General features: G+C 39.4%; 2 protein-coding genes and 1 long non-coding RNA gene across 4 annotated transcripts; 1 reads left to right on the top strand and 2 right to left on the bottom strand.

Moving 5' to 3' along the window:
• Positions 1-44172: 44172 nt before the first annotated feature.
• On the bottom strand, positions 44173-46900 carry eif1b (eukaryotic translation initiation factor 1B). The gene is made up of 4 exons (XM_062992198.1): positions 46730-46900; positions 45038-45201; positions 44841-44942; positions 44173-44762 (listed from the first exon to the last, which is right to left on the bottom strand). The coding sequence occupies exons 1-4, from the start codon at positions 46758-46760 to the stop codon at positions 44718-44720; spliced, it is 342 nt and encodes a 113-aa protein (XP_062848268.1). The 5' UTR covers positions 46761-46900; the 3' UTR covers positions 44173-44717.
• A 5767-nt stretch (positions 46901-52667) lies between these two features.
• On the top strand, positions 52668-54059 carry LOC134310573 (uncharacterized). The gene is made up of 2 exons (XR_010011320.1): positions 52668-52930; positions 53232-54059. It is a non-coding gene; the product is annotated as an uncharacterized LOC134310573 (long non-coding RNA).
• Positions 54060-63788: 9729 nt separating this feature from the next.
• Positions 63789-71669, bottom strand: irgq1 (immunity-related GTPase family, q1). Of its 2 annotated transcripts, XM_062992197.1 has the most exons (4): positions 71555-71669; positions 68882-69616; positions 65239-65505; positions 65068-65143 (listed from the first exon to the last, which is right to left on the bottom strand). In XM_062992197.1, coding segments are annotated over exons 1-4 (1014 nt in total). In that variant the 5' UTR covers positions 71566-71669; the 3' UTR covers positions 65068-65142. The 2 variants fall into 2 exon arrangements, with proteins under 2 accessions (XP_062848265.1, XP_062848267.1); XM_062992195.1 differs by having other exon boundaries at positions 63789-65505.
• Between the last annotated feature and the right edge of the window lie 420 nt (positions 71670-72089).

The following is a 72089-nucleotide window of genomic DNA, read 5'->3' as shown; positions in this document are numbered from 1 at the left end:
GTGTTTAGAAGGGAGTGAGACAGAAAGTGAAGTAGCACAGACAGATTGACCAAATGGTCTCTTGGCATCAGTTTCACAGCCATAAATCTGTAGATGTTAGCAATGCGTTTACAAATGTTACTCATGTAAACCAAATGAACAACAAACAAAAATGTGCGAATCATTTATTTTGACCCAGCTATTTGATATTTACAATCTAAAATAATGTATGGGAAAATGGCAAATGCCATCGATCTGTGATCTGAATCATTTTGATCTTAGTAACTTTGACTAGGGCTTAATTGTTTTTGTCACAAAGGATGGAGGGTTTGAGCATGTTAGACACTGCTGAACTACTGGGACTGTTATGCTCATGCTGACTATTATCTTAAGGTCACAAATAATGGTTTAAAAATGAAAAAAGTTGATGGCAGTTCTGCAGGCAGAAAAGCCTTAATGTAATGGAAAAACACAGGAAGGCTACAGTAATTCATATATACACTGATCAGCCATAACATTAAAACCACCTCCTTGTTTCTACACTCACTGTCCATTTTATCAGCTCCACTTACCATATAGAAGCACTTATATTTCTCTACATACTTTTTAACCTGCTTTGTAATATGTGCTTCAATGGTCAGGACCCCCACAGGACCACCACAGAGCAGGTATTATTTAGGTGGTGGATCATTCTCAGCACTGCAGTGACACTGACATGGTGGTGGTGTGTTAATGTGTGTTGTGCTGGTATCAGTAGATCAGACACAGCAGCGCTGCTGGAGTTTTTAAATACCGTGTCCACTCACTGTCCACTCTATTAGACACTCCTACCTAGTTGGTTCACCTTGTAGATGTAAAGTCAGAGACGATCGCTCATCTATTGCTGCTGTTTGAGTTGGTCATCTTCTAGACCTTCATCAGTGGTCACAGGACGCTGCCCACAGGGCGCTGTTGGCTGAATATTTTTGGTTGGTGGACTATTCTCAGTCCAGCAGTGACAGTGAGGTGTTTAAAAACTCCATCAGTGCCGCTGTGTCTGATCCACTCATAACAGTACAACACATACTAACACACCATCACCATGTCAGTGTCACTGCAGTGCTGAGAATGATCCATCACCTAAATAATACCTGCTCTGTGGTGGTCCTGTGGGGGTCCTGACCATTAAAGAACAGGGTGAAAGCAGATTACAAAAGAATGTAGAGAAATAGATGGACTACAGTCAGCAATTGTAGAACTACAAAGTGCTTCTATATGGTAAGTTGAGCTGATAAAATGGACAGTGAGTGTAGAAACAAGGAGATGGTTTTAATGTCATGCCTGATAGATATATTATATATTTTGTTTTTTATTTACAGCAGGTCATCAGCATTTCAGAACACTAGGGCAGACAAGTTAGAAATAGCAGACATGTCACAAATCCATCCTCGGTTTTATGTGTATGTGTCACGCCCCCTGCCTCGGGGAGTACATTGTTTAGGTGTACATGGTTTAAGTCAACGCCTCATCATCATGATTGAACAATAGATCTAATGATCCACAGCTGAACCTCATAACAGGTTGAATGCTGTGGATCATACAGCGGAGGCTATTTTGTTAATGATTTTGTGGTTCCTTTTTTGTCCTTTAATGATTTTGTGGTTATTTGTGGGTTACTTTGGAGGTGTCTCTTGTTGTTTTTTTGTTTTAGTGTCTTGCATGGCTAATCATGTAATGTATTCTTGTTTATGTATGTTGTTTAAGAATCTTGTTTCTTAAACTTTTTTAAGTGACCCAGGCAACACAAGAAATGTAACATAAAGCCTCCACAAGGGGGATTTATTTAATTATTATAATTTTCTCAGCTCATGACCCACCTAAGAGACGCATCCCAAGATCTGAAAAACCCTGATTTAGAGAATCATGTCTTGTTTTATGTTGTAGCCTAGTTTATGTTTCGTATTAGCATTTGTGTTTGCTCTTAGGGTTTATCTTAGGGTTAAGGATAGTTTAGAGTCATGTTTTACTAGCATTAGCATTTAGCATAGCGGTTAGTGTAGTTCATGTGTTTGTGTCTCATGTCTTGTCCTGTTAAACTTGGTCTTGTTTATTGTAATTATGAATAAACTAAATGTAACATCTCTATTTGTGTGTCCGCTCTTGTCATGAGCCTTTTGTTACATCCCGCTAACCAAGAATAGGGATCTGTGGCTACCAGAAACGCACTGTTAGACAGAGGCTCACCAGAAATGCACAGCTGAAGTTTTGTAAAATGTTGCCTGATCTAATGAATCCCGATTTCTTTAACATGCAAATGCTAGAAGCAGAAATTGGTATATAGGACCAAATATGGTTTGTCTTTTAAGAACATGTCAGGCACCCACCACCTACTGAGCATTGTTGTCTACAATCAAAATTAGTATTGGCATGATAATTCTATGTCACTTAGCACATTTCCTTAAACTAGCTATGAGCCTAATGTGTTGAAGCGCTGAAGTTAGATGAAAAAAACCTGGCTTGCTGTCAGTGTTCCAATTCATGCCAAAGATGTTTAATTGTCGACACAAATATCTCTGTGTAAACCACTTAAACCATGTCTTTATGGAACTAATTTTGTTCACAGGGGCACAGTCATTCTGGCACAGAAAAATGCTTTCCCAAATGTGACACAAAGCTCATAATTTATTGCATAAAATTGATTGTTTACACGTGATAGCAGTAAATGTGGCTGAAATTTACAATAACAACTTAATAACTAGGAGGGGTGTCCACACATACTTTTAGCCATATAGTGTATGTGGTATATGTCGGCATGTGTATGGTTGTTCAGAAGAAAAAGTGTGGAACAGAAGGAGGGAGGTAGCACTGAATCACAATGCCTGCATTCCCCTCCATCCACAACAGAATGGGAAAATATTCAAGCTTTAGAGGAATTCGGCCAGTTCCACATTCACACGTACATCTGATACAACAAATAACGTAATAATAACATAACAAACAATATATTGGCTTTGCAAGCAGTATAATAAATAGTGTTGTGATCAGTCGATGCTCGTTGTTTGATCTGGGTATATACACTGATTAGGCATAACATTAAAACCACCTCCTTGTTTCTACACTCACTGTCCATTTTATCAGCTCCACTTACCATATAGAAGCCCGTTAAAGTTCTACAATTACTGACTGTAGTCCATCTGTTTCTCTACATACTTTTTAACCTGCTTTCATGCTGTTCTTCAATGGTCAGGACCCCCACAGGACCACTACAGAGCAGGTATTATTTAGGTGGTGGATAATTCTCAGCACTGCAGTGACACTGACATGGTGGTGGTGTGTTAGTGTGTGTTGTGCTGGTATGAGTGGATAAGACACAGCAGTGCTGATGGAGTTTTTAAACACCTCACTGTCCCTGCTGGACTGAGAATAGTCCACCAACCAAAAATATCCAGCCAACAGCACCCCATGGGCAGCGTCCTGTGACCACTGATGAAGGTCTAGAAGATGACCAACTCAAACAGCAGCAATAGATGAGCGATCGTCTTTGACTTTACATCTACAAGGTGGATCAACTAGGTAGGAGTGTCTAATAGAGTGGACAGTGAGTGGACATGGTGTTTAAAAACTACAGCAGCGCTGCTGTGTCTGATCCACTCATACCAGCACAACACACATTAACACACCACCACCATGTCACTGCAGTGCTGAGAATGATCCACCACCTAAATAATACCTGCTCTGTGGTGGTCCTGGGAGAGTCCTGACCATTGAAGAACAGGGTGAAAGCAGGCTAAAAAAGTATGTAGAGAAACAGATGGACTACAGTCAGTAATTGTAGAACTACAAAGGGCTTCTATATGGTAAGTAGAGTGGATAAAATGGACAGTGAAAGTAGAAACAAGGACGTGGTCATAATGTTATGCCTAATCGGTGTATGTTCTTCTATATTTTCTTCTATATTAAATTTTTCCTTAATTGACATGTAGATGCTGAAGATAACATTTTTAGCCATAGGATGTGCACCATAGTAATTAATGGAGCTTGTTTATCACATGTATGCCATCAACTAAATGCACATTACTAGTTACTAGTACACATACCTGGGTAGGCAGAGTTCTGGCTAGTCAGCGCAGTGGGTTTTAATTTTTTTGACGTTACATATTTCCTATGCTAGTAAAAAAGTGCTACAGTACTGAAGTGGGGGTAGTTTTGTACTTGGGCGCATTCCAAAAAAGTGTCATGGTCGACCGTGTATCACCAGCTGGAGCCACAGCCCAAACCCTCAGTCTCTGTAGTGTCAGACGCCACCTGGAGAGGAGTAGAAAAGAAAAGAGTGATGTGCACACACACACACACACACACACACACACAAAATAAAAGATAACAGCAGCGTCCAGTGATATGGGGTCGACAACAGCACTAGAGTCTTGGTCATTAGTTTGCCATTGCTATTCTATTCATTGTGCTTTGTTAATACACACACACACACACACACACATATTATGCATATATATATATATATATATATACACAGATCAGCCATAACATTAAAACCACCTCCTTGTTTCTGCACACATCGTCCATTTTATCAGCTCCACTTACCATATAGAAGCACTTTGTAGTTCTACAATTACTGACTGTGGTCCATCTGTTTCTCTGCATGCTTTGTTAGCCCCCTTTCATGCTGTTCTTCAATGAGCAGGACCCCCACAGGACCACTACAGAGCAGGTATTATTTGGGTGGTGGATCATTCTCAGCACTGCAGTGACACTGACATGGTGGTGGTGTGTTAGTGTGTGTTGTGCTGGTATCAGTGGATAAGACACAGCAGCGCTGCTGGAGTTTTTAAATACCGTGTCCACTCACTGTCCACTCTATTAGACACTCCTACCTAGTTGGTCCACCTTGTAGATGTAAAGTCAGAGACGATCGCTCATCTATTGTTGCTGTTTGAGTTGGTCATCTTCTAGACCTTCATCAGTGGTCACAGGACGCTGCCCACAGGGCTCTGTTGGCTGGATATTTTTGGTTGGTGGACTATTCTCAGTCCAGCAGGGACAGTAAGGTGTTTAAAAACTCCAGCAGCGCTGCTGTGTCTTATCCACTCATACCAGCACAAAACACACTAACACACCACCACCATGTCAGTGTCACTGCAGTGCTGAGAATGATCCACCACCCAAATAATACCTGCTCTGTTGTGGTCCTGTGGGGGTCCTGACCATTGAAGAACAGCATGAAAGGTGGCTAACAAAGCATGCAAAGAAACAGATGGACTACAGTCAGTAATTGTAGAACTACAAAGTGCTTCTATATGGTAAGTGGAGCTGATAAAATGGACAATGTGTGTAGAAACAAGGAGGTGGTTTTAATGTTATGGTTGATCGCTCCATATATATATACAGTGTATCACAAAAGTGAGTACACCCCTCACATTTCTGCAGATATTTAAGTATATCTTTTCATGGGACAACACTGACAAAATGACACTTTGACACAATGAAAAGTAGTCTGTGTGCAGCTTATATAACAGTGTAAATTTATTCTTCCCTCAAAATAACTCAATATACAGCCATTAATGTCTAAACCACCGGCAACAAAAGTGAGTACACCCCTTAGTGAAAGTTCCTGAAGTGTCAATATTTTGTGTGGCCACCATTATTTCCCAGAACTGCCTTAACTCTCCTGGGCATGGAGTTTACCAGAGCTTCACAGGTTGCCACTGGAATGCTTTTCCACTCCTCCATGACAACATCACGGAGCTGGCGGATATTCGAGACTTTGCGCTCCTCCACCTTCCGCTTGAGGATGCCCCAAAGATGTTCTATTGGGTTTAGGTCTGGAGACATGCTTGGCCAGTCCATCACCTTTACCCTCAGCCTCTTCAATAAAGCAGTGGTCGTCTTAGAGGTGTGTTTGGGGTCATTATCATGCTGGAACACTGCCCTGCGACCCAGTTTCCGGAGGGAGGGGATCATGCTCTGCTTCAGTATTTCACAGTACATATTGGAGTTCATGTGTCCCTCAATGAAATGTAACTCCCCAACACCTGCTGCACTCATGCAGCCCCAGACCATGGCATTCCCACCACCATGCTTGACTGTAGGCATGACACACTTATCTTTGTACTCCTCACCTGATTGCCGCCACACATGCTTGAGACCATCTGAACCAAACAAATTAATCTTGGTCTCATCAGACCATAGGACATGGTTCCAGTAATCCATGTCCTTTGTTGACATGTCTTCAGCAAACTGTTTGCGGGCTTTCTTGTGTAGAGACTTCAGAAGAGGCTTCCTTCTGGGGTGACAGCCATGCAGACCAATTTGATGTAGTGTGCGGCGTATGGTCTGAGCCCTAACAGGCTGACCCCTCACCTTTTCAATCTCTGCAGCAATGCTGACAGCACTCCTGCGCCTATCTTTCAAAGACAGCAGTTGGATGTGACGCTGAGCACGTGCACTCAGCTTCTTTGGACGACCAACGCGAGGTCTGTTCTGAGTGGACCCTGCTCTTTTAAAACGCTGGATGATCTTGGCCACTGTGCTGCAGCTCAGTTTCAGGGTGTTGGCAATCTTCTTGTAGCCTTGGCCATCTTCATGTAGCGCAACAATTCGTCTTTTAAGATCCTCAGAGAGTTCTTTGCCATGAGGTGCCATATTGGAACTTTCAGTGACCAGTATGAGAGAGTGTGAGAGCTGTACTACTAAATTGAACACACCTGCTCCCTATGCACACCTGAGACCTAGTAACACTAACAAATCACATGACATTTTGGAGGGAAAATGACAAGCAGTGCTCAATTTGGACATTTAGGGGTGTAGTCTCTTAGGGGTGTACTCACTTTTGTTGCCGGTGGTTTAGACATTAATGGCTGTATATTGAGTTATTTTGAGGGAAGAATAAATTTACACTGTTATATAAGCTGCACACAGACTACTTTTCATTGTGTCAAAGTGTCATTTTGTCAGTGTTGTCCCATGAAAAGATATACTTCAATATCTGCAAAAATGTGAGGGGTGTACTCACTTTTGTGATACACTGTATATGCATAATGATTTGAATGATAGTTGTAATTTAATTCTTCACACACATACACACACAAACACACACACACACATATATGCAAAATTAATTAAAAATATACTGAGATACTGTTCACAGCATAACTGCATGTATTTGGTTTTTTTATAAAATATTTTTAGATTTTTTTTAAAGCGATAAAGAAAGTGTGAGAAGGTTATGAAAATGGTGAGCAATAAACAGGCAGGCAGGTGTTGATGATGCAAATGAAACAGATGACAGATGGTTAGCGGTTCCATCACTTACTGTGCGGATAATGGATAGAGGTAATCAAATTCCTCAGTGAATTTGGGACTTTCTTCAAAACTTTCCCCATTCCACCATCAAACGCTCTCTGCGTGGTACAGCTCCAGTAGAACGATGCACAGCGTGGTCTGGGTTCTGAAAGGCTATGCCACGTTTTGCTTTTAATTACTCACGATGTGCCACCTTCAAAGAAGCCTTTAAGCTTCTCGACCCCTATGGCACTGCTCTTTTTTTTTAATCACAGTCGATGATAAGTTAAAATGTTGGTGCTTGTTGCTGTTGGGTCTCAACCTATGTGACAAGTTACAAAAAATGATAATGGGACAGTGTTGCTCTGAGCACAGTGTTTTAAAGTCAATCCCGGAAATCAAAGAAAATACACACATACGCATAGGAAAATCATTACTACCCTTCAAAAACCCAGCTTTTTGGTGCATTTTCCCCCTACAGGTTAAATATCAAACTCTGAACATTCTTAATCTTAACAATCTGTGAATATTGAGATATCAAATTTATAAGCATATTGGGGAAAACGTTCTATTGCTTCCCTTTTTTCAATTCAATTGTGTGAATATTTACTATTACTATTTCTATTTCTGCTATTATGTACTTTAACATATTAGATATGTTATTTAAAAACTCCTGAATTTGAATGTTATTTAAAAATATTTCCTGAAATATTCCGCAAGTTATGCATTAAAACAAGAATCTGTGGCCGCTCAGGTGGCACAGTGGTAAAAACACAAGCTAGCACACCAGAGCTGGGATATCAAATACATTGTATCGAGTCTCGGCTCTGCCTGTCGGCTGGGCTGAGCGGCCACATGAACAACGATTGGCCTGTTGTTCATATAGGGGTGGGTTAAGCCGGATAGGGTCTCTCTCATAACTGATGCAACTACGACCTCTGCTGGCTGATTGATGGCGCCTTCACAGAGACGGGGAAAGAGTGAGGATTAGGGTGTGTCTCTCCGTACACAGAGCTGGTCCACAGCTGATCTCGTCTGGTGTGGGTGACAAAATGCATATGGCTGCTGCCCACGTGTCGGAGGAGGTGTGGTTCAGCTTCGTTCTTCTCAATCAGAGCGGGGGTTGGCATTAGTGGAGAGTAAGCATGACGCAATCGGGCAACTGGACGTGCTAAAAGTCGGGAGAAAAAGGGGGAAAAAATGTATAAACAAAAATATATATATATTAAAAAAACAAGAATCTGTGGTTTGTTAATTACCAAAAAAAGATTTTCAATTTTTTTCCACTGATCCTCGTATTTTGTAAACATAAACAATACGTTTAGCATTTGCTGCCTACAACACACTTAAAAAGTTGGGACAGATACATGTTTACCCCTGTGTTCCATCAGCTTTCCTGTTAATTACACCTTTTAATTATTTTGGATCTGAGAGCACTACTATTTTTGCCCTTTCTGGCTTAATACGAGACTTCAGCTGCTCATCTGTCGCTGATGTTTGATTCTCTCTTATCCTCATGATGCACCATATATTTTCAATAGCAGATGGATCTGGACTGTAGGAAGGCCAATTAAGTAAACACACTTTGTGTCTACAAAGCCACGCTGTAGCACGTGCAGAAAGACACCTTCCATTGTCTTGCTGAAATAACAATCAGCTTCCCAGTAATAAATGTCTTCTTGATGGTAGCATATGTCTCTAAAATCTCAATATACGCCTCCGCATCAATAATACCTTCACACATGTGCAAGCTACCCTTGCCGTGGGTACTGATGCACCTCCATACCATGACAGATGTTGGCTTTAGCACCTTTCGCTGAGAACAGTGTGGCTGGTTCTTGTCATATTTGGCATGGAGACCTTGATGTGCATCGTTTCCAATGTTTTTTGGTCTATGTAAGATGCGATCACGTCCAGAGAACTCACCAGTGTTTCCTGTCATGAATGTAACCAAAGTGTAAAACATGATGTTAAAATCCTAATAAACAATCAATGGTTTTCTAAAGTACTCCTTTACCTATAAAGCTAGATTCACAACAGTAGTATGACAGTTTCTCATGTAATGCCATCTGAAATTTCAAAGGTCACACACACTTCAGTGGTTTCTAAAATTGATCTGCACAGACTGAGATTTCTTGAGATTCCCTGACTGTTTTCACAACATGTATGTAAGGCAGATGTAAGACCTAAATAATTTGCTAATTGACAATGCTCCCACAAAATGGCATGAAGTGGAAGCCACAATCCATTGTTGCTTACAAAGACTGAACCATTGGTGGGTCCTCTTTTTATACCCAGTCATGATTCCTTTACCTGTTACCAATTTACTTGTTTATTGTGGAACGCTGTAACTTAAATATTCTGTAAACTTTTGACCCATCACAACTTTTTTGAGAACGTTGCAGACATCAAATTGTGGCAGTATACAGTCTGAGCAATTGAGAGTTAAGGACCTTGCTCAGAGGCCCAACAGCAGCAACCTAGCAGTGGTGGGGCTTGAACCAGCGACCTTCTGATTACTAGTCCAGTATCCTAACCGCTGGGCTACAGCTGTACATACTGTGTGCCTTGTGCCCATTGAATAGCTGGGATAGGCTTCAGCACAACCTGTCGACCTGTCGACCTGTGATTGGTCAGCCAACTCATGAAAAGCAATTTCTTAGCTCAAGAGGATATAAAAAATCGGTCTTGTTTTTATTGACTTTTACTAACTTTTATAGAACTGGGTATTTCTGAAATGACAAACTGAAACATTCACAAATTAATTGCCTGTTTTATGACCTCTTTTTTTTAATTTTCTATTTTTCCCCCAGTTTTCTCCCCTAATCTAGTCATGTCCAATTACCCTAATTGTATCCTCCACTGATTCAACCCTCCATCGCTGACTGAGGACGCTTCTCAACTGACACACGCCCCCTCCGACACATACTCAGTACATACTGCATTTTTCACCTGCACGAGTCAAGTTCATATGTACTGATCAGCACTGTGCACGGAGAGCCACACCCTGATCAGTATTATTCCTCAGCCCTGTGCAGGCGCCATCAATCAGCCAGCAGGGGTCATAATTGCACCAGTTATGAGGACCCATGATCCAACTTGCCCCTAACCCTATGAACAACAGCCAATCGTTGTTCATGCAGCCGCCCAGCCAGATGGCAGAGCTGATATTTGATACAATGTATTTGAAATCCCAGCTCTGGTGTGCTAGCGTATTTTACCACTGCACCACCTGAGCAGCTTGTTTTACGACCTCCTTATCCTATTCAGGGTTTTGGTGGGTACAGTTCATTAGACAAATGGTAGGAAACACCCCAGACAGGTCTCCAGTCCAAGCACACGCATTCAGACTTTGGGCAATTTTAGTAGCTCTAGTTAATCTGACTGCATGTCTTCGGGATGACTGTGGGAGGAAACTGGAACACCACAGAACTGCAAACTCCACACACCCAGGCTGCTCCACCTGGGGATCAAACCCAGAACCTTCTTGCTGTGAGGTGACAGTGCTACCCACCAAGCCAATACAAAGGTATTAATGTAATGACAAACTCTAAAATGTTAGACATCTGTTACACAACACAAGGTTTCTGTAATTACACAATAGATTTTGGATTAATGTTGTAAGATTATTATTATTATTATTATTATATTGTGATTTTGGAATTCAACTGAATCAACTGAAAATGTTAGATATTAGATCATACAACTGTGTGAATATATAATACATAGAGGCTGGATAAATCAAAAGTTGAATATTAATTACATTTGGCTAAAGATAAAATGATGCGCTGTTACATGTCTGGAAGGGCAGCATGGTGGTCTAAGTGGGTAGCACTGTTGCCTCAAAGCAAGAAGGTCCTGGGTTCGATCCCCAGGTGGGGTGATCCATGTCCTTTCTGTGTGGAGATTGCATGTTCTACCAGTGTTCGCGTGGGTTTACTCCGGGTGCTCCGGTTTTCTCCCACAGTCCAAAAACATGCAAGTGAGATAAATTGGAGACACTAAATTGTCCCCGACTGTATTCAATATCTTCTTCTCCTGGGCTTTTGTCCCGCTCGGTTGCGGGGTCAGCTCGTCGGCGGATCATGATCCGCGCATCGATTTGGCACAATTTTTACGCCGGATGCCCTTCCTGACACAACCCTCCCTATTTTATCCGGGCTTGGGACCGGCACTACAATGCACTGGTTTGTACATCTAGCGGCTAGGTATCTATAGGACAATTCAGTGTTTCCAATTAGCCTGGTGGCATGTCTTTGGACTGTGGGAGGAAACCGGAGCACCCGGAGGAAACCCACGCGGACACGGGGAGAACATGCAAACTCCGCACAGAAAGGACCCGGACCGCCCCTCCTGGGGATCGAACCCAGGACCCTCTTGTTGTGAGGCGACAGTGCTACCCACTAAGCCACCGTGCCGCCCCCCCGACTGTATTCAATATAACCTTGTGAAATGATAAACCTTGTGTAATGAGTAACTACCGTTCCTGTCTGGGTTAACAAAGTATGCAGAGAAACAGATGGACATACATGTGCATACGCTGTATATGTATATGATAGATATGTGTATGATTCATATGTTATAATATGACATATGTATATGATGTTTATGTATACGATATGTTTATAATATGACAAATGCTGTATGATGTGCATGTATATGATAGATATACAGTGTATCACAAAAGTGAGTACACCCCTCACATTTCTGCAAATATTTTATTATATCTTTTCATGGGACAACACTATAGACATGAAACTTGGATATAACTTAGAGTAGTCAGTGTACAACTTGTATAGCAGTGTAGATTTACTGTCTTCTGAAAATAACTCAACACACAGCCATTAATGTCTAAATGGCTGGCAACATAAGTGAGTACACCCCACAGTGAACATGTCCAAACTGTGCCTAAAGTGTCAATATTTTGTGTGACCACCATTATTATCACTGCCTTAACCCTCCTGGGCATGGAATTCACCAGAGCTGCACAGGTTGCTACTGGAATCCTCTTCCACTCCTCCATGATGACATCACGGAGCTGGTGGATGTTAGACACCTTGAACTCCTCCACCTTCCACTTGAGGATGCGCCACAGGTGCTCAATTGGGTTTAGTCCATCACCTTTACCTTCAGCTTCCTCAGCAAGGCAGTTGTCATCTTGGAGGTTGTGTTTGGGGTCATTATCCTGTTGGAAAACTGCCATGAGGCCCAGTTTTTGAAGGGAGGGGATCATGCTCTGTTTCAGAATGTCACAGTACATGTTGGAATTCATGTTTCCCTCAATGAACTGCAGCTCCCCAGTGCCAGCAACACTCATGCAGCCCAAGACCATGATGCTACCACCACCATGCTTGACTGTAGGCAAGATACAGTTGTCTTGGTACTTCTCACCAGGGTGCCGCCACACATGCTGGACACCATCTGAGCCAAACAAGTTTATCTTGGTCTCGTCAGACCACAGGGCATTCCAGTAATCCATGTTCTTGGACTGCTTGTCTTCAGCAAACTGTTTGCTGGCTTTCTTGTGCGTCAGCTTCCTTCTGGGATGACGACCATGCAGACCGAGTTGATGCAGTGTGCGGCGTATGGTCTGAGCACTGACAGGCTGACCTCCCACGTCTTCAACCTCTGTAGCAATGCTGGCAGCACTCATGTGTCTATTTTTTAAAGCCAACCTCTGGATATGACGCCGAACACGTGGACTCAACTTCTTTGGTCGACCCTGGCGAAGCCTGTTCCGAGTGGAACCTGTCCTGGAAAACCGCTGTATGACCTTGGGCACCATGCTGTAGCTCAGTTTCAGGGTGTTAGCAATCTTCTTATAGCCCAGACCATCTTTGTGGAGAGCAACAATTCTATTTCTCACATCCTCAGAGAGTTCTTTGCCATGAGGTGCCATGTTGAATATCCAGTGGCCAGTATGAGAGAATTGTACCCAAAACACCAAATTTAACAGCCCTGCTCCCCATTTACACCTGGGACCTTGACACATGACACCAGGGAGGGACAACGACACATTTGGGCACAATTTGGACATGTTCACTGTGGGGTGTACTCACTTATGTTGCCAGCTATTTAGACATTAATGGCTGTGTGTTGAGTTATTTTCAGAAGACAGTAAATCTACACTGCTATACAAGCTGTACACTGACTACTCTAAGTTATATCCAAGTTTCATGTCTATAGTGTTGTCCCATGAAAAGATATAATGAAATATTTGCAGAAATGTGAGGGGTGTACTCACTTTCGTGATACACTGTATGTATGATTGATATGTTTATAATATGACAGATATGTATATGATGTGTATATATAATATGATGTATATGTATATAGTAGATACGTAGTTCATTTTACACTGTTTAATGTCATATACAAGTTTAGCTTGTTGGGATTCTAAACTGTAATGTTCAAACATTAACAAAAAGTCAAGTACTAAAATCATAATACAGGCGAGTATTTTAAACAATGTTGTGGCTTTATTTACTTCATTCTTTTCAGCATGGTTGTATAAAATCAACAGAACTCTCAAGTTTGTGTTTAGTAGAGAAAAACATGCCAGTGATGATCTAGGATTTGTGATGTGATCTGTCAAAACATACTGTTTTATTGCTTATGTATACTGAACAGTGTGGGCTAAAAGTCTGAGACCACTAGTGAAAATGCTTCTATTTTGCATTTTTCTTAATTTTATTACAACGTTTTTATTACAAATCTCAAATCTCAAAGAATGTAACCACAAGTGTAAAACATGACGTTAAAATCCTAATAAACAAACAAACAAACATGTCTGGAAAAGCTTAAACAACACAAAACTAAAGATTGCAACAATTTAAATGATATACTGTATTCAGGTATTGTGTTGCTATACTAACATCCTCTCTAAAGTTCATGAATGAATCTATAGCTCACATTTCACCCCTGAAAATGTTGAACATATGCTGTTCAGCAATCACAGTAATGTTAGGAGAGGCCTACGGCTGATTTCTCTATTTTAGAACAGTTTTAATGAATCTATTGAAAGTGTTTGCTAATTGCCATCACCTTTTAATGGTCCCATATGCAGATAAACATATTATCATAAATTCCAAATGACAATAACTGATAAACCCATCAGATGTTTCGCTATTTAGTAGTTGCTTTAATTGCACTGTGCATTGTATGCTACATTTTGATGTGCCAAAATCAATAAATCAAACTAATAAATGATGGACTTGTGTTAGCATTGTGACCACAAAAAATACTCAAGATCAGTGTGCAAACACATGCTGCATTAAAGCACACTTAAATACCTGCACAGACAAATGTGGGTACTGTTGTGTGTGTGTGTGTGTGTGTGTGTGTGTGTGTGAGTGTGTGTGAAGGGGTGTGGTTTGTATGGCTTGATTGTCAGTAATGCTGATATCCTCAGGCGCTGTGTGCCAGGCTGCCAGTCTGTGCCGTTACACCTTGCTGCCTTTTAAGATTGCCCTGCGGAGACAGTGAGGAGAGTGGCAATTTCTACACACCACAGTCTGCCGGCTCTGGAGAGCCGTGAGTCAGGGAGCACTGCCAACTCCATACCCAGGAGAGCGTAGACGGGGGTAGGGGCATGGGGCACAGCCCACGACCTGGCACCACAGAACACGCACATCATGAGCAGGCCAAAGCAGTATCAATATAGATCTCCACAGCAATTTTTTATAATGATAAACCAAGAATATATATAGAAACTGATGAAACGAGAGAGCGGGGTCTATTCTAAGATGATACATGGTGATAAGTGTGTGCATATGTACGTGCCCTATTTTCTTTATTTTTCATCTTCATCTACAAAAGGCAATAGATGGCAGAATGTAAATGAGATGGTTATTACAGCAACGTTCATCAAGCTGAGCTAGAGAGACTTGAATAGCTTGATGAATATGCATGCAAATTTGTTAATTAAGTTAATTATTCTGCTGAAAATTCATTTGTCTTCCAAGGACTTTCTTGCAATGATTTTAACATGTTTCCATCATTAGTCATACTCCATGCTATTTAAAATCATTCTGGTCCACTTTCTAAAAGTTTCACAGAAGCTAGAATGTGAAACAGCCCTCTAAATATAAGATGTTATAATAAATAAAATTAAAGAACAAAGAGCTTACTAGTAGGAATAAAGTCACATTCATACCATTTTAATAAAGGTACATATAAAAATATTATTTAAATCTGGTTTTCAAAATATTTTTTTTTACAAATGTTAGTTTTTCCAAAATATTAATTAGTTTAATTTTATATTTTAATATTTTTTTGTATTTTATTTTAATATTTTTAAGGTTATATTAAACATATATATATATATTAATCACAATGTCTTAGATTGTATTAAATATAATGCTATATGTTGTTATGCTCCATTTAATCAGTATACACATATACTGTAGAACACATATGGTAGCTCAAGCTGTAGTCATATGGTGTAACCCTATGCATACAGATGCTGGTGTGTGTGTGTATAGATGTGGATGGGTTACAAATTTACAGATAAAACTTTCTTACATTGCGTTACGTTATAGCCACACCAAGCTACAAAAACAGCTACAGTAATGCAGTAATGTTGTCTTTTAATTAGCTGCAGCCCAAGCACTTATGTTAGTAAAATGTTTAAATAAGAACCATATATTTGCACAAATCAAATATTTACAGAGGTCCTATACAATTAAGTAAAAAAAAGAATGTGATATATAATGAAATGACAATTTGTTCATCAACAGTTCATGCTTAGCTAATTACCATATATACAATCAACCTCGTCTAAAGGACAAATGTTTCTTTATATTTTAATGAAATAAAATTAATACCAAGTTTTAGCCACTTGGTGAGTTTAATAAATGTAATGTGTACATGCATACATACATACATATAACTCCAAATCAGAAAAACACAGTGTTCCTTACATTTACTTTAAATTTTATTTTTTGCAGACAGTTTGAACGCAAGCTATTTCATGTTTTATCTGCTCAACTTCATTTCATTTGTTAATAAACATCCATTCCTGCATTTCAGGCCTGCAACACATTCCAAAAAAATTTGGGACCGGGGCAATTTAGGGCTAGTAATGAGGTGAAAAAAATAAACAATGATGTGATTCCAAACAGGTGATGTCAACAGGTGATTGTAATCATGGTTTGGTACAAAAGCAGCATCCAGGAAAGGCTGAGTCCTTGATAAGCAAAGATAATCAGAGGATCCAGTTTATCAACAAATGTGTGAGAAAATGATTGAAATGTTTAAAAACAATGAACCTCAAAGAAAGATTGGAAGGAATTTGCATATTTCTCCCTCTAAGTGCAGAATATCATTAAAAGATTCAAGAGATCGGGAGGAATTTCAGTGCATAAAGGCCAAGGTTGCAAGTTTAAGCTGAACGCCCGTGATCTTCCATCTCTCAGACGGCATCAAGAACCTCCACTCAAGAATAGCTGATATAACCACATGGGTGAGGGATTACTTTGGCAAACCTTTGTCAAGCTCTACAATACAGAGTTACTGCACAAATGCTTAAAACTTTACTGTGCAAAAAAAAAGCCTTATGTTAATCATGTCCAGAAGAGGTTCTCTGGGCTTGGAGGCATCTAGGATGGACCATCACACAGTGGATTGTGGTCAGATGAATCAGCATTCCAGGTCATTTTTGGAAAAAAATGGACGCTGTGTCCTCCGAAAACCAAATGACGAAAAGGACCATCCAGACTGTTATCAGTAACAGTCCAAAAGCCAGGGTCTGTCATGGTATGGGGCTGTGTCAGTGACCTTGGCAAAGGTCATTTACACTTCTGTGATGGCAGCATTAATGCAGAAAAGTACATTTAGTAGATCTTAGAGCAACATATGCTGCCTTTAAGACGTCATCTTTTCCAGGGACATCCATGGATTTTTCAACAAGACAATGCAAAACCACATGCTGCACACACTACAAAGGCATGGCTGCAGAAGAAGAGAGTGAATTAGAGATGCAAAATTGTCCATGATTGTGTTCGATATAACCTTGTGAACTGATGAATCTTGTGTAACCAGTAACTACCGTTCCTGTCATGAATGTATCCATGAGTGTAAAACATGACGTTAAAATTCTAATAAATAAACACATGCATACACACACACACAAACATATAGTATATACATGCATACATACATCCATACATACACAATCACACTATGTATAAAGAAAGATGTCAAACATTCTTTGGTATATAAGCAGTTATTAAAGTTTCTATTTTATGATTTGTTTCTGATGTAACCTCTGCAACTAATGATTTGTGTTGTGAAGTTGGTGTCATTGGATTTTGCACATCTGTTTTTTAGAACATCTGTTTTTCAGAGAAGATTTAAAGCGCAATTAATAAGTGAGATAAACATTTTTTTTCTCATTAATACAGCTAAAATGTTCCACAGCACAAAGACTAAACTAAAAACATGCAAAACATTGTTTTGAAAGCAAGATTAAAAATGTGTAACATTATTGAACATACAGAATAAAATATAAACAACATGAAATGAAAATGCTGTCAAGTAAATTATAGTTTATTCTGATAAAAGATCAAGTAGCCATTTCTGAACTGGCCTCCAGAAAAACGATGCAACTGTGGGAATATTGTTATACTATTTTAGGTACTAACTTATCATTTTACATTTAATAAACTTTAGCCCAGATTTTGTCTATTATGAAAATATATTCACACCCTGCATTTTAAACCAGAATAGAACTGACATTATCATATCCTATTAATAAAACAATAGGCTACAGCTTACAGTATATTTTACATTTCACACATAGATGGATGTATTGCTTTCTTATTGCTTATCTTAGAAAAGATTATTAAATAATGTTTGTAAATGCACAATGAGTACTCCTAATACTGAGTATTAGGTTTTCTTTGCATGTGTAGAAGGTTATAATGCATGTGTATTAATGATATTTATACCTAAAATTAATTAAAAAAACCTTTCATTGTTTGTTTTTTTTGTTGTTGTTTAGTTTTGGTTTAGCTAATAACTTAATAATATAATTCCTACCGTTATGATTAACCAGTTTCCCACCTATAATTGTGCTAGCCACACTACAACTTTACAAAGGAAATAGATTTTAATCTGTAATTAACGTATAAACCACATATACTGTATACCTGTCGCCACACAGCAAGAAGGTCCTGGGTTTGATTCCCAGGTGGAGTGGTCTGGATCCTTTCGGTGTGGAGTTTGCATGTTCTCCCCGTGTCTGTGTGGGTTTCCTCCGGCATCTTCGGTTTCCTCCCACAGTCCAAAGACGTGCAAGTGAGGTGAATTGGAGATACAAAATTGTCCATGACTGTGTCTGATATTTAAAAAAACTTGAACTTAATGAACCTTGTGTAACCAGTAACTATCTGTCCTGTCATTAATGTAACCAAATTGTGTAAAGTTTGCAGGACCGCTCCACCTGGGAACCGAAGCCAAGACCTTCTTGCTGTGAGATGACAGTGCTGCCCACCAAGCCACCGTGCCACCCAAATTACATGTATGAGGGAAAAATGGGGACATTTATGTTCATAAATGCTTATTAGGCTGATTTGGAAAGTAAATCAATCAAATTTGGCAATAATATTCTTGTAAACACTGGCTGGCAATGTGATAAAAGATAAAACGTGTCCAGATTGTACTTGTCTGATTTTATCCCAAACTGCTTTACCTGAATTATGTACAATTCATAATAAGTTCTTTATATCTACTAACAACACTTTACTAAGTTTATACTAGGTTTATAAGCCTAGTAAAAAAGAACACTTTGGTTCTAACAGGTTTCGGCAGATTTGTGTTCTTCGACTGTTGTTTACTTAAACTAGAGTAAGGTCATGTTTACTATGGAAGCACTTTTGTAAGTCGCTCTGGATAAGAGCGTCTGCTAAATGCAGAAAACGTAAATGTAAGCCATGGACTGGGATGTCTACTTCATGTCACTAAGCACTTTTCTAATTATGTAAAATGTAAGCAAATGCTCTAGGTCTTTCTTTGATGTCCAATTAAATCCGATTTTAAGATCTGGGATTTAGATTATCCGCATTTAGCCTTAAATGAAAATCATGCAGCAAAGCTAGCATAGCAGGAGACTGACAGAAGATTTTCCTGGTATTTACTGAAGTAAACGAAAAGTAAGATGCTTAGTTCAGCAAAGCTATTTATATCTGGATGGCAAAGTAATGATGTTATATTGGCATATGAATGTTTGGAACTGGCACTGGAAATAATGCTGAGACTCACAATTTCATGCTTCTCTTGAAACTGCAGGTCCTGTTTTGTGGGTACAGTATCTAATCCTGTTTATCTGACAATTTAAAGCTAACCTTTACCACCAAGATGTTCTTTATTCTTAAAGGAGAAAATCAAGGGTGTGTTCGAAAACCTAGTGAGCTGTCTTGCTGTCTTACTGCCTACATAAGCAGCTGCCTCAGTAGAGAGGATTCTAATAAGTCATTGACTTATAAGGCAGATTATTCGAACGCACTACTTAGACAGCGATAACATCAGTTTTCGCTTACTAAGCTAACACAGTTAGCATCATGCCATTCAAACCAATGGGATGAAGTGGCACAACGTGCTAGCATGTCAACTAACATCTCCCTCTGTGTACCGAAAACGGTTAAATTAGCTGTCAAGCCCGAATTTGCAAATAAATACACTTGTACACGTTTATACAAATAAAAAGTCAATAATAATTTATGTTTGAAAATAATTTGTTTCTCTGCACCGTCTGCCATACTTTTTATTTTTCTGTGATAAACGTTGTGCCGCACTGAATGCTAGGATTGCCTTCACCAAGATACCTTACTAGTGAGCATATTAAGGCATCTGGGATTTCAAACAGCCTCCCTCTCGGGAGCGTGCCTAGGATGATGTAAAATGCTGTCTATGTAGAGAGATCACTAGGTTTTCGAACACATCCGTAGTATTGTTATGTTGCCAAGAATTTACACATGGTTTCTCTAGCAAGTATTCATCAAGGTGTTGTTGAGTTCATAGAAATTCTTGATTCTGAAGTTTTCATTCTCATTCCTGTTACGAGGAAGAGCTATGGATTCCTCAGACTGCATGTATAATGCAGCTATGTCTTGTAATGGTCAGAGTATAAATCATGACAAGCTGGAAGTCGTGAAGATGGAAATGGGTCGTCTACATTTCAAAATTCTTGGGAACAGCAAAGTAAAACAGACAGGATTAGGACACTTTCAATCAGAAGAACTCACTGGTCATAAACAACAGAGAAGAAATGGAATAGCTTTCATCAAAAACAAGGGTGTCAACAAGACCATTATTGGATATAATGCTGTGAATGATCGATTGATGTCAATCCAGTTTCGTGCACAACCATTCAACATTACTGTCATCCAGGTTTATGGCACAACAACAGATGTCAGCAAAGAAGAAATTAAAATGCTTTATGATGAAGTTTAAACTGAGACCTGCGAACGAGATGTTCTGCTGGTTATGGGAGACTGGAACGCCAAAGTCTATAGTCAGAACGAGAGAAATTATTGAAGGTAAAAGAGGAAGAGACCGGCCAGCAACAAGATGGATGGAGACAATTAGAGGAATAATGAACGAGCCATCAAGAGACACAAAAACCCAAACAGAAAACAGGATGTTCTGGAGAAACACTATCAATGTGGTCAACAGGAGTCTGAATCAACTTGACGGCACAGAAGTATTTAAAAGTAAAGTTTTGTTTGAAGTCGGTATATCCAAAATACTGGTGAAAAAGTTGTGCAATTATCATTATACACCGATCAGCCATAACATTAAAACCACCTCCTTGTGTCTACACACACTGTCCATTTTATCAGCTCCACTTGCCATATAGAAACACTTTGTAGTTCTACAATTACTGACTGTAGTCCATCTGTTTCTCTACATGATTTGTTAGTCACCTTTAATGCTGTTCTTTAATGCTGTCAGGACCCCCACAGAGCAGGTATTATTTAGGTGGTGGATCATTCTCAGCACTGCAGTGACACTGACATGGTGGTGGTGTGTTAGTGTGTGTTGTGCTGGTATGAGTGGATCAGACACAGCAATGCTGATAGAGTTTTTAAACACCTCACTGTCACTGCTGGACTGAGAATAGTCCACCAACCAAAAATATCCAGCCAACAGCGCCCCGTGGGCAGCGTCCTGTGACCACTGATGAAGGTCTAGAAGATGACCAACTCAAACAGCAGCAATAGATGAGAGATCATCTCTGACTTTACATCTACAAGGTGGACCAACTAGGTAGGAGTGTCTAATAGAGTGGACAGTAAGTGGACACTGTATTTAAAAACTCACTAACACACCACCACCATGTCATTGTCACTGCAGTGCTGAGAATGATCCACCACCCAAATAATACCTGCTCTGTGGTGGTCCTGACCATTGAAGCACAGAGTAAAACAGATTAAAAAGTATGTAAAGAAACAGATGGACTACAGTCAGTAATTGTAGAACTACAAAGTGCTTCCATATGGTAAGTGGAGCTGATAAAATAGACAATGAGTGTAGAAACAAGGAGGTGGGTTTAATGTTATGGCTTATCAGTGTAATTTCAACATGGGTTACATGAATAGGGTGCAATAGACAGTGTGTGCAAACTTTTAGGTTGTGTGTGCCAACTGTTAGGTATATAAGAGATCACTATACCTCTTACATCTGACATGTTATTTTGCATGAGCCCTTGTGTAAAGAGAAAGGTTCAACAGTATGTTAGCTTCATGATAATTTAACCTTAGATAATTACTTCCACAGTACTTTTGTTAAATGGCTATTTTAGGCCTCCATCAGGAAACAGTATTATTAATCTTCATTAATCTCTATTGAGTTGTATACTTGCTTCTACAGCATGATACGATGCTGAATTTAATAGTTGCTTGGAGGAGAATGGTTCTGCCTTTTGAGCCTGATATCTCTGATGACTTCGTTTTTATGCCATCTGTTTTTTTTTTTCTTGTCATTTTTGCCCTCGGCTTGCTCATTAGGGGTCTAGACCCAAATCTCTGTAAAGCTGCTTAAAAAGAATATCTGCTGTTAAAACATTCCACAAACAAAAATGAAGGCACTTATATGTACTCTACATTTCAATATATAACCTTCCAGTAGCACTGAAATAAGTTTTCTTTATACAAAAAGCCAAAGAAATTTATGCTCAGTTGTTTCTATATTGTTGGATTCCTTGACTGTGCTCTTTCTGGCTAACTCAAACATGTTCTGTTGATTCTTATTGCTTAATAGAGATCAAAAGGCTTTTAGATTTAATTATAATTATATACAGACACTGAGAACTGAGTTCTCCAAACAGCAAATTTGATTTAGATCATTATTCAAATTAAAAAAATATATATAATACATTTAAGATGCTTATCTTGAGTGGTATTTTCACTTTAAAAGGAGCTTTCTAACATGTAACAATCTAATAAAACAATAGCAGAAATATGTTTACATTAATACTGCCTTGTTTAAAATACTGCATTGTTATACTTCTATCATGCCACAATATATCATTATAAGATGGATAGGGCGGCACGGTGGCTAAGTGGGTAGCACTGTTGCCTCACAGCAAGGAGGTCCTGGGTTCATTCCCCAGGTAGGGCAGTCCGGGTCCTTTCTGTGTGGAGTTTGCATGTTCTCCCGGTGTCTGCATGGGTTTCCTCTGGGTGCTCCAGTGCCCTCCCACAGTCCAAAGACATGCAAGTGAGGTGAACTGGAAATACAAAATTGTCCATGACTGTGTTTGACATTAAACTTGTGAACTGATGAATCTTGTGTAATGAGTAACTACCGTTCCTGTTCTGTTATTAATGTAACCAAAGTGTAAAACATGATGTTAAAATCCTAATAAACAAACAAACAAACATAAGATGGATAAATATTTGTCATAACAGATGCACAAAATTACAAATTAAACCAAAAGCCTAAACCACTGACATTAGGCAGAATGGGTTCATAGATACATGATGCCAAATTCTGACCCTACCATTTGCATGCTGCAGGAAAGAAATCAAGATTTATCAAAAACAGGCAACATTTCCTCAATATTTAGCTGTCTAGTTAGGGTGGGTCTGTGCTCACTGGAACCTTAGAGATTTACCTTAGAAATTACAGCCACATTACTATCAGCTAAAGTCAGTCTGGACTTTTAATTCGTGAATCCACAGGATATTATGTTTTATGTAATTGTGAGACCAACCTCTTTGTTGTTCGTGGTGGCTTTTGCCTTGTAACTCTCCTATTTATACCATTTTTGCCAAGTCTTTATATTGTTGGAATCACAAATTCTTCCTGAATATATTATTTATGCACTCTTGTTGGCGATTTGGTAGAATGGCCACTTCTGGGAAAATTCACATTCATAATTTGACTTAAATTAATATTATTCTATCTTTATTTCAGGGTTAAAGTCCTTATTTAGAGATGTACATAAATATAGAGTATAAACATTTATTAAAATAGTTCTACAGTACAGCGCCATCTACTGAAGGAGAAAATTCTTCCTTACATCTGTTTGATTGGTGCCCTTACGTTTGTAAAAGGGTCAGTTGTTATATCTTAATTAATATTTCACCAACAAAATCAATGTAATAATCTAAACTTTTTTATACTGGATAATGAGTGCAAATTACATGAAAACTACATTAATGAAAAATTAATGTAAACCATAAAGCAGTAAAGGACAGACTGCCCCACTCTTCTGACTTACATGATTTATGTGGCTCAACAATTCAAACCTCATTTTATTTTGTAAAATTTTCTCTTGAGCCTTTATTTAACTGACCAACGTGCAACAAAATGAATGTATTTTGGCTGACTAGCTTGATTATATTTTGTAAATATTAAAAACAATTAATAAAACAACAGTAACAGGTATCGTGATTTTTATATATGTATTTATTAGAATTTATCTTTATGTTTCACACACTTTGGTTACATTTATATCAGGACAGGTAATCACACAAGATTCATCAGTTCAGGTTCAATGTCAAACACAGTCATGGACAAGTTTGTATCTCCAATTCACCTCACTTGCACGAGCTCCCGGAAGAAACCCACACTGAGCTGGGGAGAACATGCAAACTTCACACAGATAGGACCCGGACCGCTCCACCTGGGAATCGAACCCAGGACCTTCTTGCTGTAAGACGACAGTGATACCCACCGAGCCACTGTGCCATCCTGATTTGGTATAAAAGAAGGATTAAATGTTTAGTCTTTGCAAGCATCATCAAGTTCTTATTGCCAGACTGTTATCAATAAAAAGATTCAAAATTCAACATCTGTCCTGGTGTGGCGGAGCAGTAGTGCCCACAACATGGGTGACTTGCATATGAGTGACTTGTATATGAGTGAAGGTAAGACAAAGGTGTGTATTGGGATTTTAGAGAGACACACGCTGCCATCCAGGCAAAATCTTTTTCCAGTCCCTGGTTATTACAGGCCTCGTTCTGCATGCACAACAACAGCAGCGGCTTCATAGAAACAGAGCGTGAATGCTTGACTGGAGAATCAGACAACAGCATCCACGGACTGTTGAGCAGCTGAAGTCTTATATCAAGCAGGAATGGACAAAAAATTCACTTGCAAAACTGCAACAACTAGTCTCCTCAGCTCCCAAATGATTCAAAAGTGTAATTAAAAGAAAAGGTGATGCAACAAAGTGGTAAAATGCCTTTCCCACATATGAGTGTGTGGCTTTAAATTCTACACTTGTACATTTTCTTTGTACTTCTATCAGTTAAATAAAGCATCAAGTGAATCACAGATTCTTATTTTTATTGCATTTTACAAAATGTCCCAACTTTTTCATGAATGGGGTTTGTAGATTTCATGTCATCTAATGATCAATGAGCATTTATTCAAAAGGTTGGTCAATGTATCAGAAACATTATATTTTAAAGAAGCTCATAAGCTAATATGCCACATGACTGACTGATTAATACTTGCTGCAATGTTTGCTCTTGGTTACATAGCCACATATGGCAGCATTGGGTGATAAAGTAAATCACCATGGCCTATCAAAATCCTTGCCTTTTGTCACATTATACCATAGAAATGAAAATAAATCGCTGCAAAAACCTCTATATCAACGCCCATGGTTTTGGAATAGCATCTCTAACAAGTCAACAAGGCTGTATAGTGTAGGTCCTCGTCTTGACAGACGCTACTTTTTGAACAACTCAATTTCATTATCATTATAAATCCTGCAAATTCGTGTGGCTGCATGAGCCCAGTCAGAAACAATGTAGAATTGTGTATACAATGACCCAAAGTGCTTAAAAGTCTCAGTTTGCACAGTTAATAGTGTACCAAGATATGCCACTCCACAGCTCCGACGCACAGATATGGTGAAGCTTAGAGTGCCCAAGGAAGCAGTAATGGCAAACCTTTGAAACACAGCTTATGAACCCAGCTTAATTACCACAGTTGATGAACCCAGCTTATTTATCACAGCTTTTGAACCCAGAATATTTAAAACAGCCTATGTACCCAGCATCAGAACACAGCATTTAACCACAGCATCTGTGCATAGCCTATGTAACATATGTAGCCTTTGAACATCAGTATACAGCTATGTTATGGCAACCATGTCCATCCTTCAAGGAACACTGTAATAAAGGAGCAATTTAATGAGGAACCTCTCTCTGCCTATTCGTGTTCTCTTATCGGAATACAACATTCCATTGATTGCTGCCTTAACCAGTGTTTCCTTTGGAATCGCTATATACACATTATATCCCTCATCATCAATGTGAAAAAACAGCTTTTAAAAAAACAGACAAATTATTATAATTTAATTAGTAAAATACCTGGTTTGGATAAGTAACCAGCCTCTTGGAGTAACCATTATAAACTTGCTCAGGTACAACCAATCATGTATATTTGCAGTGTCACATTTTTCGCATTTAGCAGACGTTCTTATCCAGAGCAACATACAGAGGTGCGTCCATAGTAAACATTACCTTACTCTAGTTTAAGTAGACAACAGTTCAAGAATACAAATCTGCTAAAACCCTGTTAGAACCAAAGGGTTTATTTATTTATTTTTTATTTAATGCAAGAAATAAATACGAGCATTAGTATGTACATGTCAGCTTAAGTGCTTAGTAAAGAGGTGATTAAGGTTTTTAATCGTCTTCTGAAGACAGCGAGAGACTCAGATGTTTGGACAGAACTTTCCAGATCACACACCAGATCACGCATCAGTCTAAGTGGTCACCACCTAACATCAATTAGAAGGATTTTAATTACTTCAGAATAGAAACAGCTGTTCCTTGAGCATTCCACTACTAGTAGTGCATGATAACCCAACAGTTCACTGTGGGTTTCTGATAGTTGTGGAAAGGCATGAGTTAGGAGAGGGATACAAAAAGATTTCAGTGGCTTTAACTGTTCACAGCATTATCGGAGTGAAAGTGTATGCCACCACTCACACCTTGCCAAGATTGGGCCATCCCTCCAAACTGTATAACTGAGCCAGAAGAATGTTGATTATGGAAGCTACCAAGAGGACAGTGGCAACTTTGGACTTGTCTGTATGGCTGAGACTGTTCGGTCAAAGCTCACAAGCTTTACACACAGCTGGTCTGTATAGCTGCATGGCAAGATAGAATGCTGAAAGAAGATTTAGAAGTGGCAAAAGGTTTTATGGTCAGATAAGACCAAGATTTAACTTTTGGACTGAACTCCAAGCGGTATGTTTGGAGTAAACCAAACACAGCACATCATCAAAATACATCATACCTACCAACAAGGACAGTGGCAGCAACATTATTTTATGGGAGTGGTTTTCTAGAAAGTGGGCCGGGTTGAAGGGATAATGGATGCTGCCAAGTACACACAAATTCTTAAGAAAAACATGTAGCCCTCTGCTAGACAGCTGAAGATTGGCAGGAGATTCATCTTCAGCATGGCAACAACCCTTAACACACCACCAAGAACAACCTAAGCAGTAGCTTAAAGATTGGAAGGTTAATGTCCTTAAATGGCCAATTCAGAGCCCTGACCTTAAATTAAATAGAAAATCTGTGGATGGACTTGAAGAGGGCAGTGCCGGTCACAACAAGATTTGACTGAACTTGAACGACTCTGCAAGGATGAATGGGAAAATACACTGATCAGGCATAACATTATGACCACCTTCCTCATATTGTGTTGGTCCCCCTTTTGCTGCCAAAACAGCCCTGCAACTGTGATCCACTGTGTATTCTGACATCTTTTTATCAGAACCAGCATTAACTTCTTCAGCAATTTGAGCTACAGTAGCCCGTCTGTTGGATCGGACCACATGGACCAGCCTTCGCTCCCCACGTGCATCAATGAGCCTTGGACGCCCATGACCCTGTCGCTGGTTTACCGCTGTTCCTTACTTGGACCACTTTTGATAGATAGTGACCACTGCAGACCAGGAACACCCCACAAGACCTGCAGTTTTGGAGATGCTCTGACCCAGTCGTCTAGCCATCACAATTTGGCCCTTGTCAAACTGGCTCAAATCCTTATGCTTGCCCATTTTTCCTGCTTCTAACACATCAATTTTGAGGATAAAATGTTCACTTGCTGCCTAATATATCCCACCCACTAACAGGTGCCATGATGAAGAGATAATCAGTGTTATTCACTTCACCTGTCAGTGGTCATAATGTTTTTCCTTGTCGGTGTATTCCCCAGTCTAGGTGTACAAAGCTGGTAGAAAAGCAAAGTTGGCTCTACAAATGTGTAGATAACCTGGAGAAACATATTTCTGTATTTGATTTCAGACTGTTAGCTAGGAAAAGCTGACTATTTCAAATGGGGTGAAAGATTTTCCATAGGCTCTGTATATAACTCATTAAACCTTTTATCAGATCCAATTTATAGCAAACAAATTAATACACACCTACCAGTCAGTCAGGCGCAAATATAATTTTGTATCCGTGTAATAAAAACAATACTTGGACATGCTGTAATAAAAATAGCTTATGGTGCAAGATGTACCCAGCAATTATAGGCCCGTGTCTCATTTATGCATACCAATTGTGAAGGCTGCACATATGCAAGCAACACAAGTGTGTTTTACTAAGGATACCTCTAGAGATCTGTTAATTAGTTTAATCAACACTCAGTTGATGATGCAAACCAGTAAAATGTTTAAAGATACATAAGTAATTGATTTGAAATGCCACATGAACAGACTGTGCTGGTGCTGCTGCTGTCCATGCTTCAGGGCAGGTGGATGATGCAGGACTCACATGGGCCTCATTGGACTGCTATGTGTCTGGCAGAGTGATGCACACGGCTGTAAATCACTCCCAGTCTCTCTCAAGCACCTGTCAGTGTAGTGAAGCTACTCAGCGGGGGGTCTTTCCTCTCTCTCTCTCTTTTTCTCTCCTTCTCACTCTCTCTCACACACACACACACACACACACACACACAAACACCTTGTAAGGGACTAGATGCACCACTGAAGGATGCAAATTTCCTAAATACATCATGCACTCATGTATGGAGCATATCAGACTCACTGTGGGTTCATGAGTGATTGTGAACAGCATTGTCAGTTTATAACAAGATACGTTGTTTGAGTGCTCTGCCTTATTAAATTATGAAAACGATCTCACACTGGTATAATAAAATAAACAATTAAATGATAAATTACATTCAAGGTGTTGTATATACAGTGTATCACAAAAGTGAGTACACCCCTCACATTTCTGCAAATATTTCATTATATCTTTTCATGGGACAACACTATAGACATGAAACTTGGATATAACTTAGAGTAGTCAGTGTACAGCTTGTATAGCAGTGTAGATTTACTGTCTTCTGAAAATAACTCACACAGCCATTAATGTCTAAATAGCTGGCAACATAAGTGAGTACACCCCACAGTGAACATGTCCAAATTGTGCCCAAATGTGTTGTTGTCCCTCCCTGGTGTCATGTGTCAAGGTCCCAGGTGTAAATGGGGAGCAGGGCTGTTAAATTTGGTGTTTTGGGTACAATTCTCTCATACTGGCCACTGGATATTCAACATGGCACCTCATGGCAAAGAACTCTCTGAGGATGTGAGAAATAGAATTGTTGCTCTCCACAAAGATGGCCTGGGCTATAAGAAGATTGCTAACACCCTGAAACTGAGCTACAGCATGGTGGCCAAGGTCATACAGCGGTTTTCCAGGACAGGTTCCACTCGGAACAGGCTTCGCCAGGGTCGACCAAAGAAGTTGAGTCCACCTGTTCGGCGTCATATCCAGAGGTTGGCTTTAAAAAATAGACACATGAGTGCTGCCAGCATTGCTGCAGAGGTTGAAGACGTGGGAGGTCAGCCTGTCAGTGCTCAGACAATACGCCGCACACTGCATCAATTCGGTCTGCATAGTCATCATCCCAGAAGGAAGCTGACGCACAAGAAAGCCAGCAAACAGTTTGCTGAAGACAAGCAGTCCAAGAACATGGATTACTGGAATGCCCTGTGGTCTGACGAGACCAAGATAAACTTGTTTGGCTCAGATGGTGTCCAGCATGTGTGGCGGCGCCCTGGTGAGAAGTACCAAGACAACTGTATCTTGCCTACAGTCAAGCATGGTGGTGGTAGCATCATGGTCTTGGGCTGCATGAGTGTTGCTGGCACTGGGGAGCTGCGGTTCATTGAGGAAAACATGAATTCCAACATGTACTGTGACATTCTGAAACAGAGCATGATCCCCTCCCTTCGAAAACTGGGCCTCATGGCAGTTTTCCAACAGGATAACGACCCCAAACACAACCTCCAACATGACAACTGCCTTGCTGAGGAAGCTGAAGGTAAAGGTGATGGACTAAACCCAATTGAGCACCTGTGGCGCATCCTCAAGTGGAAGGTGGAGGAGTTCAAGGTGTCTAACATCCACCAGCTCCGTGATGTCATCATGGAGGAGTGGAAGAGGATTCCAGTAGCGACCTGTGCAGCTCTGGAGAATTCCATGCCCAGGAGGGTTAAGGCAGTGCTGGATAATAATGGTGGTCACACAAAATATTGACACTTTGGGCACAATTTGGACATGTTCACTGTGGGGTGTACTCACTTATGTTGCCAGCCATTTAGACATTAATGGCTGTGTGTTGAGTTATTTTCAGAAGACAGTAAATCTACACTGCTATACAAGTTGTACACTGACTACTCTAAGTTATATCCAAGTTTTATTTCTATAGTGTTGTCCCATGAAAAGATATAATAAAATATTTGCAGAAATGTGAGGGGTGTACTCACTTTTGTGATACACTGTACATTGTATAACCTTGCAATCTTACATGACTGTTACTCTTTCTAAGCAACATACACCAATCAGCCATAACATTAAAACCACCTCCTTGTTTCTACACTCACTGTCCATTTTATCAGCTCCACTTACCACATAGTAGCACTTTGTAGTTCTACAATTACTGACTGTAGTCCATCTGTTTCTCTGCATGCTTTGTTAGCCCCCTTTCATGCTGTTCTTCAATGGTCAGGACTCTCCCAGGACCACTACAGAGCAGGTATTATTTGGGTGGTGGATCATTCTCAGCACTGAAGTGACACTGACATGGTGGTGGTGTGTTAGTGTGTGTTGTGCTGGTATGAGTGGATAAGACACAGCAGTGCTGATGGAGTTTTTAAACACCTTACTGTCACTGCTGGACTGAGAATAGTCCACCAACCAAAAAACTATCCAGCCAACAACACCCCGTGGGCAGCGTCCTGAGACCACTGATGAAGGTCTAGAAGATGACCAACTCAAACAGCAGCAATAGATGAGCGATCGTCTCTGACTTTACATCATACCAGCACAACACACACTAACACACCACCACGTCATTGTCACTGCAGTGCTGAGAATGATCCACCACCCAAATAATACCTGCTCTGTGGTGGTCCTGTGGGGGTCCTGACCATTGAAGAACATGGTGAAAGCAGGCTAAAAAGATATGTAGAGAAACAGATGGACTACAGTCAGTAATTGTAGAACTACAAAGTGCTTCTATATGGTAAGTGGAGCTGATAAAATGGACAGTGAGTGTAGAAACCAGGAGGTGGTTTTAATGTTATGGCTGATCGGTGTAGTTCCATTAACAAACATTGAACATTTGTAATTAGACAACAGATTAAACTAACGATTTGACAAGGCTGTTGGAGTAGCTTAGAGGTAAATTACACTAGCCTAAGTGGTGCTATTGGCCAGTCAGGTGTCCACATACAGACATGATTTGCTAAGCTCAAAAGGGGTGGCCAAGGCCTGCGATGAATCAACGTCCTGTCCGGGGAACAGACCCACCGTGACCAGACTAATACAATGGTGAAACATTAAATTCAGATAAATTGATTTTTAATGTATAGGTATTAAATATTAGTAAATCATAAAACACAAATAAAGGTTTGTATTAATCTATGAGTAGTATATACTTTGCTGTTTATTTTTATACTATTATATACAGTATTTTAATGGGTAAAAGTAGTTAATTGCACAAGCTGCATTATATACAACATGCTACACATATTACTAGTAGATTTGTTGTATTTATCTAAATAAACTGATGTTTTTGACTCTTTACCCCCACTAAACAACACAAATGTATGTATTATCTATACGTTGTAGCAAAGTCATATAATAATCTGATTAAAATAGAACCTTTAACTATTCCAGCAGCTTTTAGTTCACATTCTCTCACTTCCTAATGTGGATTCTTCAAGTTTGGCAGAACATAATACAGTATGTGAACTAATATTATCACTCGTGTATTAGGATCAAGTCAAGTTTATTTGTGTAGTGCTTTTTACAATAGACATTGACATTGTCTTAAAGGAATAGAATCCAGGACCGACAGACCAAAACCCCCTGTTGAGCAAACCAAGGGCGACAGTTGCAAGGAAAAACTCCCTTGAAATTACAGGAAGAAACCTTGAGAGGAACCAGACTCAGCAGGGACCTCCATCCTCCTTGGGTGGCCTGGAGAATAATTTAAATGAATTAGACTTACACAAATCATACATACACAAAATTAAATTAAACTGAAAGTTTAACCTGGGAAAATAATAAACAAGCACGCCAAAGCCCCCTCACATCAAGCAGGAGCAGCATTGTTGGCACAGCTGTCTCGACCTCCAGGCTTTAAGAATATGCACATTCCTTCATTTTCACTAACTGCTTTATTCTGGTTTGAGTTGTAGTGGATCTTGTATCATTTAGAAATATTAAGCACGAGGGATACATACACATACCTTGACAGGCTGCCAATCAATTGCAAGGCAACACATATTCACTTAGCTACAACTAGGGGGTAATTTAAATCTCTACATGTTTTGGAGGTGGTGGGATGCTGGAGTACCTATAGGAAAAATGCAGAACAGGTAAGAACATGTTAAACTTTTTAGAAACAGAGACTCATAGTAGGAATTGAACCTAGATTATTAAAATTACAAAATGTTCTACCAAATTAATTAGCATATTGGTCATAGTAGTTTAATATGAATTAAGCTATTACAATCTGTGCTTTATTCATTAATTATTCAACCAAAATACCCTCTGTGTGAGACACAATTACAGACAAAATCTCATGTTTATCAGTTAACCCAACAAAAGTCCAAGAGGCACAAAATCCTGAAGTATGAGTGCATATCTGTGTGTCCTATCTGACATGCATATGGTACAAAACACTTGAAGAATCCAGTTCTTCACCTCTCATCTCTGAACATGGAATGCTAAAAGGAACATATTGCAGTAGAACCAGACCCTGCCTTTCGCTGGCAGCAGCCAACAATCTGAGCATGGGCCAGTGAAAACACATAGTCCCCCGTCTCCACTTTTAATTGGGATATTTTAGGGCTATTAGCAACGAAGGCTGTGTGCCTACACACAGTTCCCTAGGAAACACCATTAACCCAATGATCCATCCTGTTCTTGCACCAGGTACTGCTGGGTAAATTCTAAAAGATTTTGGATGGTAGGAAAAGATTATTTTGACACAGACAAGTAGGATGATATACGTGATGCCGCCTCCAGAAGAGCTGCTGTTTTTAGGACTGAGTTTGAGGGACGGCAACGAGCCATTTGTTTTCCACGGAACAGGCTATAAGCCTGCGCCATATGTTATGCCAGCATTGATTACAGTTTTATAAGGGCTTACCTTGTTTGGCAAACAAAGATTGTCTGAACGAGTGTGGACGTGCTTTTAACATTTAGCTGACCTGCCAAATATCTAATAAAGAGAAACATATTAAATACTTGATGCCATCTATCCAAAAGTACGAATCATCCAGGTAGACTTTTACTGCTATCAATTAAAGATTGGCATCTGGTGGATGCAAATGAAATGTCTGGCAAATTAATTCATACAGACAGCAGCGGTTTTGACACTATGCCAAATGCAAACTAGATAAACCTCAGACAGAAACCCAAGACACTCCCAGACAGTAAAAGACTTTGTGCTTTTTTTAAAGAAGCTTACCTTAAGAAAAAAGAAAAAGAAAATTTATATGCAAAGTTAGATTCTGCAGGATTTAATAAATAATTTTACAAGTGAAACATGCTGTTATTAAATTACCAATAAAAAACCTACAACATCATTACACTGCATATAATCATGTACTGGAAATATGTTAGTACTTGTATTACTAATCAGGCCTTCAATAACTCCTCAACTCTTAGGGACTTTAAAGAAAGCATAATCATGACCGTATGTAATGATCATAATTAAATCTGACTTAAGTAAGAATAAATAAAACCTTTACAAATTTCAATCTAATTTTGCATTACATTTTTTAAATTTTTTACTACCCTCACTGTCTGTAATTCAGTGGTCCCCAGCTACCGGGCCACGGACCGGTACTGGTCCGTGGGTCATTTATCCAAACCCCTAGGTGGAAGCAGCTTCTCACTGCAGCAAAAAAAGCTCAATTGTAAGTAGTACAGTTATTTTATTTTAAATCCTCCCGTCCCTGCTGGTCCGTGAAATTGTATCTTATATGAAACCGTTCCGTGGTGCAAAAAAAAAAAACGTAACGTGGTGCAGAGGTTGGGGACCTCTGCTGTAATTGATTAATTTGATTCCTTATGAAAGACTAGTTGTGACTACCAAAAGTGAAATGTATTTCCTTACACATAAGTTCTACATTTAGTTTTAAGTTGACTACATTTATCAGACAATAATTGACAATTATTTTGTTATTTGTAATCATTCTGCTAATACTGCTTTTAAATGAAAAAAAGCTGTTCATCTGTATGACTGCTGTTTTGTTGTGGGGGGGGGGTAGGGATTTAATGTTAATAGTAAAACTAATGTACATTTCCTTAACACATTTCATATATACATATAGAGGTGTACAGTACTACGAAATTCTTTTTTTTTTGCATATCCCAGCTTGTTTGGAGAGGGTTAAGGGCCTTGCTCAAGGGCCCAACAGTGGCTGCATAGCAGAGTCTGGATCCAAACTCTCAACCTTACAATTGATAGCCTAAAGCTCTACCCACTAGGCTACTACTGTCCCAAATATGTGCACTTAACAGTTGTGCACTTAACAGTGTTGTAACTGAACCGTTTAAAGGTGGATTGTAAATTGTGCTTTAGATTCTGTCCTGTACATAACCTGATTGCACTGTACATGAAAGTCTAATGACATGATATACTTCTTTAGGATTTTCTGGTAAAAAGAAAAAATAATTTTTCTTTCAGTTATTAAAAATCACATATGCACATGCACCCAAAGCAATAACGTAGCCCCATATCCTACAATCCTACAGCCATGTATAATTGTTGACATGTTGTTTGTATTGTACAATGTTGTAGTTCATTTCTGCCAAATGTAAGAAGGATTTCTGCCCAGTCTTTCTCATGGTGTAATAATGAAAACTGATCTGTTTTCAGTTGAGCAAGGCCTACAATTCTTAAGATGTTCATCTGGGTTCTTTAGTAACTTCTTAAGTTGTGCAATTACTTTTTTACACAAGGCCAGCTGATGTTGGATTATTTTTTTCTACAATAAATAAAATAATTATTTTAGAAAAATGTACTGTCCTAAGATCTGAGATGCAAAATGCAAAAACCACATAAGGGGGCAAATACTTTTTACATCTCTGCCTGAATCCATCTTTCTGTAAGGAATTCTGTCTATAGTATTCACACCCAATCAAAAACCCAACATAGAATAGAATAGAATAGAATGCCTTTATTTGTCATATATACATATACAGGTGTAAAGTACAACTAAATTCTTTTACACGTATCCTAGCTCACATCATCATTAGTCAAACAATAGTTAGTGATTAATATAAACTGTTCGGGATTTCTTTGTATTACTGCCATTGAGGTTACAGCTAATGAAATGACAAAGCCAAAATGAACAAGAGCTGCAATGCTTTTATCTTAATACTGTTGTGTATGTGTGTGTGTGTGTGTGTGTGTGTGTGTGTGTGTGTGTGTGTGTTTTCCCAGGTAACCAATATACAGAACTTAAATCAGAATCAATCAGAAAAACAGCACTTACTTTTCACAGCACCATATACAAAAAAATGTTAACATGTAAAAGGAATCTAGAGATCTGGGATTCAGTTTACTAGTTAATAGCAGTTTCTTAGTTAATAGCAGTTTCTTAGTTAATAGCAGTATTTGTATGCTTTGTTTTTCTATAGAATATGATGATTACACAGATTATATTGTATGCACATCTCAGTTTAGCACCGAACCTCATACCTGCTATGTTAGCATGCAGCATAATGAATAGCACTGAATGTTATTATTCATAGTTCATTACGCTCAGGTGAAAAATTATACAGATACATCAGAAAATGGAGGAGATGAAGTCATTTGGACAGAGTTCTCTCTGCCATAAAGTATTAATAAAGCTGGTTGTGCAAGCGTAGCAAAGAAAGTATTACCACACTGCAGGCTGTGTTGATCAAAAGGTCACAGAGTCGCACACTCCAGATGTTTGAATCTCAATTAAGCCCACACCTGCAATGGATAAGTGCAATAATTAATAAATACAACATTTTTCTTTCAAACTGTGGGCATCCAGAAGTATGTAAGCCTCAAGGAGAAATGGCAGTTCTCGTGTTCTTAAAACTGATCAACTGTTTTTGAAAAATTTGAAGCAAATGCAAACTTGTTTATTATGCTATTTGTTTTACTGATGTTACTTACACCGATCAGGCATAACATTAAAACCACCTCCTTGTTTTTACACTCACTGTCCATTTTATCAGCTCCACTTACCATATAGAAGCACTTTGTAGTTCTACAATAACTGACTGTAGTCCATATGCTTTGTTAGCCCCCTTATACACTGTTCTTTAATGGTCAGGGCCCCCACAGGACCACCACAGAGCAGGTATTATTTAGGTGGTGATGTGTTGGTGTGTGTTGTGCTGGTATAAGTAAAAACTCCAGCAGCGCTGCTGTGTCTTATTTAAACACCTCACTGTCCCTGCTGGACTAAGAATAGTCCACCAACCAAAAAATATACAGCCAACAGCACCCTGTGGGCAGCGTCCTGAGACCACTGATGAAAGTCTAACTCAAACAGCAGCAATAGATGAGTGATCGTCTCTGACTTTACATCTACAAGGTGGACCAACTAAGTAGGAGCGTCTAATAGAGTGCACAGTGAGTGGACACAGTATTTAAAAACTCCATCAGCGCTGCTGTGTCTTATCCACTCATACCAGCACAACACACACTAACACACCACCACCACGTCAGTGTCTCTGCAGTGCTGAGAATGATCCACCACCCAAATAATACCTGCTCTGTGGTGGTCCTGTGGGGGTTCTGACCATTGAAGAACAGGGTGAAAGCAGGCTAAAAAGATATGTAGAAAAACAGATGGACTACAGTCAGTAATTGTAGAACTACAAAGTGCTTCTATATGGTAAGTGGAGCTGATAAAATGGACAGTGAGTGTAGAAACAAGGAGGTGGTTTTAATGTTATGGCTGATTGGTGTACATGTATAGCACATTGTGCCTATTTGACTTTTAAATAAACCCTTTACACTCTTTGAATGATTATAACATTTTCTACCTAAATTGCATAAATAAATGTTACTAAATGAAGTTCTCCCTGTGTCTGTGTGGGTTTCCTCCGGGAGCTCTGGTTTCCTCCCACAGTACAAAGACAAGCAAGTGAGATGAATTGGAGATACAAAATTGTCCATGACTGTGTTCGATATGGCCTTGTGTGAACAGATGAATCTTGTGTAATGAGTAACTACCGTTCCTGTCATGAATGTAACCAAAGTGTAAAACATGACGTTAAAATCCTAATAAACAAACAAACATTTAAGCTTTGTGAATTATACAATGTAAAACATATTTTTTGATTAATCTGACTCATAGAAGTGCTTATTCACTTTGGTTGTCATTGTTATGCCTGTAATTTAGAGGTTTACATTTTTTTTACATTTACATTTTCAGCATTTAGCAGACGCTCTTATCCAGAGCGACTTACAGAAGTGCTTCCAAAGTGAACATTTCATTTCTCAAGTTTAGGTAAACAACTGTCGAAGAACACAAATCTGCTAAAACCTGTTAGAACCTAAGTGTTTTTTTATTTTTATTTTTTTTTTACATTTAGCAGATGCTTTTATCCAAAGCGACTTACAGTAGTGACAGTTTATTATCTAAGCAAGTGAGGGATAAGAGCCTTGCTCAAGGTCCCAACAGTGGCAACCTGACAGTGGTGGGACTTAAACCAGTGACCTTTCAATTACTAGTCCAGTACCCTAACCGCTAGTCTTCAACTGCCCTAGGTGGTGATAAGTAAATTGCTTTAAAATGTGTCTGTCTCTGTTCTTCAGCTTGCGGTTTTTCCATGACATATGCCGTCATGACTTTTAGGACTGTTTCTCTTAAAGCATTAAATAATTCCTCTTTTTTTTGTGGGTAATGCTCCAGCCTTTCGAACACTCAAAATTTTGACTTTATGGAACTCTGTTAGTTACCTTAACAGCTAATTGTCAAAACTATTCCATAGATGCATGCTGTTAATTGGCAGTCAACCTAATTTAGCTAACATGTGCAGCTGTGTCTGTTATTGTCACTCCTTTTCCACTTTATGTTCCACCCTGTTTTTGGTGTTTGGTTGTATTGTTGGGTGGATTCAGAGCTCCATCTGCTGGTCACATATAACACACCATTGACATGGAAGAGTGCAGTTACAGACCTCCTCTGTTAAAGAGCATAGCCATTAATAGCCCATCTGAAGCCACCGTGTTGGCAGCAATATGAAGATGAAGGCCAATTCAGAATAAAGGGGTGTGAGAGGGAAGGCGGCAATCAAGACAAAAACAATAACAGCTGGCTGGCCTCTGGCTAAAAAGTACAAAAAACAACACAGTCTGTCAATTATTGAAGCCTGCATTGAATAATTCTCAGATATTGTGTGTCAAGTTCTCCACTAAAGTGAATACATAAGCCTGTCCATTTCAATACGTAATTAAAGATAACATAAACTTCAAACCGAAGTATGTCCTAACCATTTTTAAACGGTTACTTAAAAAGCCACGAGGCACACGCTCAGCAGATTGAGAATATCATTTTGTAGCATTCAGCAATGTGGCCTTAAGTACAGAGAAAACAAAGATATAAAAGATAAAAATGGCTGGCGAGTAATATGAATGAAGCATCGATCATTAACTTTGTGCATCTTACTTGCATCCTCTTGCAGAAATTAATTGAGTGGCACAGAGAGGCCGGTGGACAGCCTGAGGCGGAACTGTCTCCACCGTCTGTTCCTAATGTCTCGCACAGACACAAGCCCACCAAACTGCTGATGCCAAACTTACAAAGCCACTCTGAGCAAGTCCACTTACCAAAAAAAAAAAATAGAGATACAAATGCATTGTACCTGTTTGTATATAGAAATAGTATATGGAATAACTAATCAATCTGTGAATTCATTTTAAGCAAATTGACCAATTTATTACATAAACGTGAAGCCAAAACTGAAAATTGGCCAATTTATCCTTTGTGTAGTGTGTAGTGTAGCTACACTTTGGCCATGTGTAAGTCAATTTAATCCTGTTTAGGACTGCAGTTGGTTTGCTCACTCACTTTCTTAACCGCTTATACAATTAGGGTAGCGGGGAAGGGGGGTGCTGGAGCCTATCCCAGCTTTTCAACGGGCACATTGCACACAGTAACACCCTGGATGGGGTGCCAGCCCATCGCAGGGCAGACACACATATACACACACATACACACACACACCCATTCACCTATAGGGCAATTCAGTGTCTTCAATTAACCTGACTGCATGTTTTTGGACTGTGGGAGGAAACCGGAGCTCTCGGAGGAAACCCACGCAGACACAGGGAGAACATGCAAACTCTGCACAAATAGGATGCGCGCTCTCGTGAATGAGGCTGTTCGAAATCCTAGATGCCTTAATAAACTGTCTAGTTAGGTGTCTTAAAATTTCAATGTTATTTTGACTCAAGAACGAGTGAGCATCGGAAGCGTCCTTAAGGATCAAGACAATCCAAGCATTCAGTGCGGCAGCTCTTCTCTCATGGCTGATGGTGCGGAGAAACGAACGGAGTTATTTTCAAACGTAAATAAATTATTATTGATTTTTAACTTGTATAAACTTGCACAAATGTTTTCATTTGCAAGGTCGGGCTTGTCAGCGAATGTAACCGCTTTCGGTACACGAAGGGAGATGTTAGTTGACATGCTAGCGCGCTGTGCCACCCCATCCCATTTGTTTGAATGGCAAGATGCTAACTGTTGGCTTAGTAAGTGAAACCCGATGGAATCGCTGTCTAAGTAGCGTATTCGAATAACCTGACTCATAAGTCAATGACTTATTAGAATCCTCTCTACTGAGGCAGCTGCCTATGTAGACAGTAAGACAGCAAGGCAGCTCCCTAGGTCTTCAAACACACCCTTATTTGTTCTCTTTTAAAGCCATTTTAAAGTAGCCATATCATTTACTGCTATATTTTTGGGAGATGGGGAGGAAACCAAGAGGTTAGGAGTTTGCGACAAACTGCAGAGACCACAAACCGAACACAAACTTGTGTTCCTTCAGCTGTGCAGCACCCACATCATTTCACCATGCTACCAGTGTTGTAAATCTAATCATTAGTTTATGCATCTTTAGTAACAGCTTTATCCTTGTCAGTACTGGGTTTGGAACCCTCCCAAAAATCATAAAGATGCAGTATAGCAAAGCAAATTCACTACTGCATAATTTTGGACATAAGAATATCACAAACTATAAACAGATAGAGAGCAGAATTGAGGTTGACAGTCTGATAGTCACATCAACTCCTGTGTTGTTCCATACAGGGCATTACATGCTTACCCACTGATTTGGGTGTAGCCAGTCTGGCATGTTTTTGGCCAACTGGCCTGTTTTGGGGAGGTGGGAGGAAACAGAAGTACAAAAAGTAAACTCATGTAAACATGGTGGAAACTTGAGGTCTATGTAGCACCCATACTACCTGTTGTACCAGCTGGATGCAGAAGATAAAATGGGGTTGCTTTTATGTTGGCATGTTCTTACTTCAGTTGTCATTCATTGTGGTTTGATCCTTTTCTGTAGGTTCAACATTTTCAATTATTTGCTTATATACATGCATGGACCCTGAACTCAGTTTTAATACAACGTAAATGCAAATGTTTGATTCACATTTGAGTAACAATGTTGTAAAAATCAGTGCAATCAGTACTTTTTTGGCTAATCCATCTAACAATGCAAGTGTGGAACTTTACCTATACAAAACCAACGGACTGAGGAAAGAAGGAACTTGTCTGTTGCATTAATTAAGGACTTTAATGTATACAATACAATTTTAAAGACATCATGCTAACTGAATTAAGAATTAAGGGATTTTGGTAAAGAAAAGAAAAGAAAACTTTTATGAAAGACAAGGGCACATCAGTCAAGGTGTCTATTGGATTTCTTTGATAACTATTATTTATGGCAGTGAAAAGGAATTGTATGTAAAATATAAAGTAAAAAAAATGTTGAATGTTGTATGTAAAGGAATAACATGCTCTGCCTATTTAGGCTTTGAAGGAATTTGTTACCCGTCTTTTTAAAAAACTCATGTTTTCTAAGTCATTTGTCAATCTTCTACACCCTCCTCCATCGCACACAGCAATGGTAACAATACCTCTCACCAGGTGACTTTTTTTTTGACCAGCCCACTACAAGCACATCGCGCCACACACACACATACAGTATATGTATGTATATATATATATATATATATACACATATATACAGTATGTATATATATATATATATATATATATATATATATATATATATTTATACATTATTTTTCCAACACTTTCCTTTGGGATTGATAGTTCTATCCATCGATCACCCACAACTACAAATTCTACAATATTTCCTAAAGTTTACAGTTTCTTAAATGGTTCTATTGGATTTCCCCATCCTGTCTCATTAAACCGCAAGAAATAAAACATTTAACACTTTAAACATTTAACACTGGTAAATATGCTTTTTTCGCACTTTTATTCACACGTGATTCACGTTTGTTCCAAATTAGCGCATTGCTCCGATGAGCGAAGAAATAGATCGCATGTGTAAATACTTTAATATGTTGACAAGGGAAATTAACCATGTGAGCTATGCACATAATCACTCTAAAACATGTCCTGAACTGCATTTTCCTTTCTGTATTATAGAGGACAAGATAGTGTTTACTTTTTCTGAGGAGAAGAGACTAATGGTACCATCTCAAATTATATCCACCGCCCTATGTAGTGCACTATGTTGGACATGACATAATACAACTTTCACAAAAATCGTCCTTAAAACGGCTGGTTTAAAGCCCCTGATATCCAACAGTAGCTTAGATAACTACTTATTAATCATTCAGTGACTGTTAAAAGAAATGTTTTGTACTGTTAGGAAGTACCCTAAGTAGGGCATAGGTGACATTTGAGATGGGCCCACAGTCTCTTCTTGAACTGTGTTACTAACGAAGCAGAGGCACTGGACTCTAACTCTAACTCTACTTTTCTGCTCTTTGGCTATGCTGTAGTTCCTCACTGCCAAACAGGTTGTCCAGTTTCCTGCACTTTTCTGCATCTGCTTGCAGCTCTCTGAAGTTAGGGTGCCAGTACGACTGCAGTGAAGATTCACTTCGGTGGCCAGTTACAGCCATCATTTCCCTGCATCAGAAAGTTTCTGCACTGACAGTGGCGTATTAATATGGAATGATGTGAGGTGGTCATAGGTGTGGGCGTATATCGGGGATTTTACAATGGCTTTGAACGCGACTCAGCCAATTACATTTTAGGAGCGGAACTATCTGTTTTATAATATGTAATTTTTGATTATGGTTTATCCTGGGGGAGGGACATTTCTGTGATTGGCCAATGGACAAGCAGTGAGGATACTGTGGTGGGCCAATGCATACTTCAGGATTATTATTTAGGAATATTTAAAACAGAATTTATTTTTCATTCTCTCAGCGGCCCACATACAGAGCGGCCCACCGGGAAAACTCCCGACCCTCCCGATGGCCAGTCCATCCCTGCCTCTCACCCACTGCTGGCCCCAATGTGCCCTGTGCTGCCCTCCTGTGTCAGGTTTTTGGAATTGCTTCTCTGTTTATGTCTTTTATGTGGTTTGAAACATTTTTTGCCAGGCATGTGGGAAAAATAAACTCATTAGCCAGCTCATTAGATGCTTGCCATGTTGACTTGATCACAACGAGTGAAGGCCACAGAGCACAGACTACTCAAATTCACGCCACTGAGTACATGCAGTTTAGATTAAATTGTACACATTAATTACCATGAAATCCTCAATCCTCCCTTGAAGAAAGAACCAAACATTCCACTTAGTATTTTTCTAGTATGTACTAAGAAACAGAAAGCATGTACAGATATGTGGTGACATACAAGTAATAAGAACAGTGTATGCTCAGTTTCTATTAACAACCACACTTACTCAAACTAAATGTGTGCTTAAGGGTTATCAGTCAGTACAATGCAAGCTCATTTCAGTCGTCCAATAAGCAGAGATGTTTAAATGCTGGTTAATTAATTTCAGTGCACCTGAAAGTCATCGTACATGACCAGGGTACACCAAATTCAAAAAGGAATTACCAAACACATCCTTTGCAGTACTTTCCAGGATCAAAAGTACCTGACTTTTGTAATATGATGTGCACCATGAATGAGTTTACTTTGTTGCCTAAGTAAACTTATTTGGGATTCTTTTTTTTTCTTTTACAAATCAATACTAAACGCGGATTGTTCCCACATCCCTCCACTTGAACAGAACGCACATGGATCTTATATGCTGCACATCACACATGCCTCACAAATTTTTCCCTTGTGCAGTCAATGCATATTTACTTGCAATAATCTTACATGGTCACTGCACAATTAGATGTTGTTACTGTCTGTCACAGTTGTATTATTTATTCTAGTAATAATGTTTTTCTTTTTCTAATTAGTTGCGTACATGTCAACACCTGGACCAAGAGAAATTCCTTGTACATCCGGTACTTCACAAATACTAGATTTTAATTAGGCAATTTCCTAGGTCAAGCTACACTACAAACACCTGTACATAATATTTATTACTATTTGCATGAGCACTTCATTTTATAAACATCAGTTGTATCTCTCAGCTTATTTAAATCTCTATTATACATAACCTAGTCCAACATCTTTATTACAGCCCATAAGCAAATCAAACCATGCATAATTTGAACCAGGCTTCTCTAGTGACAGCTAAGACATGGTGAACTTTTACCCGAGCCAAATTCACTCTTCTTTAACTTTACATAAGCAAATTAAGGGAGCATCCTGCTATACAGTTTTACACCAGAACCTAATGGGCAGGTAACATCGGTTTTATTTGTCCAGTATTCAGTACTTCCTGACAGCATTAGACACACAAAACCATGCCATTACTCACATTTCAGCTTTATTATTTAAGTTGAAGTATCAAGACTGTACAAATGTGTGTAACTGCAGCCAGGCAAACCCCTTGGCACATGTTTACCTTTGCCGAGTACTAAAATCAAAGACTTTGTATATTAGAAGAGAAAACTAGATCACAGAACCTAGTTTACTGTTAATCATATAAATCAGTGTACATCATGGGTGATTCAAATATGAAATTTGTTGCAAATGAGTGACGTTCCAAACGGTTGAAAAAGGAAATTGAAACAGGTTTATATAAATGTGCCAAAAAAAAAACACTTTATTGCATCTTGAATAGAAATAGCTAGCTTATGTCCATCACAGTCAACAAAAGGTCCGAGTCGATCCCTGATTGGAAGCAGTTGTGTGTATAATTAAAAAGTTAGTGAACTTGAAATAATATAAAAATGCGTACACAGCTAACATTCATTTTGAAAGCCATGATACTACACTGAAAAATATTACAGCCATAATCAGGCCTGGTTTCCTAAGAACTTCTGTAATCTTGATCTTCAGGCAAGACCGTTATTTAAAAGCCATGAACCTTCAACTGCTCTTCCTTTACGATGTTGATCTGTAGAGGAGAGATGAGAGCATTAGCACCTCAAATTAAACATGCATGTGATGAAGAAAGCCAACGCAAATACGTCACCTCGAGGAGAAACTGGCAGATGTTTTTCCTTTGGTCTCCTTGCAACTGGATAACTTCTCCGTATTCAGGGTGCTCGATTACAGTACCATTACAGGCAAATTTCTGTCAGAAAATACAAGTGTGTAAAAATCGTTAAATAGATGAAAAAGGAACAATTACTAACTATACCAATCATTCCACCAGCTTTTAAAAAGTACCTTTTTGAATGCTTTCACAAGCTTTTTCTTGTCATAATCATCTGCAATTCCTTGCACTGTAGTAAGTGTCTTGCGACCGTTTCGCTGTTGAATCCTTATGTGGATTTTATCCTCTGTCCCCGCCGGGAGCAAGTCGTCACCCTTAGTTGCATCAGCAAAGGGATCTGAAAAGTCAAACCGAGTCGTTACACACTGGCAACACACAATGCAGCTGACGTCATCATTAACCACTTTAAAACCTCCTTTGAATTTTGTTGCAAGCTTTGATGGAAGTCATTTGATGACCCTTAAGAAAGAAAATTTATTTATTAGGATTTTTTAACGCCACTTTATACACGTAACTGTGTTATGGCATGATCGATGTCATGTTTCTCATTTATTTTTGTTTTCATTTCTGTTCCTGCTAGGAAGAAATTAAAAAGTGTACACAGATCACATCATAAATGCTATACAGTACACTAAATCTGGACATGTACTAGTCAGGCAGTCTAAACAAACATTATACACTACAACTTATGTACAACTGTGACAATTCTTCCCAATCAATGTATTGAACAAATTCTTATTGTTGGGCCAGTGATAGCTCAGTGGTTAAGGTACTGGACTAGTAAACAGAAAAGTTGCCGGTTCAAGCCCCGCCACCACCAAGTTGCCACTGTTGGGTCCCTGAGCAAGGTCCTTAACCCTCAATTGCTCATCGTGTAAGTCACTTTGGATAAAAGCGTCTGCTAAATGCTGAAAATGTAAATGTTGGCCTTGTTGAGCAGAGGCCACAATTTGGGCCATACATACTGTGCCTAATAATCTGGGGTGGATGAAGAACCATGGTCCTATATAAACAATACTACGAAATGCCTTTTCACATACCCTAGTTTGTTTGGAAGCTGAGGTCTATCATTGTAATGCACCCCAGAAGCAGAGGGATAAGGGCCTCGATCAAAGGCCCAACTGTGTCTGTATGGCAGAGCTGGGATTCGAACACAGAACCTTCACGTTGGTAAAACAAAGCTTTTTCCAGTAGGATACTACTGTTCCATAGTCATATTTAAACTCCTATTGGTGTAAAGTACTGGATTAGTATACGATTACCATTTAAACAAATGCTTAAGAGTCCAATTGGCTATTTACATACCAGGTCAGAAGTGAGATGTGTGTTTCACACAAGAGAAGCCAGACTACATACTCCTTTTAAATAAGTCTCAACACAAACCATTAATGGGGCATTTAGTCATTATTTTTTAAAAGAACGAACAATAGTTAGACGCAAATTAATGCTAATCTGAATGGTACCAAACGAAACGAAAAACCGATGTTTGCGTCGTCTAACTATTTATATAATGTATTTGGATTTGTAGTCAGTCATCTATAGCTAGACAAAGAGGATCTACTTTTTCTTGTCCATGTAAAACCGCACAACTACCACGAAGGCGGACAAAGGCCTAATAAAATCAGTGCGCAGCTATGTTAGTTAGCAGTTTCGGTTTAAACCCGTAAATTAAAGCCAAATGCGTTTTTAATAGCACAATAAAGACTATTAAATGCGCGTCGCTTTGATTAGCGCAATTAAACCCGTGTATATAAAAAGTTTTGTGGCCGCCGTTTAAATATTAGCGTAGGCTAACTAGTTAGCTGCTAACTCGTAATTTTCGCCGTTAACAACGAATAGAGAGTCCGAACGATATAAACACTTACCAAAAGACTGGAGGTTCTGGATAGAGGACATGCGATTTTAGGACAGGTACTGGTTAGATAAAAGGTATCGGCTTTAATGCCGTCCGTTAATTTAAGAGCAGAGGTTGTTTGAAAGCAAAAGCACAACAAAGGAGCGCGGAGGCCTAGCAGCGGCTAACAGCTCACACTGACTGGGAACAGAGGAAAGAACCGAGCACCGTTACACACCCTCATAAAGCCCTCAGCAGGGCTACCACGTGATCTTAACACGACGTTTCATTGGTGGAGCTCGAATAGTGGGTGAGGGCGGCTAACAAACGATAAAAACACCAGTAAACGTTTAACGTGTGTCGTTCACAGTGTTCCGCACAGTGTTCATATAACAGGGTATATGCGGTATAACCAAAATATTGTATCAGGGTATTTTTTTAAATTCTGGCGGTTTCACGGTATATCACGGTATGCTTTATTTTTTGTATCACTGGGAGTTTTATGTAGTGGTGTGCGATACTGCAAAATTTGGTATCGATCCGATACCAAGTAAATACAGGGCCAGTATCGCAATATCGATACCGATACTTTTTAATAATTAAGGTAGATGCATCATCAAATTGCTAAATCTGAATGAATTTTCATGACCTTTAAGTGTATTATTGTAATACATACATTTTTGTAAGTAGCTGCTCTCAGTAGGGTTGTAAATAAATTCAGTTGTTTAAAGCGCTCCGATTTCTTTTTTCTGGTGCTTTACTTTCTCACAACGTTACCATCAGGGCGTATCACCACCAAGCGGCTAACGCAGGGTTAATACATTTGTAAATTTTTAATAGTGACCGAATGTGTCCTTGTTTATTTAAAATAAAAAATCGATGCTATTCTGTAGAAGCACAAAGTCAAAAGAAAAGAGCTCTCATTCACCAAAACACAAGGAATAAGAGCCTACGCACGCTCCGATTCATTTGCGCAAAGTGCGTTACACTATTATTTCCATAAAATTGACCCTATTTTGTATCTGCAAAGCAAAGTATTCAAAAACTTACAATCTTTCGATGCCTACCAATGTACCGATGTCGGCACCACAACAAACCACACAATGTGACGGCACCACAACAAAACACAGCAGAGCAGGAGGGGAGGAGCGAGGTGAGCATGTAAGATGTGAGAGGAACGGAGTCTGTAGACATGAGCTGCGTCCGGAATCGCATACTTCCATACTCAATACTACGCGAAATGAGGACGCGAGAGCGGTTAGTATGTCCGAATACATAGTATACACAAAGAGGTACGCGAGAAGTACCCGGATGACCTACTTATTGGGCAGCCATGTTTGAGTATGCAAGCGATGCACACTTGCGGTCCGTTAATGTATCCCATAATGCAACTGGAGCTGCGTAGGCGTTCGAAGCGTAATAAGAAACAAGAAAGATAGCGGTCCTCTGTTTACAAGTGTAAGTAAGATAAATAAAATAAAACATTTTAAAGACGAATTAATAACAAAAACACGATAAATATCCAAAAGTTTGGCGAGTGGGGTTTGTAATGAGTCTGTAACTATGGTGATATTACGTCATCACGTCCCACGTCATCACTTGACGTTGGAAAGATGGCGGATGTAGTGCGTAGCAGTGTTGTGTGCATACTGCATACTTCTGTACTGGAAGTATGTACTTTTTTACAGGCAGAGTAGTGCATACTTCCTCCAATCTAGTACGTACTCTCTAAGTATGCGATTCCGGACGCAGCTATGGTCTTTACTTTCTGACGAAACGGGAAAAACGTGCTGAATGTAGCGGAGAAAAAGTAAAACGAAAGTATCGATCCCATAACACTAGTATCGATCCGATACCAATACCAACGTTGGTATCGATACTATCGATATTTGTGTTCACGGTATTTTTTAAAATTCTGGCAGTTTCACGGTATATCACGGTGTGTTTTATTTTTTGTATCACTGGGAGTTTTATATGTCTGTGGCTGATTTTACTGTGATCAGTACATAGAATATAAAGCATTTTCATTTCACCATGTATATAATGAAGGTTTTGAGTACTATAAGATTTCCTTGGCCCCACAAAATGACACAATATACACCGATCAAGCATAACATTATGACTACTGACAGGCAGTGGCGGCTCCTGCCAAATCTCTCGGGGGGGGGGGGCAATTGTTGCGATGATGGCCAAGGTGACCCGTTCAATGGGTAAATTAAAGCTTAAATAATTAACATCTGAAGTCATCTGTCAGTTTGCCCTCACAAATAACTTTGAATATGGAGAGAGACCAGCTTTACCATTAATCATAAAATTAAGTAAAGCTCTCACCCTAACAATTTAATTCAGTCTTCATCAGATAGCATTTTACATTTACATTTACATTTTCTGCATTTATCCAGAGCGACTTACAGAAGTGCTTCCATAGTGAACATTTCATTTCTCAAGTTTTAGTAAACAACAGTCGAAGAACACAAATCTGCTGAAACCTGTTAGAACCAAAGTGTTAGCAAATAAATTTTATTTTAGGTGCAGCAGATCCAGAATAAAGATTGGCATCTGGGCTGATGTGCAAATAAAGAAGTACAATTAACCAATTGGGGAGATACAATAAGTGCATTCACAGTTCACAATTTAAAAATTACACTACTTACTTGTAATTTACTTGTAACTTATATGATTTTTCCCCCTTTGTAGATACTTGCTTGATGTTTAAATTTGGTCTGGGTGGCCCTAATTCTTGAGTTGCTAATTTATCCTGATTACTACGATGACTGAACTGCATTTCCCTTAATGACACGATGGAGTTGCTCCGAACTGAGGTAATGGTAGTCATGGTGACGAGATCGCGACACCAGGTTACGTGTGACGCAAGCACGTAAGCGCGAGCCCTCCCGGAACCCATTCAGATTGTATTGCAGCGCCTGCAGTTCGAAAAAAGTGCCTTAATATAAGAGTCTATGAGAGCAATCCGGGGCGATTTTCAGTTAGGCTGATGTCGCCCCCAAAAGGGGCGGTACTGTACGGGACACAACTCAACGCTGATTGGACTACGATATTCAGAGGCAAGACAGACTGTCCAGAACAGTCACAGCTGTGATAGAAAAATTTCTTCCCTTTCGTCCTTTGGTGGTGCGTTGCCCGATCGCCCTAAGGAACGAGCCGCCCTGATTATGATTTCAGTATACAATCTGAGCAATTGAGGGTTAAGGGCCTTGCTTAAGGGCCCAACAGTGACAATCTGGCAGTGATGGGGCTTGAACCAGTGACCTTCTGATTACTAGTCCAGTACCTTAACCACTAGGCTACAACTATATGTCTGTAGCTGATTCTTCTGATTTTACTGTAATAAGTACATAAAAATATAAAGCATTTTCATTTCACCTTGTATACAATGAAGGTTTTGAGTACTCTAATGGTTCCTTGGCCCCACAAAATGACACAATATACACCGACTAGGCATAACATTATGACCACTGACAGGTGAAGTGAATAACATTGATTACCTCTTCATCACGGCACCGGTTAGTGGGTGTGATATATTAAGCAGCAAGTGAACATTTTATCCTCAATTTTGATGTTAGAAGCAGGAAAAATGGGCGAGCGTAAGGATTTGAGCGAGTTTGACAAGGGCCAAGTTGTGATGGCTAGACGATTTGGTCAGAGCATCTCCACAACTGCAGCTCTTGTGGGGTGTTTCTGGTCTGCAGTGGTCAGTATCTATCAAAAGTGGTCCAAAGAAGGAACAGTGGTAAACCAGCGACAGGCTCACTGGGTGGCCAAGGCTCACTGATGCACGTGGGGAGCGAAGGCTGGCCCGTGTGGTCCGATCCAACAGACGAGCTACTGTAGCTCAAATTGCTGAAGAAGTTAATGCTGGTTCTGATAGAAAGGTGTCAGAATACACAGTGCAGCACAGTTTCGCAGTTTGTTGCGTATGAGGCTGCATAGCCGCAGAAAAGTCAGGGTGTCTACTGCCCATGCTGACCCGTGTACACCGTCGAAAGCGCCAACAATGGGCACGTGTGCATCGGAACTGGAACATGGAGCAATGGAAGAATGTGGCCTGGTCTGATGAATCACGTTTTCTTTTACATCACGTGGATGACCGGGTGCGTGTGCATCGCTTACCTGGAGAACACATGGCACCAGGATGCACTATGGGAAGAAGGGAAGCCGGCGGAGGCAGTGTGATGCTTTGGGCAATGTTCAGCTGGGAAACCTTGGGTCCTGCCATCCATGTGGATGTTACTTTGACACATACCACCTACCTAAGCATTGCTGCAGACCAGCCCTGATGACTGTGGCCTCTTTCAGCAGGATAATGCGCAAAAGGGGGATCAACACAATATTAGGAAGGTGCTCATAATGTTATGCCAAATCGGTGTATGATGGAATCAGTAATAGACCACTGTGCCACTCATTTACTGCTACTCATCTTATGGTTTATCTAAATGCAAAGTTAATTTCTCTTTTAACTTTTAAATAAGCACAGCAGTTAGATAACTACAGAAAGTGTGTAAAGGTAGAATTGGTGCAGCTCAGCTCCACCAATGTAGATTTTATTCTCAGTTTTTGTTACTGCTTAACATGTGTACTTTAAAATTACTGCTACATAATATAGTAGATGATGGATTCTTTTTGTAAATAATACATTTGTATATCCTCTTTAGAATGTAGTTTTTAGAATTTGTGCAATATCTATGGTACCTGCAGTGCATTATTAAATCAACAAGGTTAAAAATACTTTAACGGCCCAACAAAAAAGCAGTGGTAGTTTCTCTGCCTCACAGCGGCTCAGTGGTTTGTTTCTGAGATCTGATGTTGTCGACGTGTCTGTGTGGGTTTCTCCTGTGTAACCTTCTAACTGCCAGAATGTCTATATTTAGATTGACTACTCTGTATCGCCACCGATTGTGAGTGAGTGTGAAGGAGTGAGTAATGCCCTGAATCAGGAAAGTGGACAGCCCTAGAGGCCATGCTGTATGACAGCCAATAGATTTTTATTCAAAATCAGCAGTGCTTTTCTGTATTATATTACAATTAATTCATTTTCAATATATTGTTTTTAATAGCAGTGTAAAGAATAAATCACATGATGTCTATTAATCTACTGTCTAGCACGTGAGATGACATGACATATCTGAATCAAAAATCTCAACACACTTCCTGTGCTTTACTGCACTTTCGACCAAACCCTAATGTAATAAGTAGAGGCTAATTCTAAACACTTACACTAGTTACTATAACACCAGCATAATGACATTTTTGTGGATTGCCTTCACTTGCAAATAATTGGCCTTAATTAGTAAGAGTAGTAAGTAGTAAGAACTGATGTGCATGTTAACCTGCATGTAAGAGCCTTTGTTGTGATACATGTTGTCATGTCCTACCCACAATAACACTGATTAGAATGGCATTAATTGAGATGAATAAATAAATGGATAAAACAGTACTGGAGATGAATAAATAAATGGATAAACCAGTACTGGAGATGAATAAATAAATGGATAAAACAGTACTGGAGATGAATAAATAAATGGATAAAACAGTACTGGAGATGAATAAATAAATAAATATAAATGACATCTGTCTGACATTTCTTAATTTCCTTTTATTTATTCAGTTACAATAGCCTACAAGTTACAATAGTTACAAGTTACAATAGCCTAGTGGGTAGAGTGGGTTACCAACTGTAAGGTTATATACTGTAAGGGTGCTCTACAATGGCTGACCCTGGACTCTGACCCCAACTCCCAAAACATGCAGGGATATGTGAATAAAAAACATTTCTAACAAATAAAGGCATTCCATTCACCCTAGGTTATCTTTAATGCACTGCTATAAAACATCTAAAATATGAGGTATTATTTTTTTTTTTTAATTTTATTAACACATGAATAATTAACACATCAATATGATCATACATATAAACATTTATTGTATCATTAAGTTAGTTGAATATGTAACCCCCGTTAAGAACATACCCTATACTTGAGTCACCCCTACAGAGCATGCGCATTCTTTTCCCTCCTTTATTCTCTCTCTGAGTGAGTGTGTGTCAGTGTGCAGAGGAGCTTGTGTTTAGTCACAGCCTCTATACAGAATATTAGGTTTATTAGAACACTGTAGTTGTGTTAAAAGTTCCCTGCTGCAGTATTTTTCTGAGTTTTGCCCTGAGCTGAACAAACTGACATTAGATGCTGTTATACTGTGAAGGAAAAAAACTCCGGTGAGTTCAGTTAAAGTGAATTCAGAAGGATTTATGTGTAAATATTAATATATTAAGGTGTTGGAAGTGCTTATAAGTGAGTGAAAGATTGATACTAATAAAACAACCGGAGTATAATGGGCTATATGTTATGTTATGTTTACGATAGCGGGTCTTTGAGCAGCCTAGTGTTAGCTCGGATTAGCGTTTGGCTAATATATACATTTGAGCCTTAAATGTTGTAATATTTTGGTTCAGTGTTATGTTGAGCTTTATATGTTTGAGAGTACATCATTATTAAGTGAAGTGCTGCACTATGCAGGTTGTTTTTTAAGGACAGAAAAGTTATCAGATTCCCGAGATCCAAGATGGCGAGCCAGACTGAAACTACGATTCCCAGCAGGCTGTGCTAGTGACGTCAGCAGCACCTGAGCACCGAGCAGCGCAGCAGAGAGAAGGAGAGAAAGAGAGACGCGCAGATAAGGGAGCGAAACACACACACACACACACACACACACTTTAAGTCTACCCGGGTAGTGAAGCATAAACACACTTTCTTTGAAACACACACCGAAAAAAGGGGTACAGAGAGACGTGATACACGGAAAGAAACCAGATCTTTGTTACTGAAATTTTACATTTTCTCCTTTTGGACTAAAAGGGGGTTATAAAAAAAACTGAACGTTATTGGTTAATGGTTGTGGATTGTGTTAAGTTTAAGCCGAGACTGTATGTAAATATTTGCTATTGTGATCCTGAAAGACAATTATTTCAGGAAATTGGGTTAATTTGAACTGGGTTATATCGCAGTGACTGGAAATATTTGTTTCTTTTTGTTTTTTTTGTATACACATATCAACATACACCCTATTATATCTTAGTATTTTAGATACACATTCCCTACACTACACTTTATTTAACTATTTCTTTTAAGTTCCTGGGTTAAGTGTATTACTGTAGTGGGAAATTCCTTTAAATTGCTACTGAAATTGAGCTCTATGTGAATTTTGTTTTATTGTACTTTATTATAAGAGTCACTTTATTGTTTTGATACTGTTGTGAAGAGCTAAAACCCAGAGTGTGGAAAAATTATTTTCTATTTAGTATTTTCTGTAAATAAATGAAAGAATTTCATTTATAAAACTATCAACTTTCTGTCTGTTGTAATTCTGTCCAAGCCCTCCTCCTAGAACCTAGTGAAGTACTGATATTGGTCCATAGGAACTATATAAAGTATTCACAAATCTCAAGGTTTATTTGTGATCTGTGTACATGTAGAGCTGGTGGTAATAATTACGATCAGAGTGAAATTATTCCACTACGGTTCAAGCCGTGCGTTACATCTTTTTGTGGCGAGCCAGCCAGGAGGGCTTCTGACAATTTGCAACCAGACTGTTTTTCACAAGTTAACGTTTTCCCCCAATTTTAGTACTTTTCTCTGTTCTTTAAATCTTGTGGTTTTGCACTTTCCATAATGGATATTGGGGAGGTATATGCTGTGAATGTGAGCAGATCACTTTATGTGTCTGGCATTTCGGGTAGTGAAACTCATGATGAAATGGTAATTGCCTTAGAACAATTTGGTACTGTGACAAAAGTTGTCAAGCTCCAGACAAAGCAGACAGGTGATACTATAGCCATTATCGAGTTTGATTCTGAAGCTCCCATTCTGAGACTTGAACCTGATTTTCCCTATGACCTTCCGAGAGCAGCAGACGCACAATGGGTTCTTGATGGCATAAAAAATTTGCCAGAGCTCCAGTCTGTGGTTCGAGGTAGGCAAAAGATACTGGAACATGAGTGTAAGAGTGTTGATTCTGACAATTCTGACAGTTCTTCTGATTCCTCCACTACAAGTGAAATCTCACCACGCCATGAGACACTTGGCAGTACCGTTTCTACTCCCCGAAAGTCCTCCCAAAGTGCAAGAGGGCCATGCCCCATGAACCCTGAGACCTTGAATGATATGATAAATTCTCCAGAGGTACAAAGGGTAGTGGTAGAACACATTATTAAAAATGAATCTGGGCCAGCACCGAACTATGGATCTAAATGGTTACGAGCTTTCTCAGGGAAAACACCAAAACCACCTGGGGAAGTAGACTTTGAAACATGGTGCCTTCATGTAGAGCTTATGTTTCAGGACCGCCTTCCTATTGATGTTCAGAGGAGAAAGATATTAGAGAGTCTTCTCCCACCAGCAGCAACAGTTGTAAAGCAACTTGGTCCATCTGCTCATCCTGAAGAGTATGTCACTCTACTTGAATCTGCTTATGGATTTGTTGAGGATGGAGAAGAAATTTTCGCAAAGTTTTTGAACACTCACCAGAACTCTGGAGAAAAAGCCTCTGATTATCTCCATAGACTACATGTTCTTATTGGTTCTGCAGTTAAACGAGGGGGTGTAAAACAATCTGATGCAAATCGCCACTTGCTAAAGCAATTTACCCGTGGTTGTTGGGATCACACCCTGATACTGAGTTTACAGTTGGAGGCAAGAATAAGTAATCCCCCAGATTTTTCAGAGTTCCTTCTTCTGCTTCGAACTGAAGAGGACAGAAGAGCTTCAAAACTAGAAAGAATGCAGAGACATTTCAGCAGTTCCAAGCAAAAACCATCTTTGAACGTTCACTCTGTATTTCACATGCCCTCACCACTGGATCCATATACTGAAACAATGCAAAAGTACATGAGTGAAACAGAACAGCTAAGGAAAGAGCTTGCTGAAGTAAAGTTACAACTTAGCGTACAAAAGTCCAACAAAGAGAAGAAACAAGATTCTTCGGAATACATAGACCAAGAGCATTTATCTGGGGTTCAGGCTAACTTTTCCCCCCACCAGGAATCTACCACCCTCAGGGCTGCTGTACAGGCCCATCAGGCTATGCCTAAGCCCCAGCCAAAGGCTTGGTTTTGTTTTAGATGTGGGCAAGATGGCCACCTTGCACGACAATGTGTTGAAACTATAAACAAATCGCTTGTTGACCAAAAGTATAAAGAGTTAAAAGTCAAGCAGGATGAGTGGAAAATCAGACACGGCCAGCCGTTAAACAGGTCAGGGCCACAGTAGAGGGACAAACTGGGGCCCACAATTTTGATCTTAGTCCCAACCAAACCAGGTGTGAGAGCTTACTTGAAACCCAACCACGTAACGATCTGATGTATGGACTAGTAGGCCCTAGGTGTATGGCCACTGTTGTTATTGAAGGTAGACAATGGCAGTCTATTTTGGATTCTGGTTCCCAAGTAACCACCCTGTCAAAGTCCTTTCATGAACAGTACTTACCTTCACATCCTATATTTCCTTTAAATGATCTCCTTGAAGTAGAAGGTGCTGGAGGTCATGTTGTTCCTTATCTTGGCTATGTTGCCATTAACGTCTCTTTCGATAGTAGTATTACTGGGCAACCAGCTGAAGTAAACACGCTGGCTTTGGTTGTTCCAGATTGTAGGTCTAACATCAGTGTTCCTGTGCTAATAGGCACTAACACCCTGGATATGTTATACAGTACATCTCTCCATTATGGTGACACTATGTCAAATGATTGTCAAGGGACACATTCCTATTCTGCTCTTTTAAGGGACTTGTGTCGCCGCCACAAAACAGATCAAGAAGATGGTAGGGTAGGCAAAGTAAGGTTGCAGAGCAAAAGCAATGTCGTCATCCCCGCAGGCCAAAAGGTCGCTTTGTCAGGCTATGCAAGAGATGTCTTGCACACACCTGGAGCCCCGCTCCTTGTTGAGCCACCAGTTCTACCATGTTTGCCCAGTGGTCTTGTTTTTTGTGGCTACATTATGACGAGTCCCTCTACGAACTCCTTCAAAGTTCCTGTTCTTATTAAAAATGAAACTGACCATACCATCACCATCCCTTCAAAACGTCTTGTGGCTGAACTATTTGTGCCAAAAGCGTACATTTCTTTTCCCCAGTCCCCAAGAGTTTCAGAGTCCAAGTTATGTGAGCATTCCAGATTTTCAGCTTCTTGTAGTATGTTAGCTCCTGTGAATGATCAAAACATGATTTCATTTAATTTGGATGAGTCTCCACTAAGTGCTGAATGGAAAGACAGAATAACCACCAAACTCAACTCTATTCTTGACGTGTTTGCCTGTAGTGACCTAGATTATGGCCACACAACAGCAGTCAAACATCATATCCGGTTGTCTGACCCCACACCATTTAAGCAGAGAGCTAGGCCCATCCACCCATCAGACTATGAAGCTGTTCGACTCCACTTAAAAGAGCTACAAGACGCAAGTGTAATCAGAGAATCAGAAAGCCCTTTCGCATCACCTGTGGTTGTAGTCAAAAAGAAAAGTGGCGCTATTCGACTTTGCATTGATTACAGGAAGTTAAACAGCCAAACTATTAAAGATGCCTACGCTTTACCAAATATCGAAGAAACTTTCTCAGTATTACATGGTTCCAAATGGTTTTCAGTTATGGACTTAAAGTCAGGGTATTATCAAGTGGAGATGGATGAGGAAGACAAGCATAAGACGGCTTTTGTTACTCCAATGGGATTCTGGGAATTTAATCGGATGCCCCAAGGTGTCACGAATGCACCAAGCACCTTCCAACGTGTCATGGAAAAGTGCATGGGAAGTATGAACCTGAAAGAGGTCTTGGTTTTTCTTGATGACCTCATCGTTTTCTCTGATACTCTGGAAGAACACGAGAGCCGCCTAATGCGTGTTTTAATGAAATTGAAGGATTTTGGGCTAAAACTTTCTCCGGAAAAATGCCATTTTTTCAGAAAGTCTGTTCGTTACCTTGGTCACATTGTCTCAGAGAATGGGGTTGAGACAGACCCTGAAAAGATATCCGCCTTGACGACCTGGCCTAAACCAAGAAACATCCGTGAGCTCAAATCTTTTCTTGGATTTACAGGATATTACAGACGCTTTGTTAAAGATTATTCAAAGATTGCAAGGCCACTAAATGATTTGACCGTTGGCTATGTTCCACCAAAGCGAGGAAAAAGAAGCAAGCCCCACATAAATGTTGCCCAAAATTTGGGGGATACATTCGGTGAAAAGTGGACTGTAAAATGCGATGAAGCTTTTAACACTCTAATTGAGAAATTGACAACTGCTCCTATTTTGGGTTTTGCCAATCCATACCTACATTATGTTTTACATACAGATGCTAGTGTACAAGGGTTAGGTGCAGCGCTTTATCAGCAGCAAGATGGTCAGCTTAGAGTTATTGCCTATGCTAGCAGAGGCCTCTCCCATTCTGAGAAAAGGTATCCCACTCACAAATTGGAATTTCTAGCTGTAAAATGGGCAGTCACTGACAAATTTTTTGATTATCTTTATGGAGCAGAGTTCACCATTATGACTGACAATAATCCTTTGACGTATGTCCTGACATCCGCTAAACTGGACGCTGCGGGACATAGATGGTTAGCTGCGTTGTCGACTTTTAATTTCAGTATACGGTACCGAGCTGGGAAAAGAAATCAGGATGCTGATGGACTTTCTCGTCGCCCTCATGATCAGCTGGAGTCTGACTCCAGTTTGCAAGCTGAAGATGACAGAGTTAAGCAGTTCCTCTCTCGGATCATGGAGAGGGAGGGTGACACCCATTTTCCACCAGAAGCTATCCAAGCTGTCTGCCAGAGACATCTATGCACCCCTGCCGATCATGGTGATGACTCCCCAACCATCATTGAGTGTCTTGCCATTAGTGTAGATGCTATTCCTACTGAGTATACATGTGTAGAGCAAATACCTGGGTCCAGCACTTTGCCATCAATGTCATTGCAAGATTGGGTTTCAGAACAGAGGAATGATGCAGCCATCAATCGTGTTCTTTCCTTTGTAACTTCTGGAAAAAGGGTGTCTTATAGGGCAAAACAGCGTGAAGACAGAGAAGTGCAGTTATTGCTGAGGGTTCGAGACCAGCTTGTTCTAGACAACAATGTGCTTTACAGACGTCGAATGGTAAGGGGGGAGCCATCTTTCCAGCTGGTCCTGCCAAAAACATATCGCGAGACGGCTCTTGATAACCTTCATAATTCAATGGGACACATGGGAGTAGAAAGGACGCTTGATCTCGTCCGTACTAGGTTTTACTGGCCACACATGCAAGCAGATGTGGAGAAGAAAGTTAGGACATGTGAGCGGTGCCTTAGGCGGAAAACTAATGCAGAAAAAAGCGCTCCATTGGTTAGCATCAGAACTAGTAGGCCTATGGAGTTAGTTTGTATTGACTACCTCTCATTGGAGCCAGACCGTAGAGGGACAAAAGACATCCTCGTCATTTCTGATCATTTTACAAAGTACGCAGTTGCTGTTCCCACTGCAGACCAGAAAGCGAAAACTGTGGCAAAGACCTTATGGAACAGTTTCTTTGTTCACTATGGACTTCCTGAACGATTACATAGTGATCAGGGTCGTGATTTCGAGTCTGCCTTGATTAAGGAGCTGTGTCAGCTCCTTGGGGTTAAGAAGACCCGAACCACACCTTATCACCCTAGAGGTAATCCTGTAGAGCGGATGAATCGAACTCTTCTTAGCATGCTGGGAACGCTCCAGGAAGAGGAAAAAGGAAGATGGCGAGATTTTGTGCAACCACTAGTTCATGCTTATAATTGCACAAAGAACGATACAACTGGCTTTTCACCATACCAACTTATGTTTGGTAGGCAGCCTAATCTACCAATAGATTTGGCTTTTGGACTTCCCAGAAAACAGAACGCTCAAACTCATTCAGAGTATGTCAAGAGGCTGAGGGAAAGCCTGAAGGAAAGCTACAAGCTTGCAGTTGAGCACAGTGAAGTGAATGCTTCCAGGAATCAAGTCCGCTATAACAAAAGGGTTCGGGAGTCTGTCCTTGAGCCTGGAGATAAAGTCCTTGTCCGAAACGTAGGACTACGAGGGAAGCATAAATTAAGTGACAGATGGAGTCAGGAGATTTATGAGGTTGAGAAACAGATAGGTGATTCTCCTGTATATGTTGTCACCCCAAAAACCTCTGGGGGACCAGAGAGAACACTACACAGGGATTTGCTGTTGCCTTGTGGGTTCTTGACAGCACCCTCTGAGGTCAGTGAGAACACTGGTGTAGCTGGGGTTGAAATACCAAATGCTCATGAAAGTTTGGCCGAAGCCGAAATGCCTGAGTGTCCAGATGATGATGATACAGATGGAGAAGACTTTTCTGGTCCAGGAATTGTTTACAAAGACAGTGATCTGGAAATTCTAACAAAAACATATCCAATCAGAGCAGATGAAAGAGCCCAGAGGAACCCCGTGAGGGACACAGGTCTTAACCCAGATGCAGAAGCGTTCTTTCCAAGAAATTTAGAAACCGGTGATGTGTCAGATGAAGTTTCACACACAGGTGAGGTCCCTGGGCTAACTCTTCCTGATACAGAGTCCCATGTAGATCCAATTCAAGAAAACAACCTAGATAATGTGTGTGAAGAGCATGCCTCATCCGAGTTTGTACAACCTGTACTTTCATTGTCTGATGATACTTCAAAAGTGATTCAGCCTGATTCTTTGGCAGCTACAAATGATATCGAGGAGAATCTTCTACCGACACTTGAATGTTCGGCAGTTCAACTTGATGAAGTTGAAACTGTTAAGGATCATTCGAACCCTGTTGAAGAGACAGAGTTGAGGAGATCAATAAGACAGAGATCAGCTCCAGAAAGGTTCACCTACCAATCAATGGGGAATCCTCTAATTCTAGTGATGCAGTCCTTGTTTAGTGGACTTGATAGGGCTTTTACTGAAGCGTTGAACTCAACCAACCTTAACTTAAGCCAGTTCATACCTGGTAGTGAAAATGAAAGAAACATGCAGGGACGCATGTGAGTTCAAGGCGGGGAGGATGTAACCCCCGTTAAGAACATACCCTATACTTGAGTCACCCCTACAGAGCATGCGCATTCTTTTCCCTCCTTTATTCTCTCTCTGAGTGAGTGTGTGTCAGTGTGCAGAGGAGCTTGTGTTTAGTCACAGCCTCTATACAGAATATTAGGTTTATTAGAACACTGTAGTTGTGTTAAAAGTTCCCTGCTGCAGTATTTTTCTGAGTTTTGCCCTGAGCTGAACAAACTGACATTAGATGCTGTTATACTGTGAAGGAAAAAAACTCCGGTGAGTTCAGTTAAAGTGAATTCAGAAGGATTTATGTGTAAATATTAATATATTAAGGTGTTGGAAGTGCTTATAAGTGAGTGAAAGATTGATACTAATAAAACAACCGGAGTATAATGGGCTATATGTTATGTTATGTTTACGATAGCGGGTCTTTGAGCAGCCTAGTGTTAGCTCGGATTAGCGTTTGGCTAATATATACATTTGAGCCTTAAATGTTGTAATATTTTGGTTCAGTGTTATGTTGAGCTTTATATGTTTGAGAGTACATCATTATTAAGTGAAGTGCTGCACTATGCAGGTTGTTTTTTAAGGACAGAAAAGTTATCAGATTCCCGAGATCCAAGATGGCGAGCCAGACTGAAACTACGATTCCCAGCAGGCTGTGCTAGTGACGTCAGCAGCACCTGAGCACCGAGCAGCGCAGCAGAGAGAAGGAGAGAAAGAGAGACGCGCAGATAAGGGAGCGAAACACACACACACACACACACACACACTTTAAGTCTACCCGGGTAGTGAAGCATAAACACACTTTCTTTGAAACACACACCGAAAAAAGGGGTACAGAGAGACGTGATACACGGAAAGAAACCAGATCTTTGTTACTGAAATTTTACATTTTCTCCTTTTGGACTAAAAGGGGGTTATAAAAAAAACTGAACGTTATTGGTTAATGGTTGTGGATTGTGTTAAGTTTAAGCCGAGACTGTATGTAAATATTTGCTATTGTGATCCTGAAAGACAATTATTTCAGGAAATTGGGTTAATTTGAACTGGGTTATATCGCAGTGACTGGAAATATTTGTTTCTTTTTGTTTTTTTTGTATACACATATCAACATACACCCTATTATATCTTAGTATTTTAGATACACATTCCCTACACTACACTTTATTTAACTATTTCTTTTAAGTTCCTGGGTTAAGTGTATTACTGTAGTGGGAAATTCCTTTAAATTGCTACTGAAATTGAGCTCTATGTGAATTTTGTTTTATTGTACTTTATTATAAGAGTCACTTTATTGTTTTGATACTGTTGTGAAGAGCTAAAACCCAGAGTGTGGAAAAATTATTTTCTATTTAGTATTTTCTGTAAATAAATGAAAGAATTTCATTTATAAAACTATCAACTTTCTGTCTGTTGTAATTCTGTCCAAGCCCTCCTCCTAGAACCTAGTGAAGTACTGATATTGGTCCATAGGAACTATATAAAGTATTCACAAATCTCAAGGTTTATTTGTGATCTGTGTACATGTAGAGCTGGTGGTAATAATTACGATCAGAGTGAAATTATTCCACTACGGTTCAAGCCGTGCGTTACAAATACATTAGCTTTTATGAAGACAAAATAAGTTAATATTGATTTATTCGTCGTTCTGGCTAAATAGAAACCCTGACTATTTACACAAAGCATACTATCTGTACAGTATATTACGACAGCGTATTGGGGCCACTTGTCAGTTCAGAGAAGCACGGGTCTCAGTACCTGGATCGGAACGCAATCGCTGAGGTCAGCCTCCAATGCGGGTTACTGTAGTTATCCAGCATTTATAGCGATGCCATACGGCTTTAGTTTATAGTACGAGTCCATAAAGCTCGGTTGAAGTACTGGCGACGACGCAGATGCCGAGCACACCGGTGGCACAAGTTCTTCTAAATAAACACAGTTTATTACATCGTCCATTACAGTTTCATCGTCCTGATAACAAACTGGTGCTGATGTGCAGGAGATTAGGGATTCCTTTATTTGTGAAACCGATACGAAAGTATAACTTTACCAAATCATGAACATCCCTCATTTAACACAAGGAGGTTGCTATGGCCATAATATTTCCACTTTAATCTCAAAATCATTTCGACTTTAATCTCCAAATTATTTTGACTCTATTTTCAAAATCGAAATTTATACGACTTTAATCTCGAAATAATTCAATTTTTTTTTTTAAATCAAAACTTAAAAAAGTATTTTTCTTTAAAGTGGCCCTAATATGCCATCGTTGTATATTCTGTGGACCTGTTCAGAGAAAACAATAGAGAAAAAATACATAAAATATTAGTATTCAGTTGTTGTAAGGAAACAGAAACAAGAACAAAACAAGTGAAAGGTCACACTCCTTATAAAGATCCTTTTTTGTTTCCACTTTGAATACACTTTTAAAGTGCATCTTGTAAAACCAGTTTCTGTGGAACGAACCACATGAGGAAACGTGGCTAAAGTGACTGAACAGGCGATCATAACAAGTACTGAATGAAAGAGCAATATAAAGAGTAATGCACATTGCGTGAGCATTACTCTTTATATTGTGCTGCTGCAGTCTAGTTGTTGTATATAAAAGTTAGATGATTAGATTAGATAATCTTGCAAACTCTATGTGGTGTATTTTCTACCAGTCTGAAAAACCCAAGCGCTCTAGGTAAAAGGGTTTCCGCACTGTGATGACTGACAAAACATTACACACTTAAAATATACTTTAATGCCTTTTAACCTTTTAAAAAATTATGCAAAACTCAAAATATGAGTTACTGAGCCTGCTTACTTGGAAACAAGCCTAACTTAAAACTTCAATTATTATATGATACTCAACCCTAAACAATTACTTAATAAATAACCAATAAATAGATTACAATGGTGTGGGTTAAAGTGCCTATATATTTTTGATTAAAAAATAAGTTATTATTAATAATAATAATAATTTCTATTTATATAGCACCTTTCTCAGACCCAAGGCCACTTTACAAACACAAACACAAAAAAAACCTAGGAAGAGTAGTAAGAGTTAAAGAGGAAAGTTTTTTAGATTAGTTTTGAAAGAAGAGAGAGTAGAATAGCCATGGAGAGATTTCGGCAAAGAACTCCAGAGTTTTGGAGCAGCAGCACTGAAAGATCTGCCACCTACAGTGGACAGTTTAAATCTTGGAAATCTTGGAGTACAGGGGGAGTAGCTCACTGAGGTAAATAAGGGGCAAGTCCATTTAAAGCTTTATATGTAAGCAGAAGGATTTTGTATATAACTGGTAGCCAGTGCAGTGTGTGTAGGACAGGTGTGATGTGAGCATTGCGCTTGGTTAGTGTGAGAACTCTCGCCAAGTTTTGGATGTACAGTAGACCCTTGAGTTACGAACCGTTTACCATACGAACATTTTGGGTTACGAGCGATTTTTTTCAACTTAACATACAAATCACACAGATGATTGTCAATGAAACGCTTGATTGGCTTTCTAACGAGTTTGTGTTTTATTTCACAACTGGGAAAAGTTTGGAGGTTTTTAATTATAAGCACATTTACAAAATAGCGGATTCTATTCCTAATGGGACACACGCTTATAAATTTAATAGCATCTGGAACAACATAAGCTATGGTAAGCAGTGTTATGGATTTTTTGCTGTGTTTGGGATTTTGGCCGCTGTGCCGTAATTTGCAATGAAAACAAAATGGCAGTTTAAGACAGTAAAAGTAAAGGCACAAAGTAAAACGGCAAAATACAGTCGCTAATCTGTTGTTGTTTTTTATCTGAACTTACATATTATTTGTTTATTTCTACGCTACATTTCCAATATTTGTTTTGTGTATATTATATTGACTCGTGACTTGACTCAGACTCTAGTCTAAAGACTTGTGACTTGACTCGGACTCTAGCTTAAAGACTCATGACTCGACTCAGACTCGTATTTTGTGATTTGTGAACATCTCTGGTTTACAGTTCTATAATTAAAATTGTCCATCCAAGGCATTTAACCACTTTTAAAAAATATCTGACTACTAGAACTGTTTTTTCTTTAGCAGCTACAATATCTGTTTCACAATTTTAGCTACATAATAAGCAAAAGCGCTGATCTTTATAGTATCCAAGTCACTACACAATACACTTTCCAGACTGACAAAATCAACAGCCTTTCTATCCAAGCTATTTATGAGAAACAGCTGTGATTTCTCAATTCTAGCTTTACAAAGCTCTTCAGAACACTGTGCTCGAAGCCCATCTAGAATCTCAGTCTCAGGACAACCCAAATCTGCTAGCAGCTGCAAATAGCAGTCAATCTTAGTCTGGACAAAATGGTAGTGCTTTCTTAACTCTCTTACAGCTCTGGCAAGCTCTATGTGGTGTGTTTTCTGCCAATCTGTAATTAAAATCAAATAGAAATCAAACGGATCCATAATTTCTTTCATTTCCATTAAGGAGTTTTCCATAATACACTCTACTCCTGATACAGACCAGAATCTGACATGTGGGTAGTGAGGACTTGTTGCTGGAACTCTGGCACCATTCTGCTCTCTTGTTATGGCATTTACCAAAGTGGTTCCACCTGAGCCCGTTTCACCTAAAACAGCAACATCTAGCTGAAAGTGATCCAGAGTCTCCAGCACAATGCTGAGTGCCTTAGTCTTATCTGAAAAGTTAGAACCTCTGCTGAACTTTTCCAGCTCTTGTAGGTCTTCTTCTCTGAGTTTGTCAGTCTCAAAAGCATGGTTCTTGATGGTCCTGTTTGTGTTAGTGAGAGAAAAAGAGACAAAGCATGAAAAATAACTCGGCTCATTGATGTCACAGTGTTTAAATTAAATTTGGCTGCTATATGTTGAGGGGAAGAAAACCAATAATTTCAAATGGTTCAAACAAAAAGCATAGACAAATTTAGCAGGTTAGACTTTTTGCAGAAAAACAGGGTTTATCTTAATAATTTCATATCTAGCTGGTTACAAACTAAGCAACATTAAATCATACAACTACAGGGGTTGGACAAAATAACTGAAACACCTGGTTTTAGACCACAATAATTTATTAGTATGGTGTAGGGCCTCCTTTTGCGGCCAATACAGCGTCAATTCGTCTTGGAAATGACATATACAAGTCCTGCACAGTGGTCAGAGGGATTTTAAGCCATTCTTCTTGCAGGATAGTGGCCAGGTCACTACGTGATGCTGGTGGAGGAAAACGTTTCCTGACTCGCTTCTCCAAAACACCCCAAAGTGGCTCAATAATATTTAGATCTGGTGACTGTGCAGGCCATGGGAGATGTTCAACTTCACTTTCATGTTCATCAAACCAATCTTTCACCAGTCTTGCTGTGTGTATTGGTCCATTGTCATCCTGATACACAGCACCGCCATTGGATGCACATGGTCCTCCAGAATGGTTCGGTAGTCCTTGGCAGTGACGCGCCCATCTAGCACAAGTATTGGGCCAAGGGAATGCCATGATATGGCAGCCCAAACCATCACTGATCCACCCCCATGCTTCACTCTGGGCATGCAACAGTCTGGGTGGTACGCTTCTTTGGGGCTTCTCCACACCGTAACTATCCCGGATGTGGGGAAAACAGTAAAGGTGGACTCATCAGAGAACGATACATTTTTCACATTGTCCACAGCCCAAGATTTGCGCTCCTTGCACCATTGAAACCGACGTTTGGCATTGGCACGAGTGACCAAAGGTTTGGCTATAGCAGCCCGGCCGTGTATATCGACCCTGTGGAGCTCCCGACGGACAGTTCTGGTGGAAACAGGAGAGTTGAGGTGCACATTTAATTCTGCCGTGATTTGGGCAGCCGTGGTTTTATGTTTTTTGGATACAATCCGGGTTAGCACCCGAACATCCCTTTCAGACAGCTTCCTCTTGCGTCCACAGTTAATCCTGTTGGATGTGGTTTGTCCTTCTTGGTGGTATGCTGACATTACCCTGGATACCGTGGCTCTTGATACATCACAAAGACTTGCTGTCTTGGTCACAGATGCGCCAGCAAGACGTGCACCAACAATTTGTCCTCTTTTGAACTCTGGTATGTCACCCATAATGTTGTGTGCATTGCAATATTTTGAGCAAAACTGTGCTCTTACCCTGCTAATTGAACCTTCACACTCTGCTCTTACTGGTGCAATATGCAATTAATGAAGATTGGCCACCAGACTGGTCCAATTTAGCCATGAAACCTACCACACTAAAATGACAGGTGTTTCAGTTATTTTGTCCAACCCCTGTACATCTTTACTTTTTTTTCCCATTTTATTTCTACATTTTCTCCCAATTTAGAATAGTACATTTTGTCTTTCGCTGCTGGGGGATCCCTGATTGCAGTCAAGGTGGGTATACTGCTGCTCACACCTCCTCCGACCCGCACGCAGCCCTTATGCCTAGTTCACACTACACGATTTTTGCCCTGATTTTCGCTCGCTGACTGGTCACCGCTAGATTTGCCGGCTCGGGAGCAACTCGGCTCTCAATCGCTATGTGTGAACTACTCAACAACTCGATCCGAGCGACTGAAGAAATTTATCTATCTTGTCAAATATCTGGATCTGAGAAGCCCAACTGCCAATGAGTATGGTGTCGAACAGCCAATAACAACGCAAGATACGGTGTGAGGGGAAACGCAGGGGAGGAGATGTAAAAAGGTGGGACAGGGGTATAATATAGTTTATATCAGAATACATCGGCACACACACAAGTTTTACAGTATTTCTGACCTTATCGTTCTCTACAAAACATAACAGCAACATTGCATTGCAGAAAATATTTATTAACCTCCAACTCACTACAGAATAATCCATGCTGCTCATGTAGCCAAATCCACTCAGATTCATTTATTTTTCCTTTTTGCTTTTACGCTGCACATCAGCGCACAAACAATCACTCGCTACTTGTTGACGTGCATTTTTGGACGTGGTATCATTAAACCCCTCGTCACTTCTCGCGTTTGTTTTCGCGACAAAATGTAGTTTGGGAGACCAGAGAAGCTCGTCTGCGATTCCAGTTGGTGATAGATGGTGTAGTGTGTGAGCCGCTATCGCCGATCAGTCGTGTAGTGTGAAAGCCACACCGACTTAAGACTCCCGATTACAAAAGATCCAGTTGTGTAGTGTGAACTGTACAGCGACCTGACGACTTGGAAAGTCATGTAGTGTGAACTTGGCATTAGCAGAACCCTTTTTCACCTATGCACTCTGCACAGGTGCCTCTCTATCTGCCAATCAGGGTCCTTACACAGCATTTGAAAACCTCACCCACATAGTCCGGTCATCCTGCCCTATCAGAAACGTGTATGCTGCAGGCACTGCCAATTATGCTGGCTAGATGGCGTCCAGCTGACCGGTGGCAACCACCTGGGCGCCATCTTCACTATATTTTAAAGAACGTTAAAACTATTGAGTTAAAACATTGAACAAAACATAAACTGTATAAGATTAAATATCTCTTTTAACCCATTTTCAGTTGCATACAGGTTAAGAAGGATTTGCAAATCATTGCTGTCTGTTTGTATTTAAATTTTTCTGCAACTTGTTTTGGAATTGGGTTTATATTGGTAATTAATTTAGATTTAATGACAAATTCTAAAGCAGTGACACATTACTAAAAAATAAGTATGCCCTAGGGCGGCATGGTGGCTCGGTGGGTAGCACTGTCGCCTCACAGCAATAAGGTCCTGGGTTTGATCCCCTGGGTTGGGTCCTTTCAGTGCGGAGTTTGCATGTTCTCCCCGCGTCTGCGTGGGTTTCCTCCGGAAGCTCCAGTTTCCTCCCACAGTCCAAAAACATGCAGTCAGGTTAATTGGATACACTGATTTGCCCTATAGGTGAATGGGTGTGTGTATGTGTGTCTGCCCTGCGATGGACTGGTGCCCCATCCAGGGTGTGACTGTGTGCCTCGCGCCCATTAAAAGCTGGGATAGGCTCCAGCACCCACCCCCCCACCCCCCGACCCTGATTGGATAAGCGGTTAAGAAAGTGAGTTAGTGAGTATGCCCTACAAACATTAACATTTAGTTTGTTAACTAGCCTCACATATTTTTTAAACTGGACTGGTATTAATAAATGATGTATTTACATAATTTGTAATAGAATACATAATGTACAAAAATACTTACATTGCTTTCCTGTGATTTCCCTTAAACAAACTGTCCAAGAAGCTGATAAAGATTTCTCGTTTGAGTTCCAGGGCTGTTTTCTGAAGGGTGTCAATAAATTTTGGCATGTCGTAATTCTGGGGGTCATGTGCTGACACTAAAAATACTTCAGATTTGAGGTTTTTCTCGTTTAAATATTTCAAACAGTCTTGTTCCATTAGTTTCAAGGCATCATTTTTGTTAAAGTTTTGTTTTTTACTCTGGGAACGCAGTTCATTGTCCACTTTTGTCCTAACAACAAAAAAATGCTTCTGTCGTTTTTGTATTTCATCAATCAGAAGTGTGTTATTTTCTCTGAATCGCTCAGAAATCACAACAATGAACAAGTCATAGAGGTCAAAGTTCATTTTCTCTACATAGGATTTTGAGGTAAAATTGAGTGTGCCCATTCCTGGCAGATCATACAGTCTTAAACTAGGATGATGTGGATACTGATAAATGGCAGGGACCATGGTGGTCTCAACAACTCCTGTTGGTGCAGCTCCTTTAGCATCACTGTCCAGTCCACGCAGAGCATTAATAAGTGTAGATTTCCCTGATCCTGAATCTCCTGTCACAGCAATGTCAACCTTAAAGCGATTGAACACTTCCAGACTAGTTATGAACTGGTTAGCGATTTCCTCCGGTCCGATAGACTGCACGGCTTTTATAATTTCGCTGAGGTGCTCCTCTGGGATCTTTGGTGGTACCATAAGTCTAATTAAGAACAAAATGAGAAGAATTAGCTTGCATTCCAGCTTAAAATTCCAATTTAAAATTCATTAAAAACATAAGAATGAGGTACATTTTATTTAATAACTGCCTAAAATATCATGTGCAACAACTTTTTCAGAGCCAAATATTTTATTTTAAATATTATAAGTTACAGCAACTGTCTTGTAAATCAAAATCAGCCCAGCTGATAATCTAAAACATGGTGATTGTACTTCAGGAAGTCCTAGCCTTTAATTAAAAGAACAAATGTCTTGAAACTGGTTCAAAGCTGCCCTGTGATATCTTCACACCTTAGCTTTAGTTATCATCAACTGTGATAAAAATACGCAAATACAACCTAAATCACAAAGCTCCCATAAACACCTATATGGGTTACACGTGGCGCTAATTTAAGATCCCAGTAAACCATAATCAGAGCTTTAGAGGACATTTTATGCAGTGATTTTCCCATGAAGTAGTCAGCTTACTATAATTTTATCCAACTCATCCAGAAAGTTATTTAAAAATGGGACACTTTGGACCACAATAAGCTTTAGAGCATCAATATTTACCACTTTTATTTGCTGCCACCTTGGTACCTATAGAAGAAAGAACTACATTTCATTCATATATGTATTCTTCTTAATTAGTTTTAAAAGGTTTACAATTTCTGCTAAAATTAGACATTTAGTCACAATCTTAATTGCAGTTACAGTTAATAATATTTCAGTCTCTCTTCAAAATATATACAGATCAAAACATCAAACATATTTATTAATACTTCCAATCAAATATTGCATTTATTTTCCATAATGTTCTCACATAGTATCTCTCGGTGTCAAAGCTTTTTCTTTATATTTTAAATAAAATATCAAAAGGATAAACATTAATAATTGCTTACAGGCTGCTTTGTTTATTTTCCAAGGGTACCAATTATTGTGAATTAAATTGTATGTAAGGTATTTATATATAGAATGCTTAGCAATTACAACACAAGTAAAGAATACATTAGATGTATAAAAGGTACTTATGAACTTGTTTTATTATTTAGAGATAATGCACTTTTTTATTTTAAATCGTTATGAGTTGTTATGAAAGATACTTTATTTTCTTATTTATTGTCATATTCCTTTTCTGTGAGGATATAATGTTCTGATGTCATTTTTTACTAATCTGCAGTCATATACGGTATGTGCAGTCAAGTGGCAACATCCAGGTTTACAAAATGCAGATCAAATCAAATCAAATCAAGGTTTATTTGTCACATACATAGTCATACACAGTACAACTGGCAGTGAAATGCTTTGAAATGAAATGCAGATGGAAATGAGAAAAAAAAACATGGGTGATGAAAGGGTTTGCATTTTAAAAACCTAATAGAGATACAGCGGTGAGATCTGAAATGGGAATTTCGCTTAAATTGGTTCACAGTAATGGGAAAAAAAAAAATCAAATTAAGGAAAGTGTTTATTTGCAGTTATTGCTGGTTGGTGGAGAGAGAGCAGTGATTGAGTTAAGAGAAAATTACTTGGGTGTTTGGTAACTTTTTTCCCTTTGATTTATTAAATAATGTTTTACAAAATCACCCTGTGATGGACTGGTTACCAGTCTGAAGTGTTTCCTGCCTTTGGCCCAGTAAACAAAGCAGTTAGCACAGTAGTAAGCTTTATGTATAACATGTAAATGTATGTTACATGTTTTATAACAGTTTCCCATAATGTTCCAACCAGTCCCATTTACTTCTATTACCATAAAGACTATTTATTAATAAAAATCAAGTTTGTTCTGGTTCGGTTTTACAGCAGTAGTAGCAGCAGTAGTAATAACAACAATAATTAATCATTATTATCGATGTAGTAAATAAAGGTTATAATTTCAACTAACAAAAGTGACCAAACTGACTTACAACTTACAGTAAATATAAAGTGCAAATCTACTCACCCGAAGTCCATTTTATTTACATAACAAGCTACTACAAACAATAGAATGAAAGTGAAAGTGTTGATGCTTACAGCGACTTTTAAATAGGAAGTAACAACAGAAAACTAGATAAACTCATTCTAATGTGTAGATTTCTTTGTTCCTGCTCGTCTGTGTTCGCTTAGCTTTCGATTCTGACGGCTGCTGAGTGTTGCCAACTCCTCAGTAAGGAAAGCAGCTATTGGCTCTCCTAAAAGTCGCTAGAAGTCGCTAAATGACGTCAATACCTAATTTGCATGTGTTAGTACATTTCTATAGGTCTATCTCTTATTATAAATAGTGGTAGCACATCTCGAGAGGTCTATATATTATTATAAACTATAGGTAGCAAATCTCAATAAATCCATTGATCTGTATCTCAGACATATATCTCAAATTTAGTTTTATATTGGCCAGTATACAAAACATTTTGTAGTAAATAATATGCTAACACTATGAGGAATATCTTCTAAGGTTTTGCCTCCGTGATTTATCATACCCTGTTGGATAAGATCCC

The sequence above is a fragment of the Trichomycterus rosablanca genome, chromosome 3 (assembly GCF_030014385.1).
Source record: "Trichomycterus rosablanca isolate fTriRos1 chromosome 3, fTriRos1.hap1, whole genome shotgun sequence".
NCBI lineage: Eukaryota > Metazoa > Chordata > Actinopteri > Siluriformes > Trichomycteridae > Trichomycterus > Trichomycterus rosablanca.
Note: the sequence above shows the minus strand (reverse complement) of the source record. Positions and strands in the feature narration are given on the sequence as shown.

What these genes read in the sequence shown, in the direction of transcription:
- irgq1 (XM_062992195.1), bottom strand. An exon ending in GGAAATCACAGGAAAGCAAT is followed by an intron (nt 65,506 to 68,881) that starts GTAAGTATTTTT and finishes TAACACAAACAG; the next exon opens with GACCATCAAGAACCATGCTT.
- eif1b (XM_062992198.1), bottom strand. Translation starts at nt 46,760, where the DNA reads ATGTCCTCTATCCAGAACCTCCAGTCTTTTG. An exon ending in CCAGAACCTCCAGTCTTTTG is followed by an intron (nt 45,202 to 46,729) that starts GTAAGTGTTTAT and finishes TTGACTTTTCAG; the next exon opens with ATCCCTTTGCTGATGCAACT. An exon ending in TCTGCCAGTTTCTCCTCGAG is followed by an intron (nt 44,763 to 44,840) that starts GTGACGTATTTG and finishes TCTCCTCTACAG; the next exon opens with ATCAACATCGTAAAGGAAGA.